Source organism: Physeter macrocephalus, chromosome 1, assembly GCF_002837175.3.
Source record: "Physeter macrocephalus isolate SW-GA chromosome 1, ASM283717v5, whole genome shotgun sequence".
Classification (NCBI taxonomy): domain Eukaryota; kingdom Metazoa; phylum Chordata; class Mammalia; order Artiodactyla; family Physeteridae; genus Physeter; species Physeter macrocephalus.
In genome coordinates, this window is record NC_041214.2 from 82961522 (window position 1) to 83014547 (window position 53026).

The 53026-nt window shown below is 35.1% G+C and overlaps 1 protein-coding gene across 1 annotated transcript; it reads right to left on the minus strand.

Annotated features, from left to right (window-relative positions):
• Positions 1-11173: 11173 nt before the first annotated feature.
• GMNC (geminin coiled-coil domain containing) lies at positions 11174-18354 on the minus strand. The gene is made up of 5 exons (XM_007119345.2): positions 18178-18354; positions 16111-16285; positions 14324-14412; positions 13290-13406; positions 11174-11791 (listed from the first exon to the last, which is right to left on the minus strand). The coding sequence occupies exons 1-5, from the start codon at positions 18352-18354 to the stop codon at positions 11174-11176; spliced, it is 1176 nt and encodes a 391-aa protein (XP_007119407.2).
• Between the last annotated feature and the right edge of the window lie 34672 nt (positions 18355-53026).

The following is a 53026-nucleotide window of genomic DNA, read 5'->3' on the forward strand; positions in this document are numbered from 1 at the left end:
CCAGTTAGAAAGGGCATCATCAGAAAATCTACAAACAACAAACGCTGGAGAGGGTGTGGAGAAAAGGGAACCCTTTTGCACTGTTGGTGGGAATCTAAATTGATACAGCCACTATGGAGTACAGTATGGAGGTTCCTTAAACAACTAAATATAGAATTACCTTATGACACAGCAATCCCACTAGTGGGCACATACCCAGAGAAAACCATAATTCAAAAAGACACATGCACCCCAATGTTCATTGCAGCACTATTTACAATAGCCAGGGCATGGAAGCAGCCTAAATGCCCATTGACAGAGGAATCGATAAAGAAGAAGTGGTACATATATACAATGGAATATTACTCAGCCATAAAAAGGAACGAAATTGGGTCATTTGTAGAGACGTGGATGGATCTAGAGACGGTCTGACGGTAAGTCAGAAAGAGAAAAACATATATCGTATATTAACGCATATATGTGGAACCTAGAAAAATGGTACAGATCAACAGGTCTGCAGGGCAGAAATTGAGACACAGATGTACTGAACAAACGTATGGACCCCAAGCGGGGGAAGTGGTGGTGGTAGTGGGGGGTGTGATGAATAGGGAGATTGGGACTGACATATATACACTAATATCTGTAAAATGGATAACTAATAAGAACTTGCTGTATAAAAAAATAAATAAAATTAAATTTAAAGAAAAAAAAGAAATATACACCCTAAAAAAAAAAAAAAATAGAAAGGAAATTCCAAGGAGAGGAAAGACACTGGCACAGAAGTGGATTCCTCCCTTCTGCCAAAATTTCGTATCTAAATTCAATGATAAAAGGAAGAATTTACAGTACAACATATTTTCATAAATTCACTGTCTTATTTAATAATGACATTAAGATTAGCATAATTCTAACATATATCCTGAAAATATCTATCTATCATTTCTGTTGTGTGTGTTTGTGTTACGGTCTCTTAAATGCGTCATATGTTTGCTTGTTTTCCAGTTATTCAATACTTTTAAATGAGATATATCATGGGTTTAACCTTAATCCAACTATAACTTTGGTTACAGTAGCCTGATGTCATTTGTGGTAGGGGGATGATATTAAGAATTGTTTCGTACCTTGCTGTGTAGTTCATTTGGATGTGATTAGAAATATAATTGAAAATAATAACCACTTTCTTATCCTTCTTGATAGTTGGGATGCAGTTTCAGCGACTGATTTCAGAACATTGGTCAGAGCAATGAGATTAAGAACATTTTTATACATTTGCATACCTCGATTAAAACAGGGCAATCATTGTTTCTCTATACCAATGAATATATATTCAAAAGTGATTGGCAAAGTGATGCAGTAGCCAACTATAATCGTTCTGTAAGTACCCATTAAAGTCTTCAAAAAACTTTACCTTAATAAACATCCTTTTAAAAAATCAATCATATTGCCCTCAAGAAAACATATAGATCATTTCATCCAAAATTCCTAACTCCCTTTATATATGGACAAAGACTTCTACTTAAGGTATTATTTAAGGATTAAAATTTACATAATAAAAATAAAAGAAATGCAGTAGTTTTTTTTTTTGTAAAAAATACACATTTGTGTGTAGAAGAAAAGACAAGAAGTGTGTATACAGACATATGCGTAGTAGTTTCAGAGCTATGATTGTTCTTTTTGCTTATCTTTGTTTTCTAATATTTCTCTCATAAGCATGTATGATTTAGAAAAAGATACAATTTGTAAAAACACATCATTAGTTTGTCCTCACAATGCTAAGGTGAAGCAAGAGCCTTAGCAGAGGTCATAGATTTAAATATTACATGTAACATACCTTATGGGTCCAATATATATTGATGGCAGGGGTGATAATATAGGTTAAAAGACCAACCTGAGAGCATTAAGATACTGTGAGGGAGACCCAAATTTGATTGACCATTCTTCCCACTCACAGATTCTTTTTTCCTTTCTAAACTATCTACTTTCTGTTTGGACATGTTACAGGAGCTATATACAGTTGTTCTAGATGGTTTTGGAAATCTCTCCTAGTTCTTATAAATTGTACTTTCAAGCTTTCATATTTTATGTTGATGCTTTCCTTTATGATGATCATGATGGTGATAAATGTAATAATATAATTAACATTTCTGTGTACTTACTATGTATCAGAAACAATTCTAAATATTTGAATATAACTTATTCAGTCTCTTCCTCAAAACTTGAGTTAGGCAGTTTTAATTTGCCAATATCACAAATGAGGCAAAATCCTAAGAAGTTTAAGTAATCTGCCTAAAGCCATACTACTGTTAAGTGGAAAATGATAATCCATTCTAAATTGTGAAAAAAATAGCCTTTTTTTGTACTTAATTGCTATTCTTAAGTTCTAAATGAATCTAGACACATGTGAAGCTTGCTTTGAAATATTGAAACATTGAAAATAATATCACAGAAAGATAATGAGATTGACAGGGAGAGAAAATTACTTCCTAGGCATGGTTGTAGGATTGATCATTGGCAAGCTGAAACAGAAAGGAGAAGGGGGAAAGTAGAGGGAAAGCAGGTGATCAGATATTTGTTACAACTTCTTAGAGAGTAGAAGCATGTTAAGGGAGTAAGATGAATGACAATGACATAAATAACAAAGGTTTCTGAGCTGATTTTCTTTAAGATTCCGGAAAGAAATTGTATTCCAGGCTCCCTCCCACACAGCAAAGTAAACTTGACTCTTTCCCTTGAAAAAGTTGTGCATCCTACATTTTATTTATCTACACACATGCACACATGGACTTTTGATCATTGTATATTATAGACATTGACTGCTTTTTAATCAATTAATATAAGTAGTATTTAAAATGTAATAAAGATGTTGATATTAATTTTAATTATGGCATTATTTTATTCAAAAATGATGACGAATTAGAAATGCATAATTTGATGGCTAATAGAATGACCTAATTAACTAAGGATCTGGAACACTTACTTCCCATGGCTTAAAAATCACCGTGTCTGAGAAGAAAATAACTCAAGTATTTGTTGCCTAAATGTCTAACTCAGTCATATAACTCTTTTCATTTTTAAATGCACATACTTGACAATTCATTGCTTTGGGAGAATGGAAATCTATCACATGTCCAGCACCACAATCTCCATTTATTACCTTCTGTGGGTATCGCTCTGTAGATTTTCTGCAAATTGTTTCAGTTTGGATATTAACAGAAACATAAATGAGAAGAAAAATATCATCCAAAATTTTCCATTCCTGAGACTTCTGTGGTGGTGCCGTGGATAAGACTCTGTGCTCCCAATGCAGGGGCCCTGGGTTCGATCCTTGGTCAGGGAGCTAGATCCCACACACATGCCGCAACTAAGAGTTCACATGCCACAACTAAGGAGCCCACGTGCTGCAACTAAGAAGCCAGCGAGCCACAACTAAGGAGCCCTGGAGCCACAACTAAGGAGCCCTGGATCTGCAACTAAGACCTGGTGCAACCAAATAAATAAATAAATATTTTTTAAAAAACCAAAGTTTTCCATTCCTCCGCTGTCCCCACCCAAAACACTTTGTATTGTTTATCTCACCTCTGCTTCTTGTTTTGTTCACGTATACATTTTTATTAAATTGTTTCATGTAATGAAGTTATAATTATGTTTTTGCTTTTGTCATTTTTATTATTTAGTATGTATTTCATAACTCACTTCCTTTGTATACAAAAATTAAATGTGAAGTTCATAAATGCATATGCATATATAAAAATGCAACATATTTTTAGGAAAACTTTCACAAAGCTGTAATTTGAAGATGATTAATTAACAGTACCAGAAAAAATATTGATCAGTATTTTGCATAGAAGCAATTTTTGGACACTCTTTCATCAAACTAAAAAAACAGTTTGCAAGTAATTGTAGAAGAAAACAATTGATATTGCTTCAAATTTCTAGATGGGCTATCACGTTCTCATATTTTAAGCAATAGAGAAAACACAAAGGGAAACACTAAAATGTTCACATATATAAAGTAAATTTTAACACACTTAAAATCACTGCCCATTCTTGGATATGAATCAAGAACAACTGGTAATTTCCACTACCTGTATCTCCTTACCTTTGTCTTTGAAGAGTCTTCCTGACTCTGTCTTGAGAAGTTAAGAGTATTTTAAAAAAAATCATGGGGGCTTCCCTAGTGGCGCAGTGGTTGAGAGTCCGCCTGCCGATGCAGGGAACGCGGGTTCGTGCCCCGGTGCGGGAGGATCCCACATGCCACGGAGTGGCTGGGCCCGTGAGCCATGGCCGCCGAGCCTGCGCGTCCGGAGCCTGTGCTCCACAGCGGGAGAGGCCACAGCAGTGAGAGGCCCGCGTACCACGGAAAAAAAAAAAAAGAAATCATAAAAAGTTGGACTTCTTTATGATTTACTGTATCAATACCAATGTAAATAGGCATGAAAATCATAAATGAATTGTTTTATTTTAAGGATGCAAATACCATATCTAAGTTATTGCCTTTACTCTTTTGGGTGCTATAGGTGGTGCCTCCCTTCTATTATTAATAAAACAGTTGTAGAGTCAGTAGCAGGTCTCACTGTACAGAAATTTCTGCTGGATTGCAAGAATAGATATTTTATTTTATAAACAATATACCCTGAAGCTACCCGGGCTAGTGATCATTCCTTTCATAGGCCTCATGTTTACCCTGTTGAGCTTCTCTTCTCTTTATTTTCCTGCTGCATCTATCTCTACTGATGCAATTCTAACTTAATATCCAATGAATGTCTCAACATGCCTTCAATGACTCCTTTCTTAGTTCCTCTCCACTCACTAACCTGTAAACTCTTTTAGGACATGGGCCATAGTCCCTGGAAAATAAAATTGCACTTTGAACATAAGAGAAAAACAGAGAGAATTTACTGATTTGAATCAATAGAAATATGTATAAGTGGTTTTAAGACATGGCATTTTATGAAGTATGAAGTTTTTTACTCAAGAATTAAATTGAATGTAAATTTACTCTGTGTGACGATTGTGAAAAATAACAGAATCTTAGCTTATACATGGTTCTTAAAAATTAAAAGATTATCTCACAAATTTGTGAGACAGATAGGGCAAACATTATCTCCATTTTAAAGGTGAATACACGAAGGCTGAGGAACGCTAAATTAATTCCTGGGGTGTTACAGCTGTGAGGGAAGAAGCTCAATTTTTTGACTAGAGTCCTTTCTTTTTCCATAATATCACTGAAATGTAGGGAAGGAGAATGCGAATCTTTTGTCAGTATTCTGACCTACTGACACAAATAAATGCTAATAATTAGCATAGATATTAAACAATCTTCCTTAAGCCCATTCCAAGGCCGTTGGAAGGAAGATATTTACATTTATCAGAGGGCTATTCTGGATGTTCAGCCCTTTTTCTTCCTTTGTTGCTAACAGAACAGCTCACAAGAAACCTAATCCAACCTTTATCATTTCAAAAGAAAGCATATTAATTAAAACTATTGTAGAAATTTGGAGTGAGGACAATAGGATGGTCTAGGTCAACCACTTACGATCCTTAAAATCAAAAGAAGGAAAGGCTAAGTCTATAGCCATACGGTGCTCTTCTCCCAAAGGAGGCTGGGATTCCTGGGGTACACCACAGCTCTCCCAGTGGATGGGGCAGGGGGTACACTGTGCAGATGCCACTTTAAGGTTCCACCCATATTGACTCCCCTGCGGGTTAGGAATGGAAGAAGAATGGAAGGTGGCAAATCTCAGGAGACTAAAATGAAAGGAAGGTGTGATTCGGCCTTTGCCTGATTATAACTAGGGGTTCTGACTTCCCACTCCACACTCTTTAAAGGGCTTCTCCTGCTCTCAGCTTCAGAGCAAAGAGAGGACCCTGAGGGAACAGTACCTTTGGAACGCTCCGGATTACAGATCTGAGATCCTAGGCCTCATCCCAGAGGGACCATCCATTGAGTATTAGGGACCCTTTTGAAATGAGAAATTACCTTGAAACACCCTTTCAATGCCTTATTATTTCAGATTATAAGCCTGGAAAAGAGATGAAAGAAAAACAACAGCTGCGCCCCTGAAAAAGTATCATTTAACCCCTGATTTCCAAAGGGAGAGAATAGAATGTTCCCTGTAAGTTAGAAGAAGTGGGCTCAGCTTTGTAAATATGCTTTCTCAACTGTTTTACTGACCCTAGATTTATACTTAAAAGGATTGACAGGAGAGGGAATAATGCTATTACTTCAACAGGCATAAAATCTATTTCCTGTACAAAGGGAAGAAGAAAGAGACTTCATGAGCATTGCTTATAAACTGCTACTTTAGGCTTTAGGCTTTTTAGCAGCAGTAGCAAGATTAGAAGAGAGGTTTATTTCCCTTTCAATTTATCTTCCTTTCATTTAAGAAGCATATTAATATTTTTCACTGTGCATAGTCTACCTTTTCCATCCCACTCTATCCAAAATTTCTACAGTAGTTTTCAATTTATACACTTCCCTTTTCTTGAAATGGTGGAGGATGAATTAGGTCTTTTGTGAATAATCCCTTTTAGCAATGATGGGATTAAGAAAGTTTGGACCCCAGAATAGCCTTCTGATGAATGTAAGCAAAGATCTAAGACAACTCCCATGCTCCCACGCCTCTAGCTCTGAGACTTATAATTATCTGTAACAGACTGCAGACTGTAAATATATTTACTGGTCCCAAACATCATCATTGTGTAATATAGAAGAAAAAGAATTGGGTCTAAAGTCAGTGCCAGGGTTTACTCTGGGCCTCAGCTACTTGTTACAATGTGATCTATAAAACACTAAAGCCAGTTTTCTCATCTGTAAAATGGGAATCAAGATGTTTCTAATAACCTGTACTTATGACATTCATTTTCAAGGGTTATTTAGAGTGAGTGAGGTTCAGATGTAGCTGTCTCCAAGAAAAAAAAAAAACCCTGTAAGGAAACTAAGTAAAATCCAGATTATCCATTACTGGTAACCTGTGTAACAGTGGGTTATTGGCCTGATATGCAAGTCTCAAATTATTTCTCTTGATATTAATCTTCCCCGTTGGGATAGATATATGGCTTCTATAGTGACCTCAGGGAAAATTTGCTCACAATTTGTATGTGCAGACACCCAAATATTTTCATAATCTACCATGGTATGACAGATCAATCTGGACCATTTAACTGAGACTTTATTCATTTCGGGGGGGAGGGGGTTACAATGTGAAAGATAATGAGAATGTTACAAAACTAGACAATATCTTATGGGATATAGCTTGCTGCTCTTTAGGCTCACATTGCTTATCTCATCCTGGTTTCTGCCATACTTTTGTGTGGTGAGACTATCTTAACACCATTCCAGAATTCATTCCTAATCATCAGTTTTCCTTGAGATTCCAAACCAGATTCCTGACAGTACTGCTTGAGCACCTAGATCCAGCCATATCTGAAGCACAAACTTTTAAATTATGAATGCTAATTATTCCCTGCTTTGATTAAGCATGTTTATTTTCTCTCATTTATAGCTATGTTAGTTTGAGCCCATATTTCATCTTTATATCTTCTGCAGAGCCTGGCACAGACTATATTTGTTGAATGAGTGCCTCAATTATTAATCATACCACTATTTGGAAGTTAAAATACATATATTTTTCTATGACATAATTTATGGCAGAAATAAATACCCAAAACTTGTTTTTGTCTGTTGTTCATTCACTGAAATATTTTCTAAAATAAGGCCAAAAAAGTAGGATTAAATTTTTTGTCATTTATTTATTTATTAGATATAAATTCATTACAAAATTGACTTTTACATATAATTAGAAATATTTTAAATCATAAACAAATCAAAATCATTTAAAATATTAAGTGTTAAGTTATATCTTACATTTATAGAGTATCCAATGTTAAGAATCATAACCGGATATCTGGTTATGTTCATGTAACAAAAAATGTAGCTAAAAATATGACAAATATGTTAAGAAATATACCATATATTTGTAGCTTGTAAACCAAATAAAATTATTTAAAATTTAATTTTTATTATTTTGATTTATTAAAAATTTTAAAATGCATTTAATATTAACCTTATGTGAATCTTTTGGTAAACTGAAACAAATGTAAATTACATATCTTGACTTTACAGACAAGAGGTAAATTTATCAAAAAATTATCATAGGTGTATTAACTCTATACTTAGTAGGTCAGTTGTTGATTTGTCACACTTTAAAAAAATATTTCTTGAAATAGATCAAACAGAGTAATTCTTTTCATTGATTCACATAGCTTCTTTTCTTCAAAATTTTCAAAATTATAGTTTAGCATCACTGCAGTATTAAACAATCCCATTCATTAAATGTCACCTGCATAAGTAAGGTTTTCCAATTGCCCTTATTTTCCAGATGCTAGTGAGATACAAGTATGATTTATTTTCAGATGATTAGAGGACATTGGAAATGTGATCAAATTTTAAAAGCTGATACTGGATTCTAAGTTTTATGGAAGGTTAGGTAAGAGAATGCTGTATACACAAAGCACTTGACCTTTTAGGCCAGTTAACATCTGAAAGCCTCATTAATGTATCCTGGATAAAGGAAAGAACCATTGAACCCTAAATGCTGAAAATATTAGTCTGGCCACTAATAACAGGTGCACATCAAAAGATTATGGTTAAAACCTAGGAGAAGAAAATCCATTATTCGAAAATGTTATGCACAATATAAAAATATTCATTGCAATCACAAAAGTGCTATTTAATTTTTATTTCTCACTTTATATTAGTAAAATATTAACTCTGGTTTACTGGATGGGCATGGTAAAACCATAAAGTTAGAACATATACTCAGGTGAGAGAAATTTCTAATTTTTCAAACATCAGTAAAATAAGTTTCTATACATGATTCCAATGAATATCAAATGCCTATAGATATGATCGTAAGAATATGTGGTAATTTTCTCCCGCATAAGCCAGAGAGTGAGTTATCATTTACCACAAATGTGCTGTAATTTCTTTAAACTGGGCTGAGACCAAGTTTCACTTAAAAGCTATTACATTTTATGTGGCTTTGTTGTATGTACCAAATATGCTAAGCCTGGATGCTTCCTCATAGTACCTAACACATGATGAAGCACATAAAAAAATGCAAAATAATTTGTTGACTAATCAATTTTGTTTTACAGCTTGATCATTTAGACTTTCAAAATATTTATGTTGCTTTCTTGATTCCTACTATTAAAGCACAGTCAATTCTAATTCTTATATTTGTAATTAAAAAGAGAAATTTCACCATACAAGGGAACAGATATTAGAATGTAAAAGGCACTTTTTTATTTTGGTTTTTGTTTTTAGAAAATAGAATGTGTTCTATTTCTTCCCAAGTCATGAAAATAATTAATATATTTGATTCCCCTTCATGAATTATAAAGAAAACTGGGTGGTAGCAAAACTTTATAAAATAGATCATTTGTCCACATCACCAAAATAAAGCAAAAAGCAAACAACAACAAAACAAAAGACATGTCTTAGTCACAAAGAATTCCAAATAGAATACTCATGCTCTCAGGCATTGGTTGTACAGTTGACTTACTGAAGGGTGGAATAAAGAAAAATGGGAAAGACGTACAACATGGTGGGTCTTATCATCAACTGAAGTTTGGTCCCCAAAAAATCATAGGTGCACATCTTTGATACCTAACTTATTCTGGGAAGGATAGGAAGCCTGGGGAATTGGAAAGAAGGAGAACTAACATGAACATGAAGAATGCATGTTTTTTAATCTAGAAAGAGAGACCTTTGATGTCAATATTTCCATTAAATCTGTGCACCCTTATTTAGAAAATAATGTCTCTATTTTTTAGATGCATGTTCTCACACAGACTGAATTAACCCAAAAATGGGCTCATACCAGAAAAAGAATACTGTGACCAGAGCAATGATTTCTAGTGTTAACTACAAATGGCTCACATTTTTAAAAAATTGTATACAAAAAAGTTCACCCAACATATCTGCAATGCCAATCAAAAGCAGAGAACAATGCCCTGGGATGGCAGTGTTGGAGTAAAGCTGATGGGACCCAGGCTCAATTAATAGAATGTCAGTGATTATCTACTTTGACTTCTGTATTCTACAGTTGGGAAAATGGAATTTTCATACCAAGGAAGTAGCTTTCTCAAGGTCACGGCAGATGAGTGGGCCTAAGTCTCATGAAGGTGGCCACAGCATCTAACTTGTTCACATTTTGTCATCACCTCATAGCACAATGTCTGGTACACAGTTGGTGTTCTACAAATATTTTGGGTGTGTTAATGAATGAACAAATGAACACATGAATGACTGAATGGATAAGTAAGACAGTGTCAGAGCTAGGCTAGACTATACTTTCAGGAATAGAAGTGTATCAGCATCTAATTAGTTTAGGATAGTGACTTATTCTGTTACCACAAGTTCCTCAAAAATCTTGTTTGAGTGATGTTGGTTGCAGACACAATGCCAGGTGCCCATAGAAGCTGATACACCATGCAGGCATTTTGAAGTAATTTTCATTCTCTTTTAATTTATCAGTGTTGTTGCTTATCAGTAGATTTCCAGGTGTTGAAGAGATTTTATTGTCAGCTCCATCATGGGACACTCAAGTTAATGAACAGCACTATACATAACATTACTCACACCTACATTATGTTTTCAGGAATGGCAATGGGCAAAGATTCTTGTTTCTACCCCACCCCCAGTTATTTGAACACCCAATAACAGCTATGTGGAGCAATTATAATGCTCATTTCAAAGGCAGTTTTTAGAAATGAAGAGGAACAGGAGAGACATAAAAGTGGAAAGGTGAAGGCTGTGAACATTGAAACTGTCTGATGAAAGAAGAAAAGCTTTTAGACTTGGTATAATTGGAACGGCACATGTAGGTCTCAAAGGAATATTCAGGCAATTGGAAAATACCTTTTCAAGTATAGGGCCAAGGAAGGAAGTCAACAGCAGGTGTGGGTGTGTAAACAAGTCAAATTTAGGTGAAAGAAGAGCAGGCATGTTTCATTATAGATTCCTGGAAGCCATTCCCTGCAGATTTAAGTGGGTAATTGAGAGTGACATTTAAAGTGGCAGGAGACAGTCTGGGCAATAGCTTGCATTTTCCACATAGTCAGGTTCAAGTGCAAGACAGGTCTTGTAAACAGAGTTCATGGCAGTCCTTTGTGATAGAAGAGGGGATCACTAAGACTGCTTAGGGACCCAGGTAAACTTCCAGCCTCCTTCTTCATCTCGACGAACAAAGGCTTGTCCCTGGTGGAAGGAGTGAGTTTTCACATTACAGTGAGGGCTCAGGGATGTGGAAAAGGCCATCTCTGTCTTATTGGGTGACACATCAGAAGTATAGTAAGGAAGAGCTTGTAGTCCTCCTGGGGGATTTGAAAGTTGAGAAAGGAAGTGAAAATCTTCCCTGTGGCTGGCAGTGCTGTGTGAGGGGGTTGTTCTGTCACCTCCATAGTCAATTGGCAGATCTTCCCCGGAGGCCCTGGGATAATCAACTGCATCATCCAGAAACTGGGGAAATGTGCTTGTGGTCCGTCTGGGATGAGACGAGAGGGCACTGTAGTTAGCTGATGAGGTGTCATCAATGGTGTTGAGGTCTTTCAACCCCAGTGTTCGAAGAACCCAGGGATCCACAGGGGGCCCAGGTTGTTCACAGTTAGCAAATTCACTAGAGAGGTTTCTTTTGGCATTTTTATGATGGGGAATCTCAGGAGGAAAATATCTTTGCTCTTTGGGTTTCCTCTTCCCCTTTCTGAATTTTCCACATGCTTTGGAGAACCCATCTGATGACAGCAATTTCTGGGGAAGTAATATTTGAAAATACACAGTCAGATAATCAACATCATTTTCTTTATGACTGTCAAATATTTACTGGTCACCTTAATTCCTTAGGAAACTTGATTAAATTTATATTTTCACATGCAAAAGCAAAACTGATTGGATTAACTTCTGCTTTTAAATCAAAATCTATGATGACAAGTTACCACCTAGAAATTCCAATTCATATAATTTTACTAGTCATTTAAAAGTTGAAATGATGTCTTTAAAACTTCAGTTCCGCAAAGTAATGATTATTATTATTATTATGGCAATAATAGCAACCATCATGTATTGAACACTGGTTATATGCATGATCTCATTTTATGTAGATACTATTAAACCCTCGTTTAATGAGGAAACTGAGGCACAGGCACATTAGTGACTTGCTAAGGATCACGCAGCCTAGATTTAAGCCTAAGCCACCTGAATCTAGACAGAACCACTGATTACAATTCTACATAACACTCTTCCTCTAATTTTCCTAACTTTCACAGCACTCCCATGTGGTATGTATTATATTATTCTAAATCTTGCAAAATTGAGAACAGGAGAGAAAAATTGCTTAATTAATATCACTTACTAATTTAATAACTGTGCTTTTTCACAGAATGGTGGCTGGAGATAGGACCCCAGGCTAATACCTGTGAGCTGTGCTCCCTTTTTTAACAAAGCTAACTGAATTCTAAAGGAACTAAATATAGTGGTTTTTCTTCTCTGAGCTGCTATATCTAGGTAAGAGTCGTAAGAAATATGATCGATTTCGATAAATAATGTAGCTTGTCTAGAAGTAAGGTAAAGATTGATGATAAAACAATAATGGTAACAGAATGGCAGATAGGTACCAAAAAATACAAAACCCCAAAAAGGAAGAACAACTAAAAGGGACTATGGGCAAACTATCCTTGAATTATAGAAACAGTTCATTTTAAAAGGGTAAGAATGAAATGTTCATGAAAAGATAATGTAGTTGGCTATGTCTAATTGCCAGTCAAGAGATCTGGGTTCCAGCCATATTTATAACATTTTAGACATGGAAAGATTCGTAAAAGATCTTTTAGCCCATACACTTACAAAGAAGTAAATGAGGCTCCAAGTGGGAGAGTGACTGACCAAAAGTTAAACAGATAATTAAAAGAAACGCATGTCTCTCGATCTAATTCCCGCTCCAACGTCCCATCCAACTCTATCTTTTGATTAGCCTCTGTTGTCTCAGCAATCCCCTTGACTGGTTTTTGATTCTTAAGCAACTCCTTTTGTAATATATGCTAAAATCTGCAATCTAGATACTTCAGGGAAATGATACATAAACATTGTTGTGAAAGTGCTATATTTCCTTCAGAAAAAATTGCCCATCCTATTGACGCATTTCAAGGCACATTGCTTAATAACACTTCTTACACTGAATCAAGGAGTTTTACCCAAATGGTCTTCTTTCTCAAATCACCGCTCTGTCCTTATAAAGGGAGTCATCACATACCTTGGCTTTTTCCTCAAGACATTTAACTAAAGCAGAATTCAGGTATTGTCTGAGATGATTATTCTCTTCATGTAACCTAGCAAGTTCTTCTTCCTTCTGCACCAGAGTATCTTGGAGCTGCAAAAAGCAGACAATGGTGAAGGCTGCTCCACTATATTGACTTTGTAACCTTATAATAATGCCACTGATCCTTAACCTACTTAAACTTGATTATTATTCTGTTTGTTTTATGAACTCAATCTCAGGGAGCCCTCGTCCTCAAAGGCCTAAGTTCAATCTACACCCACTTACCACTTGATTTTTCAGTTTGTGCTCTGAATTTTTTATTCATTGCAAAGTGTTTGAAGAGATTATATGACTTTTAAAATTGTAACCACAAGGGGATCTGGAAGGTATGTAGGAAAATGAGCTGCGTGCAACTGTTTAAATATAGAAAACAGTGTTTAGAAAGGTTTTGCTGAACTTCTTCCTTGCATGTTAAAAAAAGAAGAAAGAAAAAAAGACGTAGGTTGGCTTCCCTCAGTCTCAGGTCAGTTTGTACGTCCACTAGATTAAATTACTCTCTCATAAATAGCAACAAACAAAATAGGGAAAATGAAGCAGTCTTTGCAGGAACTTTTACAATCATCATCCCTTGTCCAAGTGATGAGCTGTTTATGGTTTTAAAATACTATCACACTCATTCTATCATTTGATCTTTCCACCAGCCCTCTGAGGTAGGCAGCACAAATATCTGCATTTCATAGATAAGAGAAAGGAGGATTTGAGAGGTCATACAGCTAAAATGTGTAAGGTCAGGGCTTGATTGAAGGTCTTCCCAGAGGGTTTTGGTTGTTGTTGGTTTTGTTGTTATTATTTTCTGTCACAGTGATCACCTAACTTTGACTTCTCTGTGGACAAATATCCATTTTGGTTCTAAACTGAAAGTCAATGAATTGATCAAGGGAAAAGAAGCCATGTGACATTAAGGTACGATGTTGAGAATGAACTGCATGGGACATGGCCGGTCTCATGTTCTGATTATCTACACATACCTGCTTGTTTCTGTAGAGCTGAGAGGAAAGCTGAGCCTCTTCCCATGAACACGAATTAAGAACAGGGAAATTCGAGTCACTGGATGATTCTATGTGAAAACACCAAATGGGTAACTGAGAAAACACACATGCAGTTTTTGTGTAATAACTCACTGGAGGATTTCGGAAAGGTAATGGGTTCAATTACCTTTCTAAAATTAGCCATTGCCTCCACATGGGAAAATAACATTGAAAGTTTTCAGAAGGGGCAAGCATGCTATGAAAGACAAATATTTATAGACTATATGCCAAGGTAGCTGCAGAGGTGAATTTTTAGGAGTCAAGAGGTCAAGTTCCTTCCTAATATATATATTCCTGCTGGTTAAATTTATAAATACTGTCCTATCTGCCTTATTAATTCATGCAAATGTTTATTGGTCCCACCCTCAACTAGGCCTACATTGCAATTCCACTACGTTTTCCAAGTTTTTATCTTATTTTCTAAGCTGTAGTGCTTAATAATATAGTGTTTGGCTCCAGAATCAAATCCTATTTTTGATGCTACCATTTTTCCCCAGAGGAAAATCTCTGCCTATCTGCCTATCAGTTAAGCCTGAGGGAGAGTATTTATTCAGAATTCTATGGAATAGCACTTTCTACTTCAAAATAATTTGAACTTGCTTCTCTGAAGAACTCAGTGAAAATCTCAAAACTGTACCCAAATTCATGTATTTCAAATGTCATCATCTATAAAGTGTTTTATGCTTTTTCAAAGAGATTTTGTTGTTTTTTTCATATTTGACAGCAAATTATGCCTACCAATAAGAACTATGCTTGGGCATGCTAATTTGGTTTACTTTTAGTTTCTTTTCCTCATCTAGTACAGCTCTGACTCTTGCTCTCCTCTACTTCAACTAAAATATTACTGAAATATTTCTGATTAAAGTGGAATGATGGGCAAGGAGACAGGAATAAAATTTTATACACTCTTTGTTTCACATTCTTGGGCATTCTGTTTTCTCTGTTTCTTGTGGTAGAAAGCTAAAATTGAATAACTTCCTTCCTCACATATAAGTGTGTTTCAATATTTGGGGGCTTTTTGTTTGTGTCTTTTCTCAAATTCAACAAATTCCTGTGGTAGAACCAACAGTCCAGATACTGAATTCTGAAATGCCTTAGAGTTCTTCCAGAAACTTGAGTGTTAATCAGAAATTCCTTTAATAGTTATAAACACTGTTTACTAAGCCCCAGGGCAAAATTAATGTGTAATTTTCCATCAAAGTTATACTTCCCTCCAAAGCTGAAGTCTTCTTTAAGCAAAAAGGAATCATTTTCTTTCCACTTATAAGACACTATTCATAGAATTTCCTTTATGAAATAAAAGATTAAGTTAGTACTTCTCCTTGCTTCTCTCTCATACTCAGGGAAATTTTCCTGAATACCAAAAAAAAAAAAAAAAAAAAAAAAGCTCTAACTGGTATTTTAATTCCAAAAGCATCCCAATAGTTTTGTTTATATAACATTGACCCAGACCCAAACTTTCTCAGTGACTTTGAAATCTCCAAGAACTGTAAAGTATAGGGAGAAATACATATTGTCCAGTGAGCAACGGGAAGAAGCCCATTTTCACTATTTGGCAAGTACACAAAAAGCAAGTTATTAGGTTGCAAAATACAGGAGTCTTTGGGCTTCCTTAAACTTTACATATCATCCCTTCTTTTACAGAGTTCCAGCCCATAATGCCTTGCAATTATGAGTACAGGAAAAGGGCTTCAGATCTACCAGGAAAGCAGAAGAGCAGAACTTACCCTGTGCCTGTGGTGCTTGTTGGGCCTCTCTGTTGTCCAGGAGACCAGCAGCCCAGAAAGAGACCCAAGTCTCCGTGGAAACGTCAACACTAGATTCTGACGTTGTACCGGAATACGGGCAATTATAGCTCTGGCCTCCTACAAAGTACTGGTCTTGGCAAGGCAGAACGGTGTTCTGTAAAATTCAGTATGTGGGAGGTCCCAAGAGATGGGGTGATGAGAATTTGGAGGGAGAAAAGAGTGGGAGAAAGAAACAGAAAATATACGCAGTGAATAAAAAACAGTAAAGGTGTTAAATATAGATCCCAGATTGATTTTGAGTGGTCCAAATATAACTACTAAAAAGGAATCAGCTCCTTGGTTTAGCCAGTACTTTCCTTAGGTCCTCTCAGCAAAGAACAGGCTAGTATTAGATGGACCAAACTTGTAAATATCTAGGAGTAGTCTCTGTTGCCAGGTCTGAGGCATCTAACAGGCTACCCAAGATCTAAGTAAAAGGAATTCTGCTTAATGAGTGAAACACGTAAGAACTACTTGACTCTTTCTAGCAAATATCTTAATTATATTTCTAACAACCTTAAATGACAAAGAACTTAGAATGCTAAGGCTGAAATGGACAGAACACGTCACATAATCTAACCTCCTTATTTTCGTTTTTAGTTTCTGAATTATAAACTTGCTCCATTCCTCCCTTCCTCCTACCTCTCTTCCTCTGGCTTTAAATGCTACTGGATGCTACTGAAACAGGTTAGTTAGCAGAGACAGCAAGCTCTATCTAGGTCTCTCCATCACTACATCTCAATGCCTTTCCAAAGTTATCTTGCCACTACTAACTGCCTGGCATGTATTCTCTACTGTGTTCTGAGCCAGTGAACACCCTCCTGCCCCAGCTTCCTCAAACCTCAAACACACAGTCTTTCCAAATGTCCAGTTAGGGGCAGGTATGCAGACTCCCTGGGTTAATTTGTACAACAGCCCATTCCTAATTATTTGTCAATGTTTAATCAGGTAAAAGCCATTCATTTCAGCAGAGCCCAGCTTTGGACAAACTCTTTTTGACCACCACAAGTCTTTTGTTGACTTGTGAACTTTCTCAGGCATAACATAAACAGAGAGAAAACAAATAAAAAGAGGAAAAAAGAAAGTTAAGTCAATTAAGTCACACTTTGTTAACGTTCCCAATAAATTAAGTTTTGAAAAAGTCCAGTCTTGAAGCAAGTCCAGCATGGGCAGTGCAGACCAAAGAAATTCTGCCAAAAGTTTATCAAGTGCTATTTTCTTTTAATCTAAAAGCATGTTTGTAGGCTCTTTCCCTGAGGTGATAATTGGAATCAAAGCTGAGCTACTATGCAATTGACATCTGAGAAGAAAACAAACCCCAAACACCCCTAGCTTCAAGTTCAAGTGTTTGCAAATATGTGCATAATCTAGAGAAAGAGGTGGAATGAAAAGTGAGTACAGGTGTAAAGGGAAAGTTGGGAGAAAGTACAGAGAGTAGAAATAACAGAGAGGACGAAAGGATGAGAGAGAGACAGAGAGAAAGCCAGGAGGAGACGGGGAGAAGAAAAGAGAGATGAAGCAGGAAGGAAGACCTGTTTAAATTGGCAGGTAGCAGAGAAATTTTGTTTCCAAGGTGGAAGAAATTCTAAAGGCAAAGCTTACTAAACCTCAGAGACCCCCGGTTTCGCCAGCGGACTAGCTAACGCCGGCTCCTCACTTACCATCTTGCCCTGGAAGAAGGCGCTGCAGAAACTGAGCCCACTTTTAATTTTTCGGGAAAGCCGGTGGGAGCTTTAAATGGGACTGAGGGGAGGAGCTAGGAGAGGCGAGTTCTAATCTAAGGGAGCTCCGGGTGGCGCCCGGGGCTCCCGGCAAGCGCCGCCCTCTGATTTGGTGCGAGGCTTACAAGCTGGTGACGTGGGTCAGGAGACATCTGGCCAAAGCCAAAGTCACTGCTACTATCGGCGACCGCCTCCCTAGACCTGGGACCAGCGGGCCGAGGTCCCGGGCAGGCCCACGGCGCTCCGCCTCCGGGTGCGCAGCGCGGCTTCAAAACCGCGCCGGTGCCGCCTCGCCGCGCGTCCCCCGGGCCCCGGCGTCAGGACCCGCCGTGACCGCGCCGCCCTGACGGGTAGGGCGATCCCGGCTCCTGCCCGCGCGAGGCACGCAGCTGCCGGGCAGGGCGGGGCGCACAGGTTGGCCCGGGAGCCAGGGCGTAGGGTCAGGAAAAACCCAAACCAGCATCTCGGGGGTCAGAGCGGCTCTTGGGGAACCCTTCCAACCCTAAGGTTAATACTGCTCATGGGTATTCTCTGGCCACTTGATAAATAGCTTGCTGTATGACGTTGCCAATTGATTGGCATTTTCCTTCTATATAATGTCTCATTTTCCCCAGCTTCTGAAGTGGGTGTGAAGTGTGGAGGCGATCTATATCCGCTCTACAATGTAAGCTTCAGGAGAATAGCGGTTTTTGTCCCTTTTGTTCACTGCTGTCTCCAAAGTGCCCGGAACAATTTCTAACATGTAATGGGTGCTCAATGAAGAATGAATGAAGCAACAAATGTAGGAATCTCAAGTGTCTGTCTCTGTGCTGGTCTTTTCTTCACAACTACTATTATATAGAATGAATTAATATAATTAAGAAAATTTAGTGTGTTAATACTTCTCAAAGTGTTTTATTTCTGCCATTTTTCCTCTTGCATTTTATTCTCACCATTCCTATGATGTTATATCCAGAGTAGAAAAACGAGTAATATCATCCTTAAAATTATTCATCTACCACTAACAGCCACCTCTTATTTCATCTGCAATAATCCAGGAGGCTGGTACTTTTACTGTCTCTGTTTCAAAAGATAGTGAATGAAGCACCGAAGTTAAATTTGACCAGTGTTCACACAATTAGGAAGTGGCAGACTGGGAATCTGAACCTCTGGCTCCAGCACCTATGCTAACTACCATAATTATAGTTTCTGACTCTCTTTTTTTTTTTTTTTTTGCGGTACGCGGGCCTCTCACTGTTGTGGCCTCTCCCGTTGCGGAGCACAGGCTCCGGACGCGCAGGCCCAGCGGCCATGGCTCACGGGCCTAGTCGCTCCGCGGCATGTGGGATCTTCCCCGACCGGGGCACGAACCCGTGTCCCCTGCATCTACAGGCGGACTCTCAACCACTGCGCCACCAGGGAAGCCCTCTGACTCTCTTTGACGTCTTTCCACTTCACATTATATTTATGTAATGGGCATTTTCATGGATTGAACTGTGTTTCCCCCAATTTTATATACGTTGAATCTCTAACCCTCAACGTGACTGTATTTGAAGATAGGGCCTCTAAAGAGATCATGAAGTTTAGGAGGTCATAAGGGTGGTGCTCTAAGCTAATAAAACGAGTGTCCTTACAAGAAGAGGAAGAGGCACCAAGGATGGCATGCACAGAGAAATGGCCATGTGAGGACACAGAGAGAAGGCAGCCATCTACAAGTCAAGGAGAGAGGTCCCAGGAGAAATCAATAACCCTGCTGACACCCTGACCTTGGACTTCCAGCCTTTAGAATTGTGAGAAAATAAATTTCTGTGGTTTAAGCCATCCAGTCTGTGGTTCTTGTTATGGAAGCCCTAGCAAACTAATACAGACAAAGTGAAGGAATTGAGAAAAGTTCTGATTCTGGTCTGCATAGTCCTTTCTCTAAACCGGTTTCAACCTTTATTCATTCGGCCTTGTATTTACCATCCATAGCATTTAGCAGTGACTAACATATAGCAGATGCTCATTAAGCTTTGTGTCCAAAATTAAGAAAGAGATGGAAGAGGAAGAGGAGGAAGGTGCCAGACTCAGTAGAGTCCTTTTATCCTGTTCTAATACTGCTTATTCACACATTTTTAAGTGACTAGTACCAGATTTGAAGATCACTCCCTGGAAGTGATTGCCTGAGTCACTCAACAGGACTCATTTCATTCAGTGACGTGAAAGAGTGGTCCCTTCTCTGCTCTCGCTGCACAAAGGGCAAAGATGCCCTGGCAACAGTTCAAAACTGATTTAGGTGGTAAGAATCAATGATCTTGTTCAGGGCAAAGAAAATCCTAATTAGTTTTGCAATGAGCACCTGGGGCAAGAAAAAGGAGGAGGGAGGTTGTTTTGTTTTTGGAAACTGTCATAACTGAGACATGTAAGCCTTTGGGAGATACAATTTCTTGACTCCAAAAATGACACAAAACAGGCAATTGAGCAAGCATGGTATGACATAAAGGGCATAGGCTTTAGATCCAAATATAACTGGGTTCAAATTCCTGCTCTACCCTCTGAGACTAAGTCACCTGAGGCTATATTATGGTCTCCAAATCCTCAGTTAGCTCCTCTGGTAAATTAAGAAAGAAGTACCTACTTGAGAGGTTTGTTAAAAAACTGACCACTAATGCTTGAACATTCTTAATTCACTGCCTAAATCATGAATAGTAGCTATTATTACTGTTAGGTGTAGAAGACTCTTTCTTTGAACATATATGCTGCAGTGCCTTGCCTATTAAAAATAACTAAAAATACAAACTACATTTGTAAAATTCCAGGGGTTTTTTTTGAGGGGTAGAAATATTTTTTAAAACTTTTTGATGAATTTTCAGCACATAAATATTTCATAAATCATAAACTACTTTAGCTTAGTAAGACTGGAAGTGTATATGGTGGCAGAGAATCTTTAAACAGTAAAGAGCTATTGACAATTTAACATAAATCAGAAGATAAAGCTTTCCTGCAATCATAAACTAATGGAAAAATTTTCTAAATTCTTAAGGTGTGATTTAAGCTCATATTTTTATTTAAGGTCCACTGCTTAGGTATAAGCCTTATGGCTTATTTGATGATTATTTTTTGAAAAATGAATCAATTAAGCAATAATGTGAATTCCTTTGGCCATTTTTTATTCATAAGTATCAAAGAAGAAGGTGCACCTTCCTTAGTGATTGCAATCCATGTAGATGTTTTTTCTTCTATGAAAAATAAGATCGGTTTAAAACTGCTTTTTTGTATTGTGGCTGAAGGGATGGTGTTTAAAGGAAGGTGGCTAATAACAGCCCTATTGTTGAATCAGGGCACTGCCTCCTGCCAGGCCAAAGATATAACAAAATAGGAGGTAATTTGACCTGCACACAAACCAAGTCTGCAGACAGAAAATGGGAGAGTGTGATCAGAGGTGGGCCAAGGAGATAAATAGATTGGCATATGGAATGTTCTTTTATTTCGCCCCTGGAGGACACTTGATTTGATTACCTCATTAGTGCATTCAGTAGTATATATAATAAAAGAACAATTAAGAAATTCTCTTTACAAACATAACCTTTCCCTATAACTTCTACAGCTAAGTCTCCAGAGAATAAAAAGATACTAGGCCTGCTTTCACATATAGGTAAAGAAAAGTGAAACCTTAGAGAAAATTCAATTCAGTAAATGATTTACAGTGGGAGATTTAACATTTGCATGTTTTATTTCAGCATATCTGGAGAACCATGACGTGTTTAGTTTTAGTTTTGAATATCACTCCTCCAGAGTGACGTGCAGAAATCAATCGTGCTGGTATGGACAGAGTCTTGCCTACTCTTCACCACCTACCCATAGCTTCTAATAACCATCACATATGCAATAACTCATGCCCTAGTAAAAACTATTTCTACATGAACAAAACGTATACAAAACAAAGTCAACTGTTAATATCAGGTTATTATCCAGAGAAGACAAGAGCCAGGGACAAATTATAGAGTGAAATGTTCGATTCAGGCCTGACTCAGATAAGTGCTATGGAGAATGAGGGGGCAGGGGGTGGAGATTTATGATACTATTTTATTGGATGTTTTAACCAGAATTTATTTCAATAGCTCTATAACCAACTTTAGACCTTTACTTATTGACTCATTGAGTGATTGCTTAATTTTTCATTTGTATTGGATTGTATTATATTAAGAACCATCATATACTATAATGATATTCACAAATCTTTCAAATATCAGCTGTGTACTTCATATTGAAGGATACCTAGCAAGTGGATGCAAATCTATATTCATTGTGTAAAGTGCAGGAAACCCCTTTTGTACTCTGTGAAATTGCTTTTTCTGGCTTTTCTCATAATATGGCACTTAAGAAAATTATATTTGTGGGCAAATATCCCATTTCTCCCAGGCCCTATCACGCCACCATGAGGACAGGAGACAACACTATCTCCCAGAGCTTTAACTCATTGCACTTTGGTGCACTGGTTGGGAAGCCCTGCTCTCCTCTCTGGCCAAATTGGAATAAAATAATCTCAATAGCACTGTAAATACATAAGCAGTGAAAGTTATTTGAATTAACAGAAAGATTAGAGATGTGGAATCCCAAACAACATAAAACAAACACAACTCTACTCCTCATTACTTTAACCACATTAGAAAATAATGGAAATCGTGAGTTATTATGATTACTATACATCAGAGTTATGCTAGTCCAACTCTAATTTGAAATAAAATGAATTTCTGCTTCAGGAGCAGTAATACTTTCATAAACTAGGTTTCAGTACCTTCATTGCTCCTGAAATCTCTCTTAAGGATTTTTGATCTCGGAGTTAGTAGATGGATTGCTGACTAGGCACTAAAGATCTAAAAGGTGCATTGGCACAGACCATGACATCTAATTTTATTCTGAAGATAATACAGATAGGTACATCACTGACTGGTTGATCCAAAAAGTTCATGGTGTTAGCAAAACAGGACCACCAGGACCTCATTCGTTCTAACCCTGGAATTAGAGAATCTGAAACAATGTGACATCTTTCATTAAAAGAAGACAGGGCTTCCCTGGTGGCGCAGTGGTTGAGAGTCCGCCTGCCGATGCAGGGGACATGGGTTCGTGCCCCGGTCCGAGAAGATCCCACATGCCGCGGAGCGGCTCGGCCCGTGAGCCATGGCCGCTGAGCCTGCGCGTCCAGAACCTGTGCTCCGCAACGGGAGAGACCACAACAGTGAGACGCCCGCGTAACGAAAAAAATAATAAATAAATAAAGTAAAATAAAAGAAGACAAAAGAAATATATTTAGATACAAAATGTTAAAGTGAAGTTATAATTCCATATCTTTGTAATCCATATGTTAGCGGCATTCTTATTGATCCAATAATTTGTGGCAAATCACCTTATTTACAATCAAATCAAAGAAACTTACTTGAATTTTGTAATAATCAAATTTGGGTGTCTCTAGCCAAACTGTTTTCCACATTTTTTTTTACAAAATGAAAGCATAATAAAAATCTCTAGCTAAGGGAAGCATTTATACATTCAAAAACAATCTGAGAAAAATACAGAGAATTATAATTGCTATGAAATTAATAATGCTAAATAACACTTGAATGAATGACCAGAAGCATTAGACTATGAATAAGATACCATGCCAGCAATAAAGTAAAACTCCAAATCCTCTGTTAATGTATAAAAAGAGAGTCAGGATGAATACAGTGCAAATAATCTGTTTTTGCTTCATCCAACCAGAAGCTTTCCTGCTGCCTGCCACCTCTGGAACAGTAGTATTAGCCCTGCATGACCAAATCATAGCCAATAATTTTAAACACAGTAAATTTCCATGGCTTCATTTATAGGTGAGAAGGCACCAAAAGACAAGCAAACAAATTGACTAAGCTCTTTAAAAAATGGTTTATTGTCCCAGAACACAACTGGTAAGAACACAAGTTGCATATTGAAGACCTTTAATCTTTTAAAAAATTATTAACAATTATTCTTTGTGCATTCTTTAGTATCTATTTAGATGTGTATAAATGTATGTGTTTATATATTTGCTTATATACATATGCATGTATCTGGAGGAATCAATGAGCCCATTGTCTTGAAATACTTACAGAGTGAAGAGAAAAGGGGTTGGGAAACAAAGACTTATTCTTCACTCCTCACTTTTTTATAAAGGGGCAACTCTTCCCATGAGAAAGGATTAATTTGATTGGTGAGATTGAAAGAAGGAAAGGAAATGAGTTACCCACATTCATGTCAACATCTACATGACACAAACTATTTCTGCTTCCCCTGAGGAAATGAAGTAGGGAAAGCTCTGTCCCAATTGGAATTGTGTGTGGCTAGCCAGTGTCACCTGTGATAGGGCAAGTAAATCGATATTATTTAGAAATACTATTAGGAAGCCTATTAAAACTACAAATATAAATCATGTTTGATAATCAAGCCTATTTTTTCAACTGATAAAGGTAACTTTTATATCCATGTACCTGCCTTTTATGTCTATTGCTGGTTTCTTAGCTCAGGAGAGAAAGAAAAAAGTGTTATTGCTATACACACACGGACACACAAATTGTAGGCTTTGTAATAAAACGTAAGTAATCAGAAGAAAAAATTATATGAAATCAACCACATGTGAATATATTTCAAGAACTTTAAAATATCCATATCCTTTAAGGGAGCAAGCACAAAATAATCAATTTATGAAAATAATAAATTTGAACAAAAATGATGTACAACTTTGATTATCATATCAGTATAACAAATATTTGTAAAAACTTTCTAATGTCCAATAAGAGACTCTTTCAACAAATGGCAGTATGTTCATAGCATAGACTGTGTATTCATAGAAAATGTTTTTGTAAAAGAGTTAAAGACACTGACAAACAGCATTATGTTAACTACATTAAGATACATACAAGTATATTCATACAACTGAAAAAAATAAGGGAAAAATCATTAGTGATAGATCTTTGTGGAATAACATCATATTTAAAATTAAAGCAACTTGAACTGTAGTGATAGATAATGTCTATGTGTATATTGATTAAAATAAGTATTCCACATGTTTCTACTTTTATGCAAATTTGCAGTATGAAGGGTGAAGTGGGGGCAGAAAAATATTTTATTTGTTTTCTCTTCACAACCTTGAAACTGTTTTAAAAATTGTACAAATCTACAGAGAAGAGAAAAATACTTTACCACAAAATAGCCACTTTATTTAATTACTGCATTGCTCCAAAATGCCAAAAATTACAAAGACTTAGTGAGGCTTTGATACTAAGATAAAAATATCACAAAATACAAAAAGGTTAGGGTCTTTTTAAAATATATCGAAGAAGAAAATAAAATAAATTATTATAATCTTTAAATTAAAACAAAGTATTGAAGAAATTAAATAGAACTAGTGTCAATAGGTAGAATTAAGTCGTCAGATTTCAGCTTAAAAAGAAGATATTCTAACACTCAGTACTATATAAAGATAGAACTTGATACTCTGAGTAGTGAGCTCTTGGTCACTAGAAAAATTCACAAAAAGGCCAGATAACCAGTAATCTCAGATGTTTTACATTTTATTCATACACGGGTAATACCAAGAAAATATGCTCCTTAAAATTATTTCCATTAATGAGAACTTACAATTCAACAGGATTTTGAGATTAGAAGTCTGTCTTTGTAATTAATTTCCATGCATATCTTTAAAGGGACTGAGAACTCCTTGCCCTTTCTTATATGGGAATAGAGATTTAGTGTTCTGCTGTGATTTAGTAGAACTTCCATAGAGACCAAGGGTTTTTGGAAGATGGGAAGAGGCAGCTGTGGGTGAAAATGTTGGTCGTAGGGAAGGATCACTGCTAATCCCCATTCCTTTAGCATCTTTTCCTTCAATCTCAGGATCACTAGGTCCTGAGAACTAGTCATAATAAATAGAAGGAGCACATTAAGTGAGAGGACATATTGAGTCCATCCCAGGTCTTAAGGGCTTACGTTTTAGGGAAAAATGAGAATTTGGAGTGCGGGACCTTCATGGGTCAGGTTACACTAAGTCAGAACTTATCAGGGTTCAAGGGAAAATGAAAGATTACCAGGTTGAGCTTTCCTCCCACATTGATGCTTTGATTATGCCTGTGGGAAATTCAGATTGTGAGACACTAGGGTGTCCAGAAAATTGAAAAGTACACAAAGTAGATGACATCTTGCATAAGTTGTAAAATTTAATAAATAAATAAAAAGACTATAAGGAGAAAATGGGCCAAAAATGTGGGCAATCAGAAGAGAAGGATACTGTGAAAACCGGCTTACTGAATCCTGTGCTTTCTTGAGGCTAAAAAAACCACAAGTTAAATAAGTATTTTACTTTTTGCTCTTTGTGAAACAAATGTTGACCTTGCGTCTTTTGCTCTCCTTTATGTAGTCATTTTGCTGCAGACATCAGGTTTTACTATTCATTTTGCATTGGAAATGTGATTATATCCTAGCCGAAAATGTATATATGGAAGAGACAAAGTCTTACATATTTTATGACCCTCAAGAATGACTTATTCTACATATAGTCAGAGGCTAAAACAGAAACAAGGTAGAACTTAACAGGGACACAGATCTACGTTCGATAGTTGAAGATATTTTTTAACAGAGTTGTCAAAAAGGAAATAATTTTCTTTTTTCTTTAAGCAGTAGTAGGTTCTTCATTCCTGGAGGTATTCCATCAAAGACCAGAACTCAGAGAGTTTATTTAGTTAATGCAAACAGGCACTCATTCAAAAAGTAAGTGAGCTCCTCTTCCATTTTATACTGTATTATATATGTAATGGGGATAAATCATGAACAAAACAGACATAGTCTCTACCTTAATGATGTTTCTACTCTAGGAGGGAAATATTGTCCACATATTTACCTAAATTGAAACTGTGATAAATGCAATAAAAGATTAATTATAGGGTGTAGGAGTGTTGAACCTGTTTTCCTAACGCATTTACCAGGAGGAAGAAAGCTGGTAGTAGACTGAGGCGTCAAGGTTTATTTTCCTGTGGAAATGACATTTTAGTAAAGACTCAAAGGAAGAGTAGGAGTTGAACAGGTAGAGGAGAGGGAAATATACAACAAGGAAGGTAAAAAGCACATGCAAAGCCCCTGAGACGCATATTCAGAAACAAAGTGTTGAGTAAGGGGTGGGAGAGGTAGATGAGACAAAGCTTGATGCAGGCATCAAACTCTATCCTAAAAGCAGTGGGAAGTTATTGAAGGGTTTTAACTATATGAGTCAACTGACGTTTGTTTCCAAAGAACCAATTACTGGATAAAATAATGGTTTTCCAAATTCAAGATTCTGCAAAATGGATGCAGTTCATCCTACCAGTTACACCTTGGGCAAGTCAGTCCCCTATACCCTTGGGCAGAACTAGCTTTCATTTAAAAACAAACCCAGGGCTTCCCTGGTGGCGCAGTGGTTGCGCGTCCGCCTGCCGATGCAGGGGAACCGGGTTCGCGCCCCGGTATGGGAGGATCCCACGTGCCGCGGAGCGGCTGGGCCCGTGAGCCATGGCCGCTGAGCCTGCGCGTCCGGAGCCTGTGCTCCGCAACGGGAGAGGCCACAACAGAGGAAGGCCCGCATGCCACAAAAAAAAAAAATAAATAAATAAAAATAAAATAAAAACAAACCCAAAATATCCTTTTTCATTGATCTTGTGTTATGCCTAAGGCTTTAAATCTGTGTATTCATAATATTTAGAATAGAAAGAGGCTTTAGACATCATCCCATCTAATCTTTCATCTCTGGAGACACATCCATGAGGTTTCTGGAGTTGCCCAAGACCACCTGTTGTTAAGTGCAAAGCTAGAACAAGAAACTGAATCTCCAAATTTCCATCCAATCTTGTTATTAATCAATTTTTTTTTATTAATGATTAGGGATTATAATAATTCTGTAATGTTTATTAGGCAGTCACATTTTAAGTTTGAGGTCTTAGGCTATTGTGATTTTATTTTACAGCTTAGAACTGTTAAAAAGTTATTCTAGTGGCCTTCTTTGGGTATTCTAAATATTGTGAGAAAAACTTATATAATACCTTGAAATTAAATTACAGTAGTTATATTAGCCATATCATGCCACCTGTTTAAGCATCTTTATTCAGTCTAATATATTTGTAACATAAAAAGCTACCATATTCTTAACAGTAATCTGGACTCCAGCTGAAACTTTCTACACATAAATGCATATTTTTTCAAGATATACTCTCTCATCAACTTTCAAAGGTGCAATATAGGATTATGAATTATAGTCACCGTGCTATACATTACATCCCCATGATTTATTTGTTTTATAACTGGAAGTTTGTATCTTTTGAGTACCTTCACCCATTTTGCCCACCTCGTCACCCTCCACCTCTGGCAACTACCAATCTCTTCTCTGTATTTATTGGTTTGGTTTTGTTTGTTTGTTTGTTTTTAGATTCCACAGTGAGATCATACAGTATTTGACTTTCTTTGTCTGACATTTCATTTAGTATAATGCCCTCAAGTTCCATCCACATTGTCGCAAATAGCAAGATTTCCTTCTTTTTTTTAATGGCTGAATAATATCCCATTACATACATATATGTACATAAACTTACCTACAGGGGGAAGAACACACGTACTATTTCAAAGGTTTATTTTCCTATCGGATAAAGATGCTCCTCAACTTACAGTGGTGTTACATCCTGATAAACCCAACCTAGGTTGAAAATATTAAGTTGAAAATGCATTTAATACACCTAACCTACCAAACATCATAGCTTAGCCTAGCCTACCTTAAATGGGCTTAGCACACTTACATTAGCCTACAGTTAGGCAAAGTCATCTAACGCAAAGCCTAGTTTATAATAAAGTATTAAATATCTCAATTAATTTATTGAATACTGTATTTAAAGTAAAAAAAACAAAATGGTTGCATGGGTACAGAATGGTTGTTTATACTTGCGTTTACCCTCACTGTTCCTGCCCAACATCACAAGAGAGTATTGTACCATCTATTGCTAACCTGGGAAAAGACTGAAATTCAAAATTCGAAGTATGGTTTCCACTAGTTAATATGACTTTTGCACTATTGTAAGGGAATCGAACCATTGTACGCTGGGGACTGTCTGTATGGAGTAACTGTGAGGTTTGTCATGTCGATGAAATTGTCGTATTTAATTAAATATTGTATCATTTTCTCATGTTTCCCCAGCAGTCCCCTGACCAAAGCTGTTCTTTATGTCAAAATAAACATGAACATTGAGAATTTGGTCCAGGTTTCCCTCTTTCCTTTGGCTGTGTAAGTGTAGAGCCTATAGGAAGGTAAAGGTTTTTATGGCACTAATTTTTACCCTCACTCTGGTCTTGGTTGATGTCCTTGCATTTACTTAACTTCTTCTGTCTCTCCTATTTTTTCTATGCCAACTTCATGTATTTTTTTCTCTTCCTTTAAGGAGCTTAAGTGTTTTCTGGAAAGAGGTGGAGAATAGTTAATAATAAAGAACATACACAAATAAATAAGGAAACTCTAAACTTAACAACAGAAAAAAATGTGGAATGGACATTATTCACAGAAGAAAACAGCAAATGGTTACCAAAGTGTAAAATAGTTAACCTTACCAGGAATGCTAAAATGTCCACACACACTTAGATAATTTTATAGAAGTAATTTTTAAAATGTGTATCTTTCATTGTTGCTGTGTGGCAAATTATATCTTTCAAAAATGGACAGAGTAGTTTTTCCCTTCCTATATGTGCCTTTAGAACCTTGCCACTCCTGTCAAGAGGTGGGGTCTGGAGTCTATTTTGCTTCCTCTTGAAACTACAGGGGACGTCGTGACTGCCTCAACCAAATTAACGTCACAAGATGATATGGGTTCTCTCTCTCTCTCTCTCTCTCTCTCTCTCTCTCTCTCTCTCTCTCTCTCCTTGGAAACTAACCACACTGTTGTGAGAAAGGCGGGACCACACGGAGAGGGTCCATGAGATCCACGTTCCTGTTGACAGTTTCCACGTTCCTGTTGACAGTTTCAGGTCTCAACCTACAGTCAGTAGCAAAACCAAATCATGTAAGCGAGAGAGCCTTCATGTGATTTCAGCCTGGCCTTCTAGCCAGACACTGGGTAGAGCACAAACGAGCTATTCTCACTCAGCTCTTCCTGACCCAAATTGCAGATCCATGAACCAAATAAATATTATCATTTCTTTAAGCCAGGATTTCTCGGCTTTGCCCTACTGATATGTTGGACGGGACAGTTCTTTGCCTTGGAGAGCTGTCCTGTGCATCAAAAGGATGCTTAACAATATCCCTGGCCTCCTGCCAGTAGCAATCCCTTCTCAAGTCATGACAATCAAAAAATGTCCCTTGGGAGGCAAAATCACTCCCAGTTGAGAATCACTGCTTTAAGCCACTAAGTTTTGGGATTGTTATGCAGCCATAGTGATCACTTGTCTCTCCCTGTCCTGGACATTGACCTCCACCAACATCTCCCACTTAGGTAATTTATCCATGCCTATGTAACTAAATGTACATAAACATCTATAGATAGTACATGCACACATACCACATAGGGCTATTTTTAACATTATTTTACATTTTAACATAATTTTACAAAAGAATGGAAAGATATATAGATTTGTCTATATGATATTTCTTTTCTCATTCAGTGATATCTTGTAGAAGCTAAGTAAACTGGAACAATTTTAACAGATTTATTGGCTATAAAATAATACATTGGATATATATAATATTACATAATATATTCAATAATTTCTCTTAATGAAAATTTAGATTATTTTCATATTTTTTGTTTCTATAAACATTACATAGTTAACTTTTTCCACGCATATATCTTGATGTAGTGGCAATTTATTTCTTAGAGGTAGATTTCCAGGAGAGTATTTGTTGAGTCAAAGGTCTTATAATTTTAATAGATGCTGCTAGATGCTTCTTTTTTTTTTTTAACATCTTTATTGGAGTATAATTGCTTTACAATGGTGTGTTAGTTTCTGCTTTACAACAAAGTGAATCAGTTATACATATACATATGTTCCCATATCTCTTCCCTCTTGCTAGACGCTTAATTGGCTGCAATACTTCACATTTCAACGATCAGCATACAACTACTTCTATTAGTTGAGAATATTTTATGTCCCTCATAAGATTATATATATACATATATATATTTCATATATAATTTCATATATACTTCAAATATATATATATTATATAGGTCTTACTCTACTCTGTTAATTTCAAGTATTTTCAGTTGTGTGTGTGTGCTATTATCAATGAGGTTTTCTTTTCTCTCTTTCCATTTCTATACGCTTCAGAGCTAAAGAGAAAACTATTTCTTTACATATATCTTATACCCAGACTCCTTACAAAGTCTCACTATAATTTTAGAACCTCCTGGGTTGGATACAATCATATCAACAACAGAAAGAAATGAAACTCTTTCTTTTCCAATATCAATACTAATTTTTTTCCTTACCTTTTTGCTTTTTTTACACATCCAGCCAACACTGAAAACTAATGACAAAAGCAGGCCTCCTCTGGCCTTAAATAAAATTACTTTAAAGCTTTGCTGTTTATAACAATATATTGTTTTATTTGCACAGTAAAGAATTAATTTTAGTAGTTTCTTTTCTTTCTGATTTTATTTGGTGTTATTACTAGAATGACCACTAAATTTTATCACATTTATTTTCAATATCTCTATCTATAGATTTTCTGATATTTTCCATATTACTTTAATATACCTAGAGTATCTGTAATTTAAATATTTGATAGAAATCACCTGTGAACCTATCCAGTCCTTCAATATTTTTCAATTATAATAACCATTTAAAAATTTCCACTTATTTTTCATTCATTTGTGGTAATTATATATTTTGTCCCCCCAAATCCATTTTTTTAGGTTTTCAAACGTGTTGCCATAGAATTGCACATCATAACATTTTATTATTCTTTTAATATCCTCTGCAGTTAGGTCTTATCTTCTCTAATCATGTATATTTTACTTCCATTCTTTTGTTCTTAATCAGGTTTATGGGGGATTTATCATTTTTATTAGACATCTAAAAAAAAGAAACTTTTGATTTATTTATCTTTTGTACTTTTCCTCAATTGCAATAGAGATTAAAATCATGTCCACATCACAGGGTTATTATGGTGAGGATTAAATCAGTTAATGCTCAGGAAGTGCTTAAATTTACTTAAATTTCAAAAGAAATATATTAAAGGATTTTATTGTAATTATATTTTCATCAAGTTGCCAGTATTCTAATATATAGTTCTTTATATATTTAGCTACTATATTGTTTGTGCTACAAAGGTCTATAACTGTATATCTTCTTCACCAAATGTGTCTTTTATTAATACATGAGTCCCCTTTATATATTGTTTAGTGCTTTCAATTGTAAAGTCCACTTTCTGACATTAATATTGCTATGTCTTCTCTCTCTCAATTGCATTTACTTTCAGATTTTCATTACTTTTTTTTTCACTCTGATTCTTTTTTTTTTTTTTGCGGTACACGGGCTTCTCACTGTTGTGGCCTCTCCCGTTGCGGAGCACAGGCTCCGGACGTGCAGGCTCAGCAGCCATGGTTCACGGGCCCAGCCGCTCTGCGGCGTGTGGGATCTTCCCGGACCGGGGCACGAACCCGTGTCCCCTGCATCGGCAGGCGGACTCTCAACCACTGCGCCACCAGGGAAGCCCTCTGATTCTTATAAATAGCATAGAGCTGGATTTTTTAAAATCTAGTTTAAAAACATGCATTTTTAAGGGAGATCATAGTCCATTCCCAACTTAATTAATGACTGATAAGACATTTTATATCTTTCATTTTGTTTTATGCTATTTATTTGATTTCCTATTTTTAGCATTTTTTGTACAATGTCTATTTTATTTTCATATCGATGAACATGGATCATTCCAAGATCCAAGAAATCAGAAGAATTAGTCTTTATTTTTACTAAACAACTTTCTTGTTCTGTGAAGTTAACCATTTTTTTTAATCCATAAGGCATAAATAGTAGCTGCCTTTGCTTAGCTCTTGGGATCACTGGCATGATGAAATAATCTATCTATCTATCTGTATATCTATCTATCTATATTTGAAAAATATAAATTTTTAAGGTGTCAGCAATACCTTAAGGAAATATTAATATAAAAGCAATTAACATATTAAAAGCTTACGTAAATTTATTCTGTTGTTCAGCTGACAAAAAAATGTTTTACTAAATAATGTATATAATCCAGCAGAGGTTTCTACACTATTTGTTAAGTTAATAGGCTTTACTTTTTGCTCAGTTTTAACTTTACAAAAAAGTTGAGTAGAAAGTACAGAGTTCCTATATACTTCCTCTTCCCTCCCCCCTCCCCCAAATTACCCCTATTATTAACATCTTCCTTTAGTGTGATATGTTTGCTACAATTGTAGTTAATCTATAATCATCTATATTATCTAGTTCTGTCAGCATGACAATCCTCTAGGGTAGACATACTTATCATTTCTAACTACTGAGGAATTGAGCCACTTATCCAATGTCACACAGGTAAGAGGTGAAACAAAAGTTTTTCAAACCAGGTAGAGCGAGTCTAGCCAAAGCTGTGAAACTCTAAATGATACACCGATTCTCACTGACTTAATGGTTTACCTTAGGAAAGCATAATACTTCCTCATTCCTTCTTTCCATTCCAATAAGATAATATTTTAAAAATATTTTCATTTCCCTCAACTTTATTCTCCTCTGCCCCTCTCAAGAGACCTTTAAAATGCTTTTACACTCTCTTTGCCTACCACCTATTCCTAGATTTTGCTGAGATAATTTACAATGTTTAGTTCTCAACTATTATTCATACCAATGCTTTTTTCCCATCACAAATAAACTGAAATATTATTTTTCCTAGTAAAAATAAAATTAGGTGTTGTCAAAGCTATAGTCATACAAGTGTTAGTTGGTGTAACATTTCTGTAAAGCAGTTTGGTGATAGATACAAAGAATATTTACATAGTAATACCTATTTACTCATTAATTCCACTTTAAGAACATATTATAAATAAATATCCAGAAATTGACAAAAATGTAAATGAAAATATGTTTCTCACAACATTCATTGTGAAAATATGAAATTTACCTAAAATTCAATCAAGAGCTGAATGGTTTAAATTAACATATATCCTTATAAAGGGATTTTACCCATCCATTCAAAATAACATATAAATAATTCAATCACACTAGAAAAATTTTAAATATGACTTCAAAAAAGTGTATAAAAGGTGTTACCATTGGCATAAAGTGAGTAAATAGTAGGTAGAATCCTTCTGTATTATTTCTTGAAACTGTTTATCAAGCTATGATTATCTCAAAATAAAAAGTAAAAAAATGTATACAAAACCACATAATCAGTTAGTAATTATATATAAATTCAAAATAGTTCTCTCTGAACTTAGGGATAATTAGTTATTTAAAAATTATTTTTACTTTAATGTATGCCAAAGATTTTACATTGGTTATATATTATTTTAAGTCAGGTCTCTGCCCCTTACTCTTTTATTCTTTTAAAGAGTTATTACATTCTTTACAATGAAATAGGATTTAGTACTGAGTCAGCTAAAACCATACTGCCCTCTATGGGATTTTGGCTGCTCCACAACAACGGTTTTCATTTATTTATTTATTTATTTATTTATTTATTTACTGTGGCCCAGAAATTTGCACAGTGGTATTTATTTACATAAAAGAAACCTATGTGGAAAGCTATGTGTGAAAGGAATATACATTAAAATGACAAAGAGAGTCACGTGGAAAACTAAATCAGTGTCTTTGACATGATAAGATTGAACTCACTACAATTTAATACAGAGTACTTGCCTAGTAGAAGAAGTAAAACCTGAAGTTTACAGAAAAAAAAGCATTGTGATTTAAACAAATTCGATTATTTAAAGCATTGATTTAAATGTGACTGATCAATAACTTTGAAAAATAAATAGAAAAGAAATGCATTAGTTGTAGACAATTTGGTATTCACTTTGTAAAGGCTGTATGGGTTCTTTGCCCTATGTGTAGCACTTGGTCAATACACAGAGAGATTCGTTTAGTACCAGAGATGGAGGGAACATCTGAGACACTTTGGTCCATTTCTTTCATTTTACACACAGAGACACTCAGCTGCAAAGAGATCATGGAACTTTTCCAGGCTCTCACTGGACACCACAGCAGAGCTCTTTCTTGGACACACTTCTTCATATTTCTAGGTCAGTACAGTCTTTCCACTACACAGAAATGCTCTTTTCTGTTTCTGGGCTTTATAATGTCTGCCTGTTTGTTTCTATGTCTCCTTATACCAGACTTTCTCTGGGCTCCCTTTTCTTCTTTTACACTGAAGATTTGAAGATTTCCTTTCCTCTTCTGTTTTGCCTTCAGCATTGCCTCAAGCTTGCTTAGCTGTTAGATTATCCAAATTCAAGAATCCACTGAGGTGTTCTATGGCATAAAAATGATACTTACATCTCTTCCTATTCAAAATTTAATATATACAATATCTGTGGAGTAGATCACATTAAATATGCATTATCTAGATATTGAATTAAGTCAGCCAAGACAGAGAGAATTTGGACTTTGGATTCTTTAAGTTGCACCTCTGTCTCCTAGTAGATGTGAGATTGTGAGCAAATTACTAAATCCCTCTGAGCCTCAATTTCTCTATAAATAGATTACCATGTGCTTTGCATAATTGTGGTGAAGAATAAATGAAGTAATGATTTTAAATATCCAGTGAGTCCTGGACATTTAGTAGGCACTTAATACATAGTTTCCAAAATAATCAATGACTTAATGAGAATCAAAAATTAATCATACATTAATCCTATCAAGATAAACAAAATATCTTCACCTATTCTGTATATTGCCTTTGCACTCCTATTGGTATCTTTTGATGTCCAGAAATTCTGAATTTTAAAATAATTCAATTGATTAATATTTCCTTCATGGTAATTCCTTTGTGTCTTATTTTTTTAAATCTTTGGCTACCCCAAGGTCATAAAGATAGTCTCCTATCTTTTCTTCTTAAGGATTTACTGCTTTACGTTGTACATTTATATCTGCAGTCTCTCTGATGTAATGTTTGTATTGTATGAGGTGGAGTTTTAGATTCATCTTTCTCCGCATAGTCAATTGATCCAGTATATTTATTAAAACAATTGTTCTTTTCCTCCACTGCACTGCACAGTCACTATTGCTATAAATCATAAATCAAGTGATCATATAGTTAAGTCTACTTTGTATTTCCTATTTATCTATTCATGTCATCTTTTTTTTCTCCAGTACCACACTGTTTTAATCACTATAATTTTATATTAAGTTCTTGAAATCTTACAGTTTTGTTCTTTTCAAAAGACTATCTGACTATATTCTTGTCCATTTACATCTTCAGTGTCAGACTGTAAAAGCCTACTGGGGTTTTGGTTGGGGTTACATTGAATCTGTGTATCATTTTGGGGAGAATTATTATCTTAACAACACTGAGTCTTATAAACACGAACATTGTGTATCCAAATGTAAAATTATTAATAAAATAATACCCCTGGAGACAGAAAGAATATAGGATTCAACATCCAGAGAAAGGATAGAGATTAGAGCTTCAATAGGAAAAGGGTCTAACTGGTAACAAAAAGATGTGGAAGAATATTGATGTGACATATTTTTGATAGAAAACTGAGAAAGTACCTACTTGATAATTTCTAATTTCTTTGTAAAGAAAACAATCAATCTATTAAGAGACAAAGATACAAGCTTGTGGAAATCTATGAAGATTCCAAATTGTCACAAAAGAGAGAGAAGAGGGAGCTGATCATCAGATAAGGGTTCAAATAAAGAGAATGACTTTGGAGGGGTAGTAACTAACTTATGTGACCATCACCATATGAGTAAAGAAAAATAAGGAAGTTTGAATTGATCTCTATGTGAGGGTTTGTTAAAAAGTTTTATAGGAACTTCAGTGTAGTGACAGATTTGAAGGCATTAGTAAAGAAATGGTAGAAGTGTTGGATCATAAAGAAAAATGTCTCCAGAGGATTGAAAGACTTAGAACAGAACAGTTAAGAAACTAAGTACCTTACTGAAGTCAGAGAGCAAACATAGTAAGAACAAATAAACAAAGTACTGGAAAGATAGTGGATTTTTGCCAGAAAATGGGAAAACATGTATTTTTGAAGGATGTCCCCAAACTACTTAAATGTATTTTGATATCTTCCTCTTGAATTCAGTATAGGACTTACTTTCGCCATCCTTTTGGAGTACTCATTTGTAGAATAATTTGCTGGTCTTGGGTCCCTTTTGTGAGTAACTGAAAGCTCCTGGGTAGGAAGGTGAGTGGTGGAAAGAAAGGGAAGTTGTGGGAGGGGTGAAAACTATCAACTGTACTTGGTGTAATTAGAGCTTTAATAACGTGTCTTAGAGATCAGCTGGTTACAGCACTTTATACATTCTGAAGGAAGGATGAAGAGGCCAAAAGTTGCACATCCTATTTAAGAATAATACATCATGACTGTTTTAACTAACAATCCTATTGCCAGTCCATTATCATGAATTGGAGTGGGGCAGGAAATAAAGGTTTATTGCCTTGTTATGACATTTTCATGTTCTGCATTGTCAGTAAACTCTATTGAGACAGGTGACAAGAATAAGAGAATAATTGCTAAGTGACATTTCTTTACTACAGTTCCCTAACCCTTAATGCTAACCTTCTTATTTTCTCCTTTATCCCAATGACCCATCTCTCATCTCTATACCTCTTTCATTTAAAAAATCCCACATCCCCCAAATTCCTTGCTTTTATTCTACTCTGGGCCTGCTTGGCTCAAATCCAAGTCCATAGTGTAGTTCTGTGAACTGGGAGTCAGGAAATTTGAGCTGATACACTTGATATACCAGTGACTTTCAGTGTGACCTTAAACAAAACATTTTCTCTATGGACCTTTAATTTTCCTATTTGTAAATAGAATGGATATTGGAGTTGACTATCTCCATGGCCTCTTTGAGCCACTTTAGAGGATATACTAAAATTTCCACATCTTTGTCTCTCCCAAATCCTTTGCCAGTGAGCTGTTGCATCCTACAGACACTAGAGGGGGCTTCCTGAAGACTTTTCCAATATATCCAGATTCAAGGAAGGGATGATTGCCTCTAAATGACAATCCAAAAGAGAAATGTGATTTCACTTTTTAAATAAAGTAAATGTGAAAGAAATATATATGTAGCAGCAATTATAACATTTTGTATTAATATGACTTTCTAGCATGAGACTAAATTTATTTTAAATACCAACCAGGTCTAGACTTTTCTATCCTCTATCTTTAAATTTATGAAAATATTTAAACCAATGAAAGAGAGTGCAATCATGAGTAGGATTCTGAAAGCCTCTGTTCATAACTAAGATAACTTTTTGTTTGATGATATTGTAAAAAGAGTTAGGATTGTCCTGTGTATTTTTAGGAGCATGTTGTAAAAAATAAAGAAATGCAATTTGATAAAGATTCATTTAAAAATAAAAATATTATGAACTCTTTTCTTAAATTCCAAAGAATGTAGGCTTGTGAAATTTATGATGAACAAATAAAGATCTATCCATCATCTTAAGGATAATATAGATTGAGATGAGATGTTAATTTGCATTTGTTTTATTATTTTTTTAAATTAAGAAACTGTCTAACATATCTTTAGATCAAGGAGATCTGACATTAATCTGATTCTTTGCTTCTCTTGTAGAATATTTTCTTATTCTCTTGGGATCTGTTAGGTTTTATCTTTGATATTCTTATACTTCAATATGCTCTTAGGTGTTGGGATTTTTTTTTCTTCTTAAGATTTGAATCTTTACAGTGCTTTTCAATCTGAGATCTTATGGCTTCATTATGAGGAATTCTCAGTTATTCTTTTCACTAATTGCTTCCTCTACATTCTTTACCTTCATTTCTGGTATTCCTACTATAGGAATATTAACAAGTCTCTAACTTCCATTTCTTTATTAGGCTGTATCCATTCTCTTACCCAATCCTTTCAGTTTTGTTTTGTTTTTTTTTTAATTTCAGCTAATATATTTTTGACAACCAATATCTCCAACTGATTCTTGCTTCTTGTTTTCCAACATCCTCCCTTATATTTCTAAGAATATTTATATCTGTGTTTTAAATAATTGTTTTCTCTGTTCCATCAGCTCTATGGTCTCTAGTATCAGGTATTTCATTTATTATCCCCCAGAATATTTACACTCCTCAGAAGGTGCAAGGATTTTTATTGTGAACTCATCATTATTCACATGAGACTCTCAGCTGCCTTTTGTGACTATAATATTTCAAGGTTGGGATAGCTATGGTTGTTTTCCATCCATTAAGTGTGACTCTGCATTTGTTCTCTTCTTTTTCTGATCTATAAAAGTTTTGATGAGGAAACGTAAGACAGAGCCCCACATTTTAATAATGCTTATATAAAGATGACAAGTCAACTGATTTATTTGATAGTATTTCATTTCTTATTCAGGTATGAAAATTATGTTATCATTTAATGTTTTCTCTCTCCCTCCCTCTCATTCTCTCTCCCACTCTCAAAATGTTGTTCCTCTAGCTTGGAGCACTATTTTTCAGTTCTGAAGTCCATAAAGCCTATATATTACTGGGTGTTGGTAAAATAGATAAAATATATTTAATGGAATTATTGATGAATACAAATATGACAAAGATCTTATAAAAGGAAAAGTGCTATGAACAGTTTGCTTAATCAAAGTTGACTTATTACATAATGTCTGTGTGAAAAAATACAGATTAGGTATAAGAATACTAAAACTAAACTGAAAAGATATGGATTTAAATCCTCAATCTGCTTTGTATTAATAGTTTGAAATTAGTTAAGTTCCAAGACTTTAGAACTTCAGTTTTTAAGTGTATAATATATGAGTAATAATTCATTTCTTCTCCTCTGAGTTTACTTGTTAAAACATTGTACACACAAACAAAAAGAATATGCCAATGAGGGAAAAGTGCGTGTGTGTGGTGTGTGCTCTAATTTGGGTGTTCACCTGATAATCTCCAATACAGGGTTGCTCTGGTAAAATATGATGGAGGAATGCATTTAGGCTTGAATATCTGTCAGCTTCCTTTGAATCTAGAATGGCCAGTTTTGTGATACAAGCTACATTCACTCAGCTGGTTACATAAACATTTGTAGCTATTCTGTGTCACCTTACAGCACAGACAGAACAGAGAGAGTGAATGTAGGGTCTGCATTGCAAGAGTAGACCTAACAGCTATGTGACTAGGTGTGCTTTACACATGGGAGTAGAAAGCATGGGAGTTCAAGTAAAGGAGAAAGCAGGATATCTGCCTGCTTCTTACAGAAATGAAGCCTTGCCTATCAGCAAAATACAAGCCAATTACTGATGTTCAGAAGAGTCCATGACCAACCCCTCTTCCTATGGATGGAAACCAGAAAGGGAGTAAGAAAGAAGTTAGAGCTGTAGACAGTGTCCTTTTCTATGGGTTAAGGCAGATATATGAAGAGAAGAGTAGAGATTTTTCTTTTCCTTCCATGACAGTGATAATTAAATGAAACCACACGAAAAGTACTTGGCAAACTATAAATCACAAAACAAAATTGAAAGTTTTACTATCTTTACTAAGGGAGGCATTTATTTATTTAAACCATTTTGTGCTCCAGATGGAAACTATACATTTTTTTTCAAAGTTGCTTTGGATAAGGTGCCTATCACTCTTGTTGGAAAGTGGCAGGCTCTTACTACATTGTAGTTTGTTAGGAGAATTTTTACTGGATTTAATGATCTGACAGCTCCATTCAATCCTATCAATAAAATATGCACAATTCATAGGACTTCCTGAACTATTGAAATCCCTATTAATCATAATACTAATGAAGACTTCAGTTTGGAAATCATCAGTTTATAATCCAGTTGCTGTAATATATATTAGGTATCAATATAGTGTTCATTCTTCTTAACTTTATTGTTAATGGCATCTCTTTGCTCATTATTCCCTCTTTCTCAAAATACTCCATTCTCTTGTCCACTGTGATACCAGTCCTCTTCCTCTTCACTCTCTGTGACTTCAGAGTCTCCATTGCCAACTCCTCCTCCTCTATCAGAACACTGGAATTGCTCAAGATTTCAAACTTGCCCTTTTCCAAAAATTATTCTATGAATTTTTCCTGAGCAAACTATTCCACTGCCATTTTTTCAATGACTTTCTACACCTTGACGACTTCAAAATTTATATATTTAGCCTGAAATTTTCTTGTGATTTCAAGGTTTGTATATTTATTACATTCTTGTTATCTCCTGCTTGCTATCTCACAGGCAACACAGGCACAATTTGTCCAAAACTGAACACAAGCTTTGCTATCATTCTCAACATTCTCCATCTCAGTAAATGGTGGCACCATCTATCCTGTCACTTAGGCCATGATCATGGAAGTCATAATTGACTCCTCCCTCACCCTCACCTTCTACAACCCATCAGTCATGGAATCTCAATCCTAAATGCCTTTTCTAATACTCCAGTTATTTCTATTCCCAGCCCACCATCATGGTCCAAGCTTCTGTCATTTTCTGTCTTGCACTATAATGACAATAAAGTCACTCTTTAGCCTTGCTGAACTCAGAGATTAGTGAGTAATTTCTAGTAGGTTGCCTGCCCTTTAAATAAAATTACAAATCAATACTATAAGCTAAAACCAATACAACTGAAAAAATTAAAACCCCATGTCTGCATGACTAAATAATAAATCAGCTAAAGAAAAAATCACAATGCATATTATAAAATTTTTAGAACTACATAAAATAATTTTGTAAAGAATTTTTTTAGAAATAAAGATATAGAAGATGATTCACAAGCTCAAATTAAAATACTGGGAAACAAGAAAAATCAAATATTAACTAACTTTTTAATCTAAGATTAATCTAAACTAGGATAAAACAGAATTTTTAAAAGTAGAAGAGAGGAAATGATTTTTTAAAATAGGAGGAATTGCAACAAAGAACTGAAAAAATGTTGAGTTAATCAACAAATCCAATAGTAATTATTTGAAATACACTAGTCCAATAGACATACATACATCCTTGATTATGAAAAAAATTAAACATTAGAAATAAAAAGGAAACTATAACTTTAGCTTTGGTTGAGTTTTTTTTATTTACAAAAAAGTGTATTTGTTAATCCAAATATTTTTGGAAACAGAAGAAATAACCCCTCAGAAATATATCAGTAAAACAAAATGACTCAAGAGAATAACTCAAAATATCGTGATGACTTTTAAAGAAACTAAGTGCATAGTCAAAAATCTCCCTTCAACATATACACTGGGGTCAGATGGTTTTGTAAGTGAGTTTTTAATCAAACTTTCAAAGGACTGATAATCTCAATTTATTGCAAATAGTTGCAGAGATGAGAAAAAGAGAAAACATACCCCAAATCATTTTATGAAGCTAGTATAACCTCCATATCAAAATCTGAACAAAAATGGCATAAGAAAGGAGAATTATTGACCAGTTTCCCTCATAAGCATCATTGTAAACTACTAAATAAAACATCATAAAATATTGCCTCTGTTTACTTATCACTGCCTTCATATTGTTTGGCCACTTTGGCTCCCATATTTTACAAATGGAATTTGAAAAATGCCAGTGATGTTTCATTGGGCTTAACTGGATTTTTAGCCATTTTCTTTATACTTGAGCTCTATGCTCCCCAAGATGTTTTTACTTTTCCTTGCTTTTTAGAATTTCATTAAGTCTAGTAGATTCTGTTACTGATTCTTTTCTTGACACTCTTCCTATGTTCCCATTCCTAACTCCTTTCCCTTCTGCCCCTTTACTCTGGGAGTTAACATTTAGGGCCTGACCTATTTCTCTTGATTTATATCACCTCCCTTGAAGAGCACACCATTCATGTGTATCTAGTAATCCTTACCATCTTGGTAACTCCCAAATTGAAATGTTCCCAATCTGCTCATCAGAACCCTAGGTCTGTCAGATACTTATTCCTATTATGCATATCATGCCTCAAGTTTAATTTGACTAAAACTGAACTCAGTATTTTTTCTGCCAAAAAACTGACTTCCTATCTCGTTGTCTTCCTTCACATCATGTTTGCCACTGTCATATTTTTTGCTACCCAAGCTTGCCAATTTGACTTTATCATCTTGAATCTCTCCTTTGTTCATTAGCTATAGCCATCTGATTCAGTCTTTACTATGTCTCATATTTGTCTCTTTCTATCCAGTCCCGTTATCACTGTCCTTGGTCAAGTGCTTATCACTAATATGGAACACAGCATCTTCAATAAGCCTCTTGTTTTCCTCCAGTCTACACTGCTCACTACCAACAGTTTTTTGTAAAAGCATCCTGTTCATCATATTAGATCACTATTTACTGTTCTGCAATGGTTCACTATTTCTTATTGCAAGACTTTTAAGATTCCTCAAAATCAATTCTTAGAATCTGATCAAAATTATTTTATATTTCTAGTATGCATATCTTCATGTTCCATAATATAATACTCATTATAAGGTAAATCTCATTATAAGTTAATCACACCAAAAGCTAAAATAAAGACCCCCCTGATATGGAATTGTAAATATCCTTGGCTAGGGAAAAAATATTATACTTTTAGTTGATTCATGCTTTATTTTATTTAAAATACAACAAAGTTGAAAATTTGGAGAGACTAAACTGAAAAGAGTGTTTATTAATCTATGGACATTTTTAAGCTGGTTATTTTATTCTTGTTTTTTTAAAAAAAGAAAAAGAAAAAGGTGTTGCTTAATGACAATTAAGTTGTAAAAAAATATTTTTAAGAAATTTTTTTCGGATGACAACTTTTCTTTGAAAGCAAGCATTTGGCTCTGATTGTAAATTGGTTTGTTCCATAGAGAATAAGGGAAGAGATTGCTTAACGTGTCTTGTCTGACATTATCGTAAAGGGGCTTATTAAGAAAATTGCCTGTAACTTGTACCAATCTGTTGTTTCTGCACTTTGGCTTATGTTTTCTATTTCCCTGGTCCCAAACCACATCAGTTGTTTCTTAATTCATTTTAAGCCACATATCATCATGACAATGTCTGTTACTCAAAACCCCTGAGTCCCTTGCCAATCTCAATGGATTTTTAATATAATAGCAGAGATTATGTGATTGACAATGAAATTAGATCTCAAGCTGATGCTTAAAACAGTGACCTATCCTTGGTAGATATCTAGATCTTGGGTTTGTTCTGCTCCTGTTCTTTACATTGTCCAAAGTTCTTAGATTGCATCATAAGAGGATTTTACAACATCAACTACAACATCAAAATCACAATATTCTAAGACTAGTGCTGTTTAAAACACTAAACTGGTTTCTCATTTATAATTATTTTAACACAACTTATTTAATTTTATTATTTTAAATTTAAATTTTCTGTCTTTTTGCATGTTTATATCCACATATTTGGTCTCATAGCATCATTTATAAAAATATAAATATTGTTTTTTTACACAATTGCTTTTAGGCACTCAATTTTTATAGCAATTTTTATTTTAAGACTATATATTAAGAATACATATTTTTGCTTAACTAATATTTTCCGTTCTAATTTAAATAATTTCATTAATTTATATAAATTTTAAATAAAGTTTATAATATTTATTTTATAGAAAATGTATCCTTAAGGTTTTTCAAGTTTAGAAATTTATTCATCATAGTCTTGAAAGTTTCAAACCAAGAAATGACATTGCCCAATTTTGCCTACTAAAATTCAGGATCATATATGCCTTTAGTATTAATTTGTAATCCTTTAAGTAAAGTAATATTGATAAATTTATTGGAACATTGTATAAATTATTTCATTGAAAATAGTGTAACCCATCAGTGATACTCATGTAAATAAATTTAATGAAAATGCACATTTTTTTCAGAATATTAGACATTTTTTCCTTAGTCAATGAAAACAAAAAGATTTCAGAATTCTCTTTGCCCTAGAACTTTTTAAAAAATGTTTGCCAACCCTTTCCCATAAAGAAAACCACACACTCAGTCATAGGTTCAAAGAGGAGATTGCAAATTTAATTTTATATGTAGCAATCTTACCTTGAGATGAGATTTCTTAGCCAGCATTGTACACTGCTGTTTCTGACATTAATTTCTCATTGCTCAGTAACCTCACTACTACCTAAAAATGTGTTCCACTGGCTCATAAACAATTATATCATCAGTCCCCTCTGTGTGTAACAAGAGACCTTAACCACATAACTGGGAAGTAAAAGGAAGAATTATGCCAGAAGTAACAACGGTGCCAGAAACCTGCTTTGCAGTGATTGGCTAAATGAGGCCAACCAGTTGAGTTTCATTCATCAGACTTGTTGAGTTAACCTACAAGCATTTTTTTTTTTTTTCATTTTCTCTATTTTTCTTTTCTGGGATCTCCTTTGATTTCATGCTGGCTTTTTAAATTGAGGATAAAGTTAATTCACTCAACAATGCCACAGCTGGAATTAAGTATGCCTCTTCTCCTACTGCTGAGGGGAGGGGCCGATGCTGGTTGGTGGTGTCTTATTGGATGCCCAACACCCTTGAGGCTGTTGCTGAATCAGTGGTGCCTCTAGCGACAGGCAAGAAGTCAACTAATTATGAACATATGGTTTGGCAGACACCTTGTTAGCTTGCTGCTGTGTAGGTGTTTGGAAGGAGGTGAAGGGGAAAGTTTGAGGTAGAAGGTGTGGTTAAAAGTCCCACTGACAAGCCTGGGGGAGATTTGATTGATCCTAATCTATTCTTTTTGTCAGGAATCAGCATGCTTCTGGCAGCAACAGCTTGGTAATAACAGAGATTTGTGGCCCTTAAGCTCTTGTGGTGATAGCCGGCACACGACCACAAGTCAACAGGCTCCTTACAAGGTCCCCATTTAATTGGCCACAATGGTGGGAACAGAAATGAGATGTTAGGTCAAGGTACAACACATGGCCTACCTGAAGTGGTTCACAGTGATCTGAGGCACAGATGTCATCTTTTATTGGTGTGATTGCCATCAGAGGAATAAGAGAAGCCTTGAGAAAAGACTGCAGGAAAGCCTTTAGTGAGAGCCATGCAAGTACATTATTTGTACTTGAATTACCTTGAGAAAAAGGCAGATGTATAAAAAGGAGGAGAAATATTAGACTGAGCCGTCACTGGGTCTGACAAAGAATAAAGTGATATTCTATTTTATAGAAAGGAAGGTTTCTTGGGAAATTAATAGTGGATAGTTTGAAATATTCTTTGAATGTTATTTCTGTCAGATAAATTGGAAAATCACACACACTCCTGGTATTCAACTGCATAGCTATACCAAATAAATATTTTTCCATCATCTGTAAGTTTGTATACAGAACTTGTACTTGGTACCCATTACTTGTACCCAAATGTTTAGGATGCTGTAGTCTCTGTACCATAAAATCTTCCACTCAAAATCAGACACAATCAATAGAGATTTGTTCATTGACTCTAACATCTATGTCTAAGTTATATCAACTTAATCTAAAACTCCAATTTTCTGAATACCAAAAAGAAAAAAAAACCTCTATGATGTCTATGGAGGATGAGTTTACCAACCAGCAAATATTTCCTCTTGAAAGATTTACTAAATAGTTTCAAATCCTGTCCTTCATTTACTGATTTTCTTATGTTAATTACTCAGGATGGTATAGACATTATAGATATTTTATATATCATTTAAATTGGCATTACTAATTATGTAAAAGTGATTACATAACCTCTCTTACTAGATGGCCACCAACAACTTCACACTGTTTATTAATGAACTCAGGTGGAAGAAATGTTATAGATATGACAAAGTAGACTCACCTCTGTGTTCTGCCATTACAAAGAATACACATGAACAATGCTGTGTGTGAATGAATATGTGCGTGTGTGAACATGGTTATTTTTTTGTTCATTTTTCTGAGAATGGTTTGTACAGATTTTCTTTTTTAAATTAGCTACAACATATTCTTAAACACCCCAAACTACAAATTGCTGAAAATTACACCCAGAGGAATCTTGGAATAAGAAAGACAAAGAGTGAGACAGTGTAGAACATGGAATCTGTCGTTAGTTTTGGGCAAGGCTCTGACACTTAGCAGCAATGTGACTTTGGGAAAATTGCTAACCTCTTTAATTTACAGTTTCTTTATCCATAAATAGCACCTGACCTACCAGATCTACCACAGGGAGTTACTGTAAAGATAAATCGAGGTAACGTACATAAGGTTTTTAGCATCAGGACTGGCAAAATTTATGTGCTAGATATACGTTCGCTAAAAATGAGACAGAGAGAGACCAATGTTATTCTTATATAGTTCTAATTGTCATTAGGTGGCCTGACACTTCAGGGTAAATTTCATAGAAACAGTGAATCCAAACCAAGATGGTGAGGTTCTATCAAGTCTAAAAATAGAAATTATTTAAGTCATTAGTTAAAGAAACCACACAGAGCAAAAGAGTTCCATAAGGTCTGTTCAGTGAATAGAGTGTTGCTTCAACCACAAAACCTGCCTGCCCCACACTGAGATGTGACCTCGGGAGCTCACATATCAATGCTTTCTCTCTTTAGAGCTTCTAGTTTTTGAAAACTTCTGCAATGTGGGCAAAAGAGGATGGCTTTTCATCAGAGGCTACCTGTGTTCCAGGTCTGATTAGCTGACTGGTGACACTCACTCATGGTGCCCTGCACAGTGGATGTTATGTATTTGCTCATTAAAACAATCCTATTTTCTAGGGCATTCATTTCAGCTGATGGAAGTTTTTTGAGCAGATCAAGAATAAGATCAGACCTAGAAGAGTCCTAATTCCTTAGTATTGAACTACCACTAAATCGACATATTTTTGTTTATTTATTTTGTTATGAATTGTGAGCTAAGAATGCCTGCAATGTAGTATTTTAAGCTCTGGATACATAATTTTGTTCACTTTCTCTTATTTACATAAGCATCCATCACTCATCTACATCCCACTAGTTTGTTTCATATTTTAATATTTTAGATTAAAGCATTTCAGTCATTAAGATAGTTTATTGTAAAGGGAAAAATATCTACTTGAACTTTGTATAAAGATAAAGCTTTCTATCAGTGTTAAGAATACCGTTGTGTTTTCCATGGAATCATGTGTAACACTTGGATTATATATTTTGCATTTAACATACAAGTTAAAAAATACTCTTCCCTGAGTATTGTCTCATGTATTTTTTATTCATTTAAAGATCTGTCTTTTATTTGGCACCTTAGAGATAGGAACAGCTTGTAGCTTTAAGATGTTACTAAGATTTACTTTAAACTAGAGGTGGGAATTTTAGGACCAAAGACTGTTTGCAACAGAGGGCCTTTAGACTGTGTAATTCAGCAACGTATATTAATTATTTCATGATTACAATGAAGAATCAGGCTGATAAGAGTGGTGTGACTTGCTCAAGCTCATACAATTGAGACCAAAACCCAAAATGTGTGTCTCATGATTCTTATATGAAAAGTTCTACTTGTGTTTTCACATTTTTAGAAGAATTGCATAGAAATATAAAATATTTTTTAAAAAATTTTAAATTGAAATATTGTGTTAGTTTCAAGTGTACAGCAAAGTGATTCAGTTATGAAAATTTTAAAAAATCAAGTTATTACCTGCAATTTTATCTACAAGTATAACCACCTAAACTTGCTTAGGGAATATGGTATTGTTTTAATGCTTAGCTTATGGAGGCTTTTTTGAATCAAACTTCCTACCTTTATCAATTATTTCAGAATTACAAGAATTCATGGTTAGTAGAATTTTTTTTTCTTTTTTAAATTTTTAAATTTTATTATTTTTTTTTATACAGCAGGTTCTTATTAGTCATCAATTTTATACACATCAGTGTATACAGTCTGTATGAGAGTCTCTACATCCATCCACGTCTCAACAAATGACTCAATTTTTTTTTCCTTTTTATGGCTGAGTAATATTCCATTGTATATACATACGACATCTTCTTTAACCATGCGTCTGTCAGTGGGCATTTAGGTTGCTTCCATGACCTGGCTATTGTAAATAGTGCTGCAACGAACATTGGGGTGCATGTGTCTTTTTTTGTTGTTTTCCATGTGTCTTTCATGGTTTTCTCTGGGTATATGCCCAGTAGTGGGATTGCTGGATCATATCATTATTGTATTTTTAGTTCTTTAAGGAACCTCCGTACTGTTCTCCATAGTGGCTATATCAATTTACATTCCCACCAACAGTGCAAGAGGGCTCCCTTTTCTCCACACCCTCTCCAGCATTTGTTGTGTGTAGAATTTCTGATGATGCCCATTCTAACTGGTGTGAGGTGATACCTCATTGTAGTTTTGATTTGCATTTCTCTAATAATTAGTGATGTTGAGCAGCTTTTCATGTGCTTCTTGGCCATCTGTATGTCTTCTTTGGAGAAATGTCTATTTAGGTCTTCTGCCCATTGTTGGATTGGGTTGTTTTGATTTCTCTTAATTCGTCATAGAATACAAATTTCATTTCTGAGTCTTATTTAAACTTATGTAAGATATAGTCCTGGTCCTTCCCTCAACCTCCACTCCTCCCCCCACCGAAAACCATTGACGTTCCATTGTAATTCTCTACTTTTCAAAATTTCACCCTTTTTTGGTCCACAAAATAGTCTGGATTTACTACATGAACATACTAAATGCCATTGACTTACTTTAAAATGGTTAGTTTTCTTATGTGAATTTCACCTCAATAAATTATTATTTTAAAAAGCTATAAAGATGGCTTACTTTAAAATTGACATAATGTCATAAACAATGTTAGCATTTTCAAAATTGGAAATAAGTTAGAATGCAGATGTTTTCACAAACATTGGTATTTTAACAAAATATTAATAAACTTATTAACTCTAAAAGGTTATTTTTCATCCTTATTTGAAGCTGCAGATGAAAACTGCAAAAATAGAAGTGAAACCTGTAACAGTGCCTATAGTAAAAATACAGTAAAGACACTTACCCGCTCACCTCGTTTTAGATGTTTATTCTAATGAGATGAAATGTTTTAGTTTATATCTTCTTAGTTCAGTCTGTAATACTAGCTACAAAATAATTTATCATTGAAAAATATAAAAGCATAATATAATTAGAAGTCAAATACTCATACATATTTGTACTACCATTGATTGAGTTTAGTATGTTTATCAGAATTAAAAAGTTGCTTACTTTACATATTTTGAACATACATTAACTGAAAATTATATATTTTCACATGTCTGTGGTCTCAGCCCCTTTTCTAGAATCTAGGATTAAAGTAAATTATTACTGGCAATCATGCTTAATTATTTGAAAGTGTTATATATGATCTTTCTGGATAGAAATTACTATATGAAATTATTTTCCTAAATTTACATAGTTTAGAAGTGTTAAATTTTCCAGCATATTTCCATATTCAATATATTTAAATAGTTATATCAGACAATTTGCAAGCTAGAGTTTTACTAATTAAAAGAAAGTCTGATATCAATATACAGATGCTAATGTTAATCTACTAAATTACTGATTTTCTTTTCTAGAATTGAGCATACCAGTAAAATAAAATGACAACTTCCTGGAGTGATCGGTTACAAAATGCAGCAGATATGCCTGCTAACATGGATAAACATGCCCTGAAAAAGTATCGACGAGAAGCTTATCATCGGTAAGTATTTTGTCTATTTAATTCTCAAAACAGCTCTATAAAGTGGGCATATAATATCTTCATTTTACAGATGATGAAATTAACGTGCAGAGTGGTTAGGCAATTTACCCTAGATCACATAGCTCGTTCATGGTTCAAACGCAGTCCAAAGTCCAGAATTTTATTGCCAGAATTTTACAACCACGCTGCTGGTCCTTTTTAAAAAAAATTCTTACTGCTTCTTATATCTACTAATAAAAGTCTTTAAGAGCAGAAACTCTTCAGCTGCTAGAAAATTGTGCCTTAGTTATTAATAATGCAGTTTGTTTTTTTCTGTTTTTTTTTGTTTTTAAATGAGATATATTTTTAATTTATCACAATGTCAAAGATTCAAAAGGTTAGGTATTAGTATAGATATGGGGAAACAGGCACTTTCTTTTCTTTTTGAATTTTTGAATTTCATTTTTTATACAGCAGATTCTTATTAGTTATCCATTTTATACATATTAGTGCGTATATGTCAATCCCAATCCCCCAATTCATCACACCCCCAACCCCCGCGGCTTTCCCCCCTTGGTGTCCATACATTTGTTCTCTACATCTGTGTCTCAATTTCTGCTCTGCAAACCGGTTCATCTGTACCATTTTTCTAGGTTCCACATACATGCATTATTATACGATATTTGTTTTTCTCTTTCTGACTTACTTCAGTCTGTATGAGAGTCTCTACATCCATCCACGTCTCAACAAATGACTCAATTTTTTTTTCCTTTTTATGGCTGAGTAATATTCCATTGTATATACATACGACATCTTCTTTAACCATGCGTCTGTCAGTGGGCATTTAGGTTGCTTCCATGACCTGGCTATTGTAAATAGTGCTGCAACGAACATTGGGGTGCATGTGTCTTTTTTTGTTGTTTTCCATGTGTCTTTCATGGTTTTCTCTGGGTATATGCCCAGTAGTGGGATTGCTGGATCATATCATTATTGTATTTTTAGTTCTTTAAGGAACCTCCGTACTGTTCTCCATAGTGGCTATATCAATTTACATTCCCACCAACAGTGCAAGAGGGCTCCCTTTTCTCCCCTTTGCTGTGCAAAAGCTTTGAAGTTTCATTAGGTCCCATTTGTTTATTTTTGCTTTTATTTCCATTAATCTAGAATGTGGATCAAAAAAGATCTTGCTGTGATTTAGAACACTTAAGAGTGGTCTTCCTATGTTTTCCTCTAAGAGTTTTATAGTGTCTGGTCTTACATCTGATTCCTCGAGCTCCGTTTTTTTCCCTCAAGACTGCTTTGGCTCTTCGGGATCTTTTGTTTCTCCATAAAATTTTAAGATTTTTTGTTCTAATTCTGTAAAAAATACCATTGGTAATTTGATAGGGAATGCATTGAATCTGTAGATTGCTTTGAGTAGTATAGTCATTTTCACAATATTGATTCTTCCAATCCAAGAACTTGGTATATCTCTCCATCTGTTGAATGCCTTCAGTTTTTCACCATTGAGAATTATGTTTGCTGTGGGTTTGTTGTATATGGCCTTTATTAATTTGAAGTAGATTCCCTCTATGCCCACTTTCTGGAGGTTTTTATCATAAATGGGTGTTGAATTTTGTCAAAAGCTTTTTCTGCATCTATTGAGATGATCATATGGTTTTTATTCTTTAATTTGTTAATACGGTGTATCAAATTGACTGATTTGCGTATATTGAGTAATACTTGCATCACTGGGTTAAATCCCACTTGATCATGGTGTATGATCTTTTTAATGTGCTATTGGATTCTGTTTGCTAGTATTTTGTTGAGGATATTTGCATCAGTATTCATCAGTGATATTGGTCTCTAAATTTCTGTTTTTGTAGTATCTTTGTCTGGTTTTGGTATCAGGGTGATGGTGGCCTCATAGAATGAGTTTGGGAGTGTTCCTTCCTCTGTAATTTTTTGGAAGAGTTTGAGAAGGATGGGTGTTAGCTCATCTCTAAATGTTTGGTAGAATTCACCTGTGAAGCCATCTGGTCCTGGACTTTTGTTTGTTGGAATATTTTAAATCACAGTTTCAATTTTATTACGTGTGATTAGTCTGTTTATGTTTTCTTTTTCTTCTTGGTTCAGTCTTGGAAGGTTATACTTTTCTAAGAATTTGTCCATTTCTTCCAGGTTGTCCATTTTATTGGCATAGAGTTGTTTGTGGTAGTCTTTTAGGATGCTTTGCATTTCTGCGGTGTCTGTTGTAACTTCTCCTTTTTCATTTCTAATTTTATTGATTTAGTGCTTTTTTTCTTGATGAGTCTGGCTAATGGCTTATCAATTTTGTTTATCTTCTCAAAGAACCAGCTTTTAGTTTTATTGATCTTTGCTATTATTTTCTTTGTTTCTGTTTCATTTATTTCTGCTCTGATCTTTATGATTTCTTTCCTTCTGCTAACTTTGGGTTTTGTTTGTTCTTCTTTCTCTAGTTC

Bases quoted from the DNA above. Each gene is read 5' to 3' on its own strand.
- GMNC (XM_007119345.2), bottom strand. From the start codon at position 18,354: ATGCTGGTTTGGGTTTTTCCTGACCCTACGCCCTGGCTCCCGGGCCAA. The intron at 13,407-14,323 runs GTATGTGTAGAT...TGCTTTTTGCAG, and splicing joins AGCTCTACAGAAACAAGCAG to CTCCAAGATACTCTGGTGCA. The intron at 11,792-13,289 runs GTATGTGATGAC...TTACTTCCCCAG, and splicing joins GTCTTGAGGAAAAAGCCAAG to AAATTGCTGTCATCAGATGG.